Here is a 72,089-nt window from a genome sequence, read left to right as displayed (position 1 = left end):
ACTGCACAATCTGTGTGGTTAAATCGATCCTCGTATCTGTTTGATAATTAGTAATCGTTTGGATAGGAATTGTAATCAAGAAATCCTTTACGCTACCATTCTATGATATTCTACATTATGAATTCATGAGCGTGTGAATTAATCCCTTTTGATGACTCCAAAGAGATGCAGTACTACAGCCTGTGCTTCTGAGACGTAATTAAAAAATCTATCTATTTATTTAATTAAAGAAAATTATTCTTTGTTTAAATAACTGTAAATGTAAATGCAGATTCAAACATTGAAACTGCAACTTTTGATGAAATAATGAAATAAGTTCAGAGTTAAAGCCCAGCCTACACATTGACAAGCACTGACTTGTAGACATCCAGGATTAGTTAACAGTTGTGATTGCAGCTTTAAATTAGAAAGCGACTGGCAGTCTGCCAGTAGTCTGTGCACTGACAGGTTACTATAATGTGGTTAAGACGGGGGAAAAAAAATCTCAGACTTAAGTTTCATGAAGGACTATGAATGAAACAGAAACCTTTTCATGTAAGTGACATGTCGTCCCAGCTGAGTCTCAGAGGCGCAATTCTATGGTCAGAGGAACATGATGGACACTAACATGTAGATTCCCATGTCAGATTAAAACATATATATGCTCAAAGACCCACACCATTCCTATGGCTATGACTCCATTTCCTCAGCTGCAGCACTGAGTAGCACATGGACCAATCAACCTCAAAAGGGGGTACATTAAATTAAAATAGTAAAACACTGTGATCAAAGATGCAGGCAAGGAAATGGTCCAGTGGAAAATTGAGAACTTTCTTTTTAAATGGGTACAGGCTTTGTTTCACTCTGGGCTTTGTTTCACTCTTTAAAAGTCAGGAGAGGACATTAACAGACAACATTTGAGAGCATCGTCTGTTTCTCCTGCGCGTCCCCCTGCATGTCATCTCGGCATCCAGGCAATGCTGTAGCTCTGAGAAAAAAGACCCTTAAAAGAGTTAAAGAGGAGGCCATTAAAAAAATGCCCATTTTCCTGCTTGGACTTTGAGTACAATTCATTAATCAGGAGGGGATTAAGGAACAGGCCGCTAATGGTTTGGCAGGCTAAATCATTGTTGTGAAGGGGAAACCTAGCCCTGTTTTCAGCCCACACACATCTTAGACAATATCCTCCAGCCCATCCAGATAGCCTGACAGGGGCCAAGAGGGGTGTCACAGCATTAGGCAGACGAACAGATTTCTGGGGTAAATTATTACCAGAGGCTGTGCCAAGACACACAGTTAATCTAAACACAATTCATTCTCCCTTAAACAAATTGGGACCCAGTGAGCATTCACTGACTTTCCCACTGCTGAGATCATTGACAGAGCAATCAGTGGGAACACTGCTTAAGGACATGAGAGAGACTTCCGTCTCCTCCCTGTCAGTAATAAGTAGAGAGTGATGTCCTGTCTTAAATAGGATTTACTTAAATTGTGGATTACTGGATAGCTTTACTTGATCAAATAAATACAACAGACTTAATGGTAGAAGTGGGTAGAGAGGGTACAAAAAACACATTAAACCCACACCTAAAAAATAAACAGACGTCTGGTCCACGTGGCCAAGGTTCTGGTCCAAAGGAATGAAAGTGCTGCTAAATTCACAAATGATCCGCTACTTCAACAGCACTGAAGAATTCGCGTAGAATATTCCGGAATGAAAGTGAAAAAGTCAGGGAGCACGAAGTAAAAGCCAGCATACAAAAAAAACAACAAAAAAAACACCTACATAATATATGACTTGTTATTATGGTATAAAGCAGACCTCATTAACACTTAGACTGTTTAAGAATGAAAACCTGACAAGAAGGTACAATAAATGAATTAGCATACCAATTATTTTCTTTTCAACTGGAAATAAGAGTGTGCTTTTTGAAAGGGAAAAAGCACAGAATGCATCTCAGCGGCATAGCAGCTCATTCCTCCTATTTGCTTTCTTACGTAGAACAGAAACAGCCACAGCGAGACTTTTTTTAAAAAAAAAAATAAATAAATAAAATAAAAAAAATATTAGCTTATATTCCCCTCTCTTCAGATAATAATGAACCGCTGTGGACTTTTTTGTGATAGAAAAATCCAGAGCAAAAAACCTATTCATACCCACCCGCTCTTAGCATCAGTCCAGCGTGAGCCTTCTCACCGTGGTTACGGCTGTCCTCCATCCCTCTCCACCTCAGCTCCATCCTCTCACAGCTCTCCAGCATAATGGATCACATTAGGCACCTGCTAAATATAGCCACTCCGCCGCAACGCCTGCTCTCCTTTCTCTTTTCTTTTCTCCACCTTTTCTTATTTCTCGTTCTCCCTTGACTCCCTGGGGTACGGAGAGAGGAAGGGAGGAAGCTTGTCAGCCCATTTATCAGGGAGCAGACAGCATGCGGCAGATTATCTAGGCCGATCTAATCGGGCCCGAGGACCAGGGGCTAGGATGTGTACTAAAATTGCATCAGCGTTCTGTTTTTGGACTTGTTCTCTTTCTTAGGCTCTACTCGGGTTAAGCTTAAACTGGGCTCCTGAAAAACGCGTCATAGACCATAACTTTAAGAGCAAATTCACCTAAGCCTTGAGCAATGCCAGGAGATTTGCCTCCAGACTGTTCACTATGGGCTGTAGTGTGTGTGCTGAGACTGTGCAGTGAAGTGAAGAAAGGAGCAAAGCTTGATCACAGGGGAAATGACTTAGAGCTCACCTCTCTCACAGACGTTCTCATAAAACAGCCATAAAATGGTAAACATAAGTGGAGATATGACCCATATGAACATGAAACATTATATAAAATATGCACATTTTGTCTGTACTGAGCTAAGCGGTAGAAGTGTTGAAAAATCTTCCGCTTTCTTAAAAGTCTAATTTGGTGAAGGTATTAAGTATCTATCAGTTTCCTGGAAAAGGTATACGGTAGTCTAACCCATCGATCTTAAATGAGGAAATATGGCATCTCACACGCGGTGTCACCGGACATATGTGTGCATGCGTATTTTAGTGGTGGATTGTTTCTTTTGTTTAACTGCTTACTTTATTGTGATGAATCTGATTTGGTTTAGTTGAAGCGTAGCTGTGTCTAAGGTCATAACTTGTTACATACAGTTTGCAAAAAGGTAGATATGTAAAACTTGCTTCGCCCTCTGAAAGTCTCACAGATCTCTCTCTCTCTCTCTCTAAAATATGAGTTCTGAAAATCAGGAGTGGAAGATGCTAAGATGGTCTTTGTTTATACCACACTGTAGAACAAATGGATAGATGGATAGATAGATAGATAGATAGATAGATAGATAGATAGATAGATAGATCCACTAATTATTTGTCTAAACAAACAATTACAGCAAACTGACTAATTTGTGTTTTGTAATGAGATTCTTTCAGATCTACTCATCCACACATTATAATGACAATAATTTCCAAATTCCTATTTTTATCACAGATACATTCAGATTAATTAAAATGCTGAAAAATTTAAACGCTGTGGAAATGACTTTGTGAGTGGAAATTGAGCTCCCAGAACATCACTCTCCTGATTCCCTCATGCCCAAAGGGAGTTACATTAGTAGATTCACAAATACAGAGAAAAGAGAGACAGAGAAAGAGAGAGAGAAAGAGAGAGAGTGCAAAGAGAAAGAGAAAACTTCATTCTCCCTCACATTAAAAGTGACAGTGACCTTTTAAAGGGTGTGGAGTGAGAAAAGTGTCTGTGAGAGAACACTTCATGAAGGAGTGCAATTTCTATTACAGCAACAAGCTATTTATAAGAGTATCTTACAAGCAAAAATGAAACAAGTGGTTTGTTAGATTAGAGGTAGTCCTTGAGGTCAGTGCATAATTATAACTGTTAATCTGAAGGGGACAACAAGAGAGCTTCAAGAGTTATCATATTAAGAAGATTATATCATTTACTTAATTGCATAATTGTCTCATTACATCTCATAAAACTTTTCATGGAATCTGTATCAAATCATTTTCCTTTCCTTTACCAAACATTAAAATACAGCCTGCATAATTCAAGAGACTCACTTCAAAAAAAGAAAAAGAGCAAGAAACAGTGAGGGTTAGAGAGAGGGGGAGAGAGAGAGAGAGAGAGAGAGAGAGAGAGAAAGAAAGAAATTTGACATAGCAGCAACAGCAGTATAACAAATTAATGAAGAGCTTCCCTGGATCAGAGGAGCCAGCATACCCACAAAATACAAACAGACTGAAAGTTATATCTTAATAAGATGCTAAGGAAACGGATGATTGTCACAAGGCAACGCAACATTAAACAAGAAAGAACCGATGGATGCAGCAAATGTAAACACTTTCAGTTGTTTAGCTTGTGAATTTTAACTGAGGAAAAGACATGTGAAAATTAAAGAATTGAACCAAATGATATGTGATATTACTGTTAACCTATAATTTCAGATCGCCATGGTGACACAACATGGCAACGAATGTTTTACTGTTTCGTTAATTAATCGACAGCAAACTTGGTTCGGGGGGTGGGGGGGTTGGGGGGGGGGTGTCTGACTCACAGTCATCCTTACAATCCCTGTGATGTTTCAGAGAGATGAGGCTTTTCTCTTCTCTGCCTCCTGTTACCGTAAGACCGTCTGACAGATGCAGCCAGCAATGCAGCACACACCAGATACCTACTCTCTCAGCTGTGGATGAATTTGTCTCTTTGGGTGGGAGGAAAAAAAAAAAAGAAAAGAAAAGAAAAAGGTTGAACAGAGGGAGCTATTCTGAGGACAGCAGTCTCTGCAGAGGGAGAAACGAACATCAGGTGAAATGACATGTCATCATCGAAATGACACAAATGCTTAAAAAAATGTCACCGGGCCACCTGTCGTCCCCCAACGCCACCTTTACCTGGGCAGATGTCTCTGAGACAGGAAGTGAGAGGGGGAACCGGCGTTTCCTGTTTAAGCATGATGAGGTGGTAATGAACCCAGTCTGATATGAACCCTCTCTTGCACAGATCTCATTACAAGCCCTGTCAAATACTGTGAAAGGCTCCATTTTGTCAAGAGGGGAATTAACAGAAGGCCCAGCATGCGTCATATATCAGCACAATGAAAAATTCAGAAATATTCAGAATGTCTCACAGCCTAAACAGCACAGTCGAGAAACTGTAGAAAGAGGCTAAAACCCCCCCCCAAAAAAACCCTGCAGCGGTCATGAACAAAGATAGAGGTAGAATTCTGCAAAACTTTACCATGCTTTGTCTTCATCTACTTTTATTTAATTGATTGAATTCAAATGAATATTATAAGAGCATTGTGTGTTTTAAAGTAGAACACGTACAAACGGTTCAGGTTGATGGAATGAACAAGACCGTATGTAGATCATGGAGTTTTACGCTGATGTGTAGGCTCTTCATATATTCAGTCTTGATGGCTAGTAGAAACTACAGAGTGAAGATCTGAGAATCTCTTTAAAGTGTACGCTCCCAGGTGACCACAGACCGAGAGGAATGAAGGGCAGAACATGAATGTGTAAAAGACAGGATGTGGTTACTGTGGTGAAAAGCGTAAGTCCAGGTGAGCTTACACGGATCGATAAGACAAGATCACTCGCTTTCTCAAAAACTGTATATTTAAAAAAAAAAAAAAAACCCTCACATAGAGCGGTGATGGGTGAGCAGAACAGCCTGAAAGTTTGTGCCCCTAAATAGAGAGGTTAATTGAGATTCCCCGTGCAGTAAACTGTGAAAAACTCAGACTTGTCACTTTTGAGCAAAAACTCCTGGGTGAAACAGAGTGAGGCAAAGCAGGGTTATAAAGTGATGAGAGATGTCATTTCTGTACAAAATGGTATTTACCCTTTGTGACCACTTGTCTGTGAGGTTATAATGGTGCTGCTGGGGATATGGGGTTGGAGACTTGTCATTACTTTGTCCTCAACAGACCCACTCGCCTTTAATTACAGCTTCTAAAGGGTGGGTCTTAGCTTCGACTGTGGCTAACCCTCAATGACTATGTGGTGAATGTGTTTAGCTCTCTACACATGAAGGATGGGGCCTTTAGTGAATGTGTGTGTGTGTGTGTGTGTGTGTGTGTGTGTGTGTGTGTGTGTGTGTGTGTGTGTGTGAGTGCGAGTGTGTGTGTGAGAGAGTATGTGTGTGTGTGTGTGTGACTGTGTGAGAAAGAGAGAACCCGACAAACACACTACAGAGGAACATCGCAGGCCACAAACCTGAATTTGGAAATCAAAGAGGCTGATGGCTGTGGACTCCAGGGCTTCAAAGCTAGAGAATATCCCAAGCCTTTACCACTGTCATTGGATGAAAGGACCAACCAGCAGGCTCACAAGTACAAGGCCTTCTTTCCCATCACCGCCTTCCAATGACAGAGAACAAACTGATCAGCAATGAACTTGTTTCAGTATCACTGGAGCACACAGAATGCACATTTTCACACAGTCTTTCAGTTTGTGAAAGACATGCCAAGTATGGACATCTTTCGGTCATGAAGTAACCATCACAAACACACACACACACACACACACACACACACATACATAAGAACAAATAGGCTATTTCTCGGGTTGGCAACAAGCAGCCGAACTTAATTTTTGTTTGTCGGAAGCAGGAGGCAGGGTCGGCTGAGGATTTCTACGGGAAGCGACGGGGACCCCAGCTGCACTTACAGCCTTTGTTTAAATGAAGATAAGGAGAGTGATCAAGTGTGATGTCACAGTGCAGCGCTCCCCTGTCAGCTCTGCAGAGAGACAGAGCCAACGTGAGTAATGACAGCCATACCTGCTGAGCCACAGTGCTGAGCCACAAAGCCCACACCTGACAAACGATCCAAAGAAAACAGAGGCAAAGACAAACAGGAGGGACCACAAAGCAGTTTGTCTCCCCCTGATAAGAAATTTCCAGAAGCCTACCTCGTGTGCAGTACACGCTGTACTTTTTTTTTCTTTTTCTTTACCTATGCCACATCTGGGTAACACATTAGTCTTTGAACCTCGTGCACATGTGAGATTTCAATATTACAATGTGTGTTTAGACTATAGTTATTTTCTACCGCAAGTACTTTAAAGGCATACATCTATGGTGAAGGCTTCATTTGTAAAAGTAAAAGGAAAAAGTGAAGTTAGTATAAAATCTATGTCTGATAATTTGCACAGTGCTGATCTGTTTTTTTTTTTGTTTTTTTAAAGATGATGACACACAGAAAATCTTTGCATTTTAAATGCAGAACCTTGTGGAAAATCTGTTTATTCTTGAGTTTTCACATCATGAACACTTCTATAAATATCATAAATATTTTAAGACTAAAACCAAATTTTGCCCTGAATTATGTAAATAAAAGGCAAGAGCATATCGCTTGGCAGAATAAAGCAGATATCTGAGACAATTTGCAGCACAAAAAAAAAAAAAACGTTCGGAGGTGACAATGACCTCCGGTATCTGAGAGCCTCTCTTCAAACAGTTATCACCACAAAGAGCTCCAAGTCACACTCCACACAAAATCCAATGCCCGGCATCTTTTGTCACTTTATGCTTGCAGTGCCAAGCAAAATGCACTATCCTACTAGTATGACAAGGAAGACCTTAAAGTGTCAGAAAGTGCAGAAACACAAGCCATCAACGAAGCTTATTTTTAGCCGTTTCGGGTTGTGTTCTGAGCAATTTAGATGCAGGTGTCCTTTCTGCCCTGCACTGCAGTGGTTTCCATGAATGAATTTTATAGGATTGCTGGCTGAGAAGAGTCGATCAAGGTTTTTATCGCACTCCACCAGATGGCACATAAGTGACCTCCACAACGGGCTTAACGACTGGAAGCTTCTACGAAGGAGCGTGGTAACACCACTTGACAGGAAATTCCATGTCACGAGGGGCCAGAAATCTTCCCCATCTTAACTCACTCTGTCTCTTAAGAGACTGGTGGAGTGTTAATCCTTTTAGCTTCGAAAAGGGTCCGGAGGGAAAGAACACATAGGGACATAAAAATAGAAACAGCTGTATTCTTGGTGATGCGTGGCACTTTTCAAACTTATGGGTTTTCTTTTTTGTCTTTAGCATGACGTGTAAACCCCTGTGACCTTAAAGATGTGATATGGCTCTGATAAAGCTATGTCTAGTCATTTAAAAAACATGTTGTAGTTCTCATATAATGAGCTCTAGTGCATGGAACAGCAAAAAAAGGGAAAGAAACTCGTACTTATCCCCCTTCTTTGGATTTGGTCGTGGGAAAGAGATGTAACGTTTATTTTTCTCAGTCTATGATTTCTCAATGACTGGAATAAGGGAGGACATAAAACAGACCACATCTGACTGATTATATTATATGATTACATATACTTTATTATGCATTTTTTTTTAAATTTAAACATTATTATAGCACTCAAAAACAGGACCCTCTCTCCCATTAACTGTAGCACAACTGAATGCATTACAATAGACAAAGATATTGCCTACGGATACTATAAACCAGCGGTTCTCAACTCCAGTCTTGAGAGCCCCCTGTCCTGCATGTCTTTGTTTTAACTCTTTGTTGTCACAGTTAACTGAGCTAATCAAGGTCTTGCTGATTAATTGATCAGTGGAATCAGGTGTGTCAGTCCCTCTTAATGAAGAGTTAAAACAAAGACGTGCAGGACAAGGGGCCCTCAGGACTGGAGTTGAGAATCACTGCTATGAGCTATGTATATTTATTGATTTAGTTCGAAGAAATTTGGCACAGTTCCAACAAACTTTACAAAGGGCTCTCAGTATTCATTCATTTGCTATGATGTTTCACATCAATCCATTTTTCACATTGTCAAGTTTCCATGGTGTACATGTTAATCGGAATGAATATTCCCTCTTTCTGGTTACCGAAGCCTCTGGCTCGCTCTCTATCTGCCCTTTGTACTTCTGAATGATATCCCATGAACTATTGTGCGATACCTAAGCCTTTCATGTAGCATACTCATTATTGGTAAAAAGGATATCACAAACTCAAACAGAATGGTAGGCGAAAGAGTTGCAGTTTGGGCCTTTTACAGCTTATTAAAAGTTTCATCCTCCTCAACTTGGCTTAGCTGCATATACTTAAGGGAACCATTTTGAAGCCTTGATGTTCAGTTTTTCCACCCCACAAGTGATACAGTCCTGAGTATTAGCCTATTAGCACTCAATATAGCTCTAGGAGACTGCCTGTTTTGAGAAGTCAGGGGCTTGTTGATTCCATAGTTAAACCTATGTGTCTCATATGTTAAGTAATTGGACATAGCCTTCAAGAAATTTCTACAGTGTTTCTTTTATTAAGATTGACTGAGTATGCTTGCGGTTTTAGTGACAAAACTTGAGAAGTTCCCTATGCTGCCAGTGAGTCCTTGACAGAGGAGCTTAACCCTGTGTTACCCCAGGAGACTGCACCATGGCTGGCCTAGTTTGTGGATTTGTAACACTGGGGATTCTCTCTATAGACACAGTAGTGTAGACAGTAATGTGAGGCCTTCATCCAATAGTTTCAGTTTCTTGGGAAGATTTGGAAATGTGAATGGCATGCATGAATGTCCCAGAGACAAAATTCTGGGTATATATATCTGGGTTCTTGGTATATTTTGAGATTTGAAGCAACAGGTGAGTTTTCCCAAGTACACTTAGAGCATCTAAGCATACACTATACTTCTGCTATGGCTCTTGTCAGGTTTTAATATTAAAGATTTTGATTTTTCTGTTTCACCTTCCTTGGAATATCTTTCATCTGTATCTCTGCTATTCTACACAGGCACACACACACACACACACACACACACACAGAGAGAGAGAGAGAGAGAGAGAGAGAGAGAGAGCACTCAAGAATTAAGGTGACAGAGAAATCTCTGTAAGAATCTTCTGCTGTAGCTCTTGTCAGGTCAGATTTATGTGTTTACTCATTTCTGAGCTGAATAGCTGAATATAATCATCTATATGAGGAGGAACAGCCATCTCTGCCAAATACTTTCTCCTACATTCAACTGACATTAATATTTTCTGATGTTGGCAGAAAGTTTGTTGAGTAAGTTGAGTAAGTTGGATTCCAGTTTGAGTGAGGCCAGTGACTTAACTGTTCATCATAAAGAAATATAATGGAACGATGAATTCATTGTGCTAAAAATTGTGCCTGTCCTCAGGAAGGCCTATACAACAGTCACCCTTTACATCTTTTGAGGCACCTGTACACCTGTAGAATTTTCTAGAACATTCTGAATTCACCATGAAGATGGTTAATAAAGGCCCCTAAAAGTTATAAGGCTCAACATATACTATAATATTACATTACTGGTTTGGAGCTCAAGCCCAAAACATAATTATGACCAATGATGTAACAACATATTACATTATGAGCGGGTTATTGCCTTACTGGCCAGTTAATACATTAATGTCTTCATTATATTAGGTTGCACTAGATTATTAGGGGTTGTTACATTATTCGGTGATATCACATTCATTAAGCCCAAAATGTAATAACTGACTCATAGTGCAATAAGTGATTACATTTTGTGCCCTATTACATTTTGGGCCTTTGCATGGTTCATTCCCCGTACAGAGGCCTTGATGATGCACGGCTTGCGTTTCTCTGAGTTTCAGGGTCGTAATATTCTTGCCTGCACTCTCGTTTCGCTTATGCCTCCTCAACCTCTTGACTAATCAGGGCGTGGAATATTTACTGTCCAGCCATTTGTGTGTGTACCAGCCACAGAAAATTCACACAAAGAAAGTCTCTCATTACCCTTGGGCATCTTTTTCCCTCTACCTCATTTTCCATCATTTTTAACAAGGTCAAGTCCTTCCTCGCTCGCAAGCAAACATTTTACAAAGAAGCCAATGAGGGATGACGATGCAAAAGCGCACTGCATCAAATGTTTTACATCACTCAAACGCCTCCTCAACTCACAGGCAGGCATCAGCTAATTAAAAATACAAACTCAGCACGGTGGGTGTCCGTTAACGTGTTAGACGGCACTGATTAACTTTCAAACAACTAACAACTCATATCTACATGCAAAGCAAACAGTCTTCTCACCCTAAATGTCCTCTGAGTTCAGATGAGGTTTGCATAATGTTATTTTACATTTTTTAATGTTGGCCTTATACTTCCAGCCCTCTTTCCATTGGACAAATGATCACTTTGTGTTCTCACAGTGCAGTGTAGGCAGCTCTTAAATGTGAGCTTTAGGGAATGGCGTCTCTAAATGTTTGTCTTGATCATTTCATTTAAAAGTGGTTGTTTTGGTCAAACGCAACCTATTTACGACACAGAAGTGTACATCTCAGGATATAGAGTAGAGCAGTATTGTTGGCGAAATACAAATTATATGTTCAGCACTCAGTGACAAACTGCACTGTTTCAAAAACAAAATACACTTCACTTAAAAACGGTATCTTGAAAAACTGCTAGTTGGAAAGAAATATTTTCCAACGTACAAGACCAACCAACCAAAAAACAAAAAAGGCCTTTAAACCTTAAAATCGATTGTCACGCTATTGCTCTACACACCAGATGGGTCCACGGTGCGGCTAACCGGCCCTCCTGTAGTCTCTAAAAAGTTTTCTTACAGAACATGTTAACAGGGAGAAACCATTTCAGCTCATCAGTACAAACACAGTGTTGCATTCACAGCTGTACTGCTCAGGCTCTTTCAATCCCATTACATCCCTGTGTAACTGTTGGGGGTGGAGGGGCGAAGGAGGAGGCGTATTACTTACTGGATTCTGAACACCATTTATCCTCTCAAATGGTCCAAAGCAAAATTAAACAGAGCTGTTTATGTGGCAAAGGAAACGTTGTTTTTCTGTAAACACGGCAGGGTCCATTTGATACACGTGTAGAACTGAGAACTGCTGTGGTCAGACGGACACAATAGCAATGCTGTTACAATACGGAGATACTAATGGCGTAGGTCCACCAAAGATATGTTAAACGTACTCGGAAGACCAGTGTAAGCCTCAAGACAAGATATAGTTGATGGGTTATAGAACTGTTGGCAAGGGCCTCGTGAACCGGTACTTGTTTGTTTCTTGCTCTTCCAATTTGTCCTTTGCACAACAAATGGGATGGTTGGATGTTTATTCAGCTTAATAACCCAAATCAGTGCTCAAAATGATTGCAATCAAAATGTACTCTTAAGTGATTTCCTGAGAAATTCTTGGATTTTTTGTCTTCGTTAATTCTGTACTATTCTTTACCAATCCCCCAACATTTTTTTTTCTATCCCCGGTATATATTTTATTGTTAAATGTCCACTATACTGAATTCTTTGATTTAGAAGGTCACACACAAAAATGGGACACAGTGACAAAAGAAAGGAAGCAGGTAAGAAAACGTGCCCTAGTTAGTCATTAGAACTGTAAGTGTTGTTCAGAGTCATATTCTTCATTGGAGGCATCTGCTGAATAACCTCAGTGAGTCCAGACCCTCGTCTGGCGGTGACTTGAATGGCTCAGACACGTGACGGGCTTATCAAGCTATGCTTCAGTCCTCCTCTAATGAGACAAACGAAGATCAAAGATAATGGTTCACCCAAAACAAACAGCTGGCTCGGCATCGGCACAGCTCAGAATCAATTTCCACACATCCAGGCTCTGAAAATGAAAACACTCAGATAAGAGTTACGTGATAGAAAGGGTCATAATTAGAGAAGGAGGCTGTTGCAAATGCATTGTGAACGGACGCCAAATACGTGACCTTATGAAGACTGGCTGGAGTATGAATACCGCAACTGCATTAAATGAGCTGTTTTAAACGGAGAACTGCACTACACACTGTATATGTATAAATGTATACATACATACACACACACACACACACACACACACATATATATATATATATATATATATATATATATATATGTGTGTGTGTGTGTGTGTGTGTGTGTGTGTGTGTGTGTGTGTGTGTGTATATATTTGGTACCATAAACCAAAAAAAGTTCTTTGTTCTTTGGAACCCAACTCCTGGGAACCAACACATTGGTTTATCTAACCCAAATGTAAACACATGTTTCAAATTATTAAGGGTTTGATGATTAGTTTACAAGTGGAATCAGATGTGGTGGTGTTGGGTTTGAAAAATTCAGTAAATTATCATGTCATTCAGTATGTTATCAAGATTTAGGAGAGTCCAAGTTGTCATGTAGGCCCCCAGTATTTTCATCCCAGTCCAGCACCTCTGATTCAGTTCATCAGCCGATCATTAAGCCTTTGAGTTGTTCACTTCTTAGTTGTATCAGGTATGCCATGCCAGACTAAACTTCTGATTCTGTGGTCAAGAAATCTTTTAAGAATGTAATGTGAATGTTGTAAAGTAAATCACTCCTAGCACTCAAAGTCTAAGTGTGGCATTGGTTAGTGCTGCCAGCTGCCTTTCTTTGTAAGGGTGCCAACATGAGATGCTCTGTTGAAAAGATCTGAAATGGCATTAGACAGGCAGTGAAAGTCTCAAATCTGCAGCTTGATGACAAGTAGGTCACTATGACAACTGTTTGACGGGGTTGCCTCTTAAACAGAAGGGTGCCTTTTAAAATCAGATTTTATCATTCATTTATGAAACTTAAAACTATCTCACGGCAGTGGAATCTGTGTCAGGCTGAATTTCGGAAACTACCCAACCAATGAAAAAAAAAAAAAAAAGACTTCAAAGCAAAAAACTTGAACATCCTTTGGAACAATCACACTGTTTTTGCCTATTTTTTGGGAATACTGAAGGAATAGATCACAGCTCTAGTTTGTAAAGTGCAATAAGCAAAATGAGTTCCATTCATTTGACAGAGAATTAACTGGCAAATGGGACTAAGGAGTATGCATTCTGTGTTTACCGAAGTCTGTTATTGAATTAAAAAAAACAAAAAACAAAAAACAGTGTCCACTAAACAAAGTTTACGTGTGACCGTAGCACAGCACACACCTTGACTAATCTGTAGGAGTGTCGGTATAAACTGATAGGGGAAATGAAAAATTAGCCGGAAGGGCTGACTGTAGCAGAACTTTTTCTTTTTTGGATATTATTTTTAGTTACTTTAAGTTTTTCTTGGCTGGTTTCTTTGGGACTTGCTAAGTTCCTCTGAGTGTAACAGAAGGTCATGTTGGGTGAGGATGCAGGCAAATACCATTTCCTTATCTGCCCCGTAACTTCAAACTCTCAAGTATCCTTGGATGAAAACTCGAGACCTGTGGGAGTTCCGGAGGCTTCTACGCTCTGTTTGTGGCACTGAAGGCAAGCTGTATTATTGAAAAGCCTATGGTGTATTTTTCTCCCCAGTTTTTCTCTCAGGATGGTTCTACAGTGGCCTGTTTCAGTGTGACTAGGTCATGAAATATGAATCTTTTTCCTCAGAGAGAGAGAGAGAGGGGGAAAACTGCAGAGACATTGCGAAAGAGTGAGAGATAGCGAGAGCTGAGAACCAAGGCTAAACTGTCGCCTTCCCTGATGATCTTTGTGTGCTCATTCTGGGCTAGTCCCAACCCTGCAGTATCCCACACTAAGTCTTTCTAGCTGGGTAGGCTTGAGCAGGATCATCTAATACTTTACCACCTTTTCATCATGATATAGTGGCAGAATAATTACCCTGTGCAAGCTGGCTACTGCTTCTCTGAAATGCACGCACAGGCTTTTGCACAGTGCAAAGACACACACACACACACACACACACACACACACACATATGGTCCAATGTGACACAGCAGCAAACCACTTAACCTAAAAGTGAGTTAACACCTGGATCCTCTCCATCAAACAGTAGGCTAACAGACAAAGAAACAGAGGGAGATAGGGAGAGAGAGATAGAGAGAGAGAGGGAGCGAGAGAGAGAGTTCAAAACACACATGTTCCCACAAGCTTTCACCTTGAAACAATAACATTTAACCAGCCCATATCATCTAACTGCACTCTGTCTGTCAAGCTGAGGTGGACACCTTATATCAACATCGGCCTCAATAATGAACGAAGGGCTTAAATAAGTACAACACTCACTGGTGAAGAGAAGGTTTACTCTCTCTCTTTCTGCTGAGTCATAGATTTGTCAGCATCAGTGGCGCCAGATTTAACGAGTCTCAGGGTAAATGGGCCGGGGCCGTTCGCAGCTGTCTCCTTTGGGCACAGCTGGGCACGGGGGGCAGAGGTCACATGCCATCTCTCTGTCAAGGTGGACGACAAGGCAGATGCCTTCAGGTGCGGCAAGCATTGTTGGAGATCTATAGACTATTCCATTTTACTATGCGATAAAGCATACGCTGTGGTTTACTCCTCTTTATTGCAAGCGCGACGCTTCAGCAAGCACTGACAGCATCATTTGTCTTTTGCCATGCCGTGGCAGTGGTCGTTTACGACGAGACTAAATTTCTTTTGAACTAATTTCTGAAACTGCTTATCAGACGCTTTTGACATTGCTGTCAAGTTCACACCTGTTATCTAAAAAAGGAAACATCTATGAGCCTCATGGAGGACAGTTCAAAATATTCCCCCCACTCACACAGTAATGATAGACTGGTTCAGATAGGCACGCGTCAACACTGATTTCTGTTATGTGGAGAAATGGCAGAGGATAAAAGCATAAAACGTGCTCTCAAACTACCGTGTAGCGCGCTAAGGAAACAAAGGAAAAATTCACAATGGATGCAATTAAAGAAGAACAGGTTGCTGATCCATTCCCATTGTACAAACAACTGTCTCAAAGTATGCTACATGTCAGCTTGTTAAAAGTGAATGCCCAGACTGGTAATAAGGCTGCAGGGAAAATCTGGAGCTTTTGAAACTTGTACAAAACATGTTCATTAGTAAGGCATAACTTCAGACATTGGGTGTTAAAAAGTACAATATTGGGCTTCGAAAATACAAACACCAAACTCAAGCAATTGCCTCAAAACTTTAATGATCTGCTTCGCCTCATTAATATTCATGGGTCACAAAAAAGCTTTTCATTTTAGGAACAGAGTGACATGTTTTTTTTTTCTCTCCTATGTTGACAGGAAATGCATGTGGAAGAGCAGTAATTAAAGGACATTTAATTTGGCCCTTATTTGAACACTAGTGTTTATATTACATAACTGCAGCTGAAGGCTATCATTCAGAATATATATATATATATATATATATATATATATATATATATATATATATATATATATATATATATATATATAATTGGAATGTTGGTGTGCTGAGTATTTATTTATTTTTGTTATGTGCAGTTTAGCATGTTTAAGCCCCAAACAAAAGACATTAAACACAGCATATTAAGAGCTTATGTTCTATATTTGTTTTCACAGCAATAGGTGTTTTCACAGTTCAAATGTACTATCACTTTTATGATTTTTATGATTTTTTATTTTAACAGTGTTCAGGAAACAGTTTGTTTTATTTTTGTTTGTTTGTTTGCTTTGTTACATTTGTGCCCCTTTGTTGAGTGCCAGTGCCTGACAATAGTAACTTAACCTAAATATTATTGACCATGCAACCATAGACAAGTGTTCAAAATGTTCTGTGTTCAAAACTCCCCATCAAACTAATTGATCTTCTTAGGAACTCAACATGTTCTCTGTACACATGTAACTGGGGCAAAATGGTAGATTTTGTAGCATATGTAACACATTTTCTAGCAGGGAATCATTACAACTAATCTTCAGTTATTGGTCAGAAATGTATAAACACATTCCCTCAACAAGTTCTTGTCCCAACACATTTTCCACACATTTATACAATGTGTGTGGTCTTTTGTTTCTGGTGAATCCTTGGAGCCTCAATTATAAATATCGCAGTGATTATTGATCAACAGTATATCTTTGATTTTCTTTCACAGCCATTAGACTAGTATCAGATTCTGTAAAACATCCAAGACACTACCCATAAATAATCTAAATATCCAAGGAAGACACAAGCCCACCAGATACAAGTATAATAAGCTTTTACGGCAATCTTTTAGCTGTCTTTCATCATACCCTGTATTCCCCGGGGCACTGGCAAACATCTCAGGCACCGCTGGGTAGAAATCATTCAGGCGGTTAGGAATTACACACATTTGGTAAATATAGATTAACCCATTCTGGTATTTAGAAATGATTCGGTTTCAGGTATATCAGAGTACATCTTTTCTTGACAAAAACAACTTGAGTTTGTTATGATGGGATTTGGTTTTCAAATAAAAACGATTAACACACCCACACAAACTACATCTTAGATGTGTTTGCCAAGTGTTAGATTCTGAACCAGTCAAAAATAGCGATTATGAAACATCTTGCCTGGATCCTAAAACTAATAATATATAATCTACAAACATATTCAGAAAAAAAAAATTGTGTTAGTAGATCTTTCCTCAAGGCTGTAACTGTCATTTGTGTGTCTGTATGCCAGAAGCACTTAAACGTCGACATGAAGCAATGCTCTCAGTTCTCTCAGCAATACTCCTTCCATAGGACAGAAATACTGCACATTATGCAAAGTGCAATACGCAGCATGGCAAACCTTTGCATGCACCCAACCTTTGTATGCATGCACCCAACTGTTTCTCTTTTCCACTGTTATCAATACAGAATGAATGACCGCAGTTAAAAGCTCATACCATGAGCCTTGTATTCAAAAGACAAGGCCTTTCTACATTGTAAAAACACAGTTATCCTCTTTGTTGTAAATTCATTGTTTGGATAAGAGTAAGGCCAAGCTCTGGGCCAAATATCTGGATTGAGTTTAATCAAAAAAGCTGTGTAGCTTTATCATTTTAAGTTCACGTCATATTTGACTTTTTAGGTGTACAAATTCTTTAGCAAACAATAAATGTTATTTCATCTTTCCTACTAGATGTACTGTTACGCAAACGCAGGGTCAGTAACTGTTCACCCCCGAAGAACCTCTTTCACACATTTTTAGCAAAAGTCTGCAACTCCCGCAAACCACTGCCACCTGGATTCTACGCCTACTAATCTCTCTTGGCTTCAGTAGTGAGGAGGCTATTATGTTTTAAATGTCACTGGTCATCAAAAGGCGTGTAATTTCCCATAATGGTACATGTCATATTTCTACTTTAAATGCAGCAGTGATCATTTCAGCGTATACCATAGCTGTGCACCTCACTTAATTATGCTATTTTTATGGCATGGAGATGAAGGCTAATTGATGCTGGATTACTAAAAATCTCTAATGGTCCTTTTTAATAGAGTACACTCTGAACCTGAGGAACCTAAAGAGCAGCATATACTGTGCAGTGATGTTTGAATTGTCATAGTAAAAATTCATTTCTCTTAATTCAGCCATAGTCTGCTGTGGTGATTTGAATGTTGATCTAGTGGGAAGCTACGAGCATCAAAAAACAAGATCTTCCATTACAGAAGACGAAACCAAGACAACATCAGAATCAGGTGTATTGTTTTAAAGTACTGAGAAACAGCTCAGATGAGAAAGAACTATATAAATAAAAAGTTGGAAAGATATTCCAGCATGTATCCTGAGCTGCACTTTAACTATTGCTTTTTTTCCCCAGCATCCATTGACATGAATCACTGAAAAAAATGGGACATTTTCAGTGGGTATCATTTTGACCCATGAAAAGAGAAGGCGATAAGAATCAGAACAACCTGAAGACGTGATCAAAGCAATTTAGGCTATATCAATTCACACCACAGCCTTTTCCATCCACACAAAAAGAGCTCCATGTTAAGTGGCATCATTTAGTTGCTCGATAAAGGGATCGTGATTGCGCCAGAGGTGCACTTATCTCTGCGGGACAGTCGTCAGTTTCAAAATGTTCTGACAAACCCACTCAAGAGAATGATTTAGCAGAAATGGCTTGTTAGCAAAAACTTTTTATAGACTCTGTCTGCATGGGACATTCACATCTGCGGGATGCATTGCTAAATTTCTGCATTTGATAACAAATAAAAAGTTATGTAAAAGCTTATCACTGCTACTACACAGCCACTATTTACCATGTTATTTTAATACGCAACTAGTATTATCCATAATTTTATGCAAAAATTTTCTTATTTTTGGTTATTTTGCAGTAACATAATAATATACAGATAGATAGATAGATAGATAGTAATTATTCCTATTCAACTGCCCCATCAAAATGACTCTCCACTCATTCTATGTTTAAGGACCCTTTGGCTACATGATGACTAAGCCTGTTGGGTAAGGGAGATGGGTTGTGTAGATGTGGAGGCTCAGGGAGCAGTGTAGGATGAAGCATGTGGGTTGGTGCCTTGTCGCACTGGCTGTTCAGGATCCAGGGCTCTGCCGACTGCTTGATGAATTATACAGGAATATAAGTGGGAAGAGGTAACAGGATGTGCTGCCTGAAAATAAACACTGTCCCCGTTGAACCTCACAATCTCCACTGATAGCAAGATACCTGATCCCACGCCTGTATGAACACTGACATCAACTACGAAAAGGCAATGCTATAGTATACAATACTTTATTTTTAAACCCCAATCTTTCAAAATGTTATTTTGCAACTGACTTGCCTTGTTGTGAAGGTATGGGTTGCAAACATCTCATTTTAGATTGGTTCTGCTGTTTATTCACCATGTTAATCCTGGGGACAAAAGGGTTTGGTGATTAGTTGGATTTAGTTATTTATTTATTGCTTTTAATTTTTTTCACGGAGTACTGTCAGCCTCCGTTCTTCTTCAGACTGGGTACTCTATCCACCTGCTACTGGAACATACAGCCATGGGTCATGGTGATGAAGACAGAAAAGAGCACAGGTCTCTTATAGTCCGATACCTTTTCCACTTTCTAGATCCTAAGCTGTCCTGGGGAGAGAGGAGGAATATACACCAAACCTGCTTTGCCCCTGCTACGTTCTCATAAGCGACAGAACTAATTTATGTTCCGAGAAAGAATCAGCAGAGAGCGCTCCGGCATGCTACTCTAATGAATGGCTTAGATTTCTGAGGAGGTGCACCGTGTACCTGTACCAATAGATTACGGTTTTAAAAAATCGTTTCTCTGGACTGGCTTTCAGTCATTATAAACTTTTGATTGGACTTGATTCGCGAGAGTGGCTATTAAACCGGTCGTAAGGTGAGCTATTATGGAACATGGATCCACGTGTAATAATCTATTTCGAAGGCAAGCTACATAAAACGGACTCATTAGGCGACGCTCAAAGGGTCTCATCAAGCAATACTTCGCGATAGTTTCATTCCAATTTTGGCACATGATCATTACGTGGAAACTGGGAGGTAGGCTTATGATAGGACCATTCGAAAGCGGAGTAAAAGAGTGCTCAAAATGCATTAACCCTGCGCTCTTTCAAAGACCCAAATATACCAAGGAAACAAGGACATATGCAAAACGCATTTAAGAAATACGCGTATCGAACATGAACTAATCACTTATACCTCAATTCCTTTACAACAGTTAGTCAGTTGAAGTGTCTTGTAATCCACAGGAATCGGAATACTGTCGGAAGGTAATGGAGTGCCTTTTACTGATCTGCCAATTCTGTTCAAAAGATTTGGGGGTACACTCCGCGCTCCCGCGGAACGGAACACTGCAGATAACTTTTGGACTATGGATTCAAGGAAAGCATTAGCTTGTAATAGAGGTCGATCATCTGCTGGAACTTGATTTTGTTTCATTTTTAATTTGCGACGCTTTTTAAATTTTGTTTCTAATCATATTCCTTCTCCCAAGCCAACTCAGTATACTTTTACAGAGGCTTATTTCATTCATCCAAAGTCGCCCGTCGTTTGCCCCTTTCTCGAGCTGAGCAAATCCCGTTGGCTCTTATGGGAATGAAACACTCCTCCCGCTGTTTGCTCCTACGGAGAAAAATGGCGGAGACCGAGAGCACCGAGGTAAGTCAGGCTAAAGATGCGGCCGATTATCGTGAACACTAAGCGTTATTACTCGCAGATTGCCAATCAGTTCTTTACAAACAAAAATAGTTTAGCGTTGTTTTTATAATCGCGGAGTTTTCCTTACACTCTTGTTTAGTCTTTGGTTACCACTCGTTATGTTGTATGCTATAAGACTACCAACACTCTCTTAAATTCGATGGAATTTCCTGCAGGCAGACTTCGAGCTAAACGTGTGGGTTCTGTCTGACAATCCAGTACAAGTTTTCGTCCTGTTGAAGTTGTCTGAAGTTATACGTTAGATATCTGCGTTTGGATCCGCGATAATCCGTCGTTCTAAACCGATTTGTATGCCATGCGCAAACGTATTTAGACTTTCGCATGCCGAGTGGTGAGATTTAAGAGTGATTGTTGAAAAAAGGTGGTTTCGCAGTGCGCTGTCCTTGGTGCTGGACTCTCCTTGTCCCCGTGTTCGCCGTGAGAAGACTGTTGGAGAATGTAGCGGGATTACCAGCCTATTTATAAGATAAATGTGTATTATAAAGCTGATATCGTCCTTGACTGTCATTTAATACTTCGCCTGTTTTATTTTTATGCTCAGTTAAGCTAAAATTAAAGCCTTGAGTTCAAAGCTTTACGTTGTGCCAAATCAGTTCCAAGTTATTGGAAACGTTGCTTTGTGAAATGGACCTTTAGTACGACTGTCTTTATTTCTGCTGATCCCGGCTGCTTTTGAGGCGTCGTGCTTGGAGCAATTCCAGGTTTATACAATAGGCAAAGAAAATGTAAAATCTAGAGTCAAATGTGAAGTCAAATGTGAGATATGTGCACATAATAAATTATAGTAATTGTCATATCAATGCATTCTGTCAAAAATAGATGTTGTAGAGTTGATATAAGGCTGCAGAGATAGTTCAAGACACCAGGGCTACATTCTGTCCAGTGGCTCAGTACCTGAATAGGTTTACTGGTGTTGGTGCTTTGAAAACCATCATGTTTAGAGAATTTTTAGAGCATAGCTTTAATGCGCCATCTTGTTGTTATATGTTATACAGGGATTTGTGTGATCGAATTTGATGTATCCAAGTGATCTTTTTTCTTTTCTGAGGAACATGTTTAAAGAAACTGACCCTGCTATGATCAGAATCTTGAGGTAAAGCTTCAATAAAGAAGCATAGATTATAGAAGCAGAGTAAAGTAATTGTAAAAATAATGAAGCAAGCATTTTGAATGTTTAACACTATACGTTTTCTGTTTTCTGTTCTTCATTAAATTTCTAGATTTAAGCTTTATGTTCTTGCCAACAACAACAGGTATTTTTCCAGAGTGTAGCTGGTACCATTTTTAGAGTTTCTACTTTTAGTGTGTCACTAACTTCAATTTCCATATCTTACACATGACCTCTGCTGTAGTTAAGAGTCATCTCCGTGGACTTCCGACCTAGTAAAGCACAAGAGTAAAACAAAATCAAGTGATGGAAAACTAACTGACCCCTTAAAATTCTTCCTAAAATAAATGGAGAGAGATTGTGTTGATTGCTCTACTGCAGCACATTCCTTCCCAAAAGATAAAGACAAAAAAAAAAAACCCTCCTTGAAAATTCATCAGGAAGGTAGTGGTGTCGACGGGGGTGCTAGGAGCACACTTCCTTGTTCTGTGATGCACTCCCGCACTCATGTGCAAATCAAGAGTCTCAACATTAAAAACAGAAGCAAGCGTTTTTAGACTTGAATTTCTTGAGAAAACTTTGGAAAAGGTGAATAACTGAAGTGTCATGGAGTTAGATGTAAGGTAGATCCCTGCCAGTTAACGGGGACGTTCTGGGACGTTCTGCCGCCAAAGGAAAGTGTTATGGCGACACTATTTTTGTAACGTTCCTGGCGCGCACGGACTCTTCGGATTGCTGGATGAAACGTTTGAATGTTGCTGAAATGTGTTTCAGAGTATTTGGAGTAAAAATAGAATCTCAAATAAGATTTGTCAGTGAACTGGAGCGGGAGGAAGGACACGCACTCTCCCTCCCACCACTCATAGATGGCATCTTGACACCTTGATGTTTCTTGATACAGCTGGTGTTCCCTGCTGCAGACACTCATTATCTTAAATCCCCTAACTGCTGCACAACACTGAACACACATACACACACACACACACACACACACCCTTCTCCACGCACACACATAGAGAGAGAGAGAGAGAGGGAGAAGGACATATGTGCATGTATGTATGTATGCACATAATACACCCAGACATGCACACACTTGCATGTACATATTCAGGCACAGATATGTAGTTAGTCTTTCTGCAACAGCATTTCTCAGTACTGAAAATCTGTATTTGTTTTTTATGTGCTGGATTAGAGCTGTACACAGAAATAGTCCCTTTTAATACCATTGATCTGTAGGAAAACAGTGAATGAATTGAGTCTTTGATCTAAGAGGCTCAGGTTTCTATTGAATCATCTCTCTATGTTGTCTCTCCACCATGATGATCCTAACGATATGTCATTATAGCAGTAATGTGCACAGTTTATGCCTATTACACTATTATACAAACAGATGATTGTGAGCGTTTCCCATACTGACAGTACTACATCTGTGTATGCAACTCGACTGTGGAAAAGTACTGTTTTTACAATTTTAAAACATCCCTCGTAATGTAATTGAATATCTACAATAGTGTATGTAAGTACCCAATGAATTCAAGGATAGATTTACATTTACATGGATTGTTACTATTATGAGTCCACTAACTGTATGAATATGCCTGCAGCTTCCCAAGCGTAAGGATGAGATTATATAAATGTATGTGATAACGTAGCCCATGAAGCTAAGACACCTTGAGAAAGAGAGAAACAGAGCTATTTTAAATGCGCTACTTATCACCTTGCTGCGTTTTTTTTTTTTTTTTTTTTCTGGGACGTGCATTGAGTCTTCATTGCCTAGCTGTCCACTCTAATCTCATTGGACCACGGATCACCTGCATGATCTGAACCCTGAGAGAAGGTAATGTTCTGTGCCCCGAAGAACGATCAGGCCCCGCAGAGTCATCTCGCTGCGGGGAGCGCGCGTAAGAACCAGAGCGAGAGAAAGACAGCAGCTGCTCTCAAGATTGTCACACCGCTCCGTCCGTTTTCTCTCTGTTCCTTGAGAGTGTGCGTGGCATCGTTTCGTGTGTCGTAGGAAAGGCACAGACAGCGCCTGAGATGTTAGTCGGTCTGTAACCTGCCTCAGAGAGGACACCGTGTTGTTCTTGGGAGGAAAAAAAAAAAAGTAATGATGGGCGCTTTTGTTCTCCTTTAAAGTTGTTGGTGGGTGACCTTTTAGAGATTGTGGATTATTTGTTGTCTTCAAAAAAAAAATGAAATTGTGAGTATGCAGACGGAGAGACAGAGCTACTGTAATCTCCCTAGAGCTGCATCTTATGGTTCTGTCTGTTTCTCTCTTTCTCTCTCTCTCTCTTGCTTTCTCTGTCTCTTTCTCATTCTCTGTAATAATAGCAACAGCCCCTGAGTGCGACCACATCTCAATCCGTGCAACCATCCCCTCTCCCCAAGCCTGTGACGTCCGTGAACCATGCCCCACGAACCACCCACACACCACACTCAGCTGCCATGCCCAGCTGCCCTGGCAGAGGCAAGATGGCCAAATTCCTCAACCCAGAGGAGATGACATCAAGAGACTACTACTTTGACTCCTATGCTCACTTTGGCATACATGAGGTAGGATATGGTGGCTGAATAATTAACGCATCCCTTTTTTTACTCTAAAGGATCCAATTCAGAATGATGAGGAGAGAAAAAAATTAAAATTAAAGCAAATCAGTATGTGTCAATATGAAATGTGAATTTTTCTCCTCATAGTTAGAGAGAGAGAGAGAGAGAGTCATAGAAGTACTGTACATGTTTGCACTCGAGCAAAATAAAATGTTTGATCTATGCATCTTCTTAAAAACCTTCAGATTTTGAGGGAGTGTAAATAATCAGAGCGATAGAGAAAGAGAGGGAGAGAGAGAGAGAGAGAGAGAGAGAGAGAGAGTGAGTGTGTGAGAGAGAGAGGGAGAGGGAGAGAGAGTCAGGCGAGACCTGTGAGATTTTGTTTCATTTTTAGTATGTAGGTCACATGAGTTTTTTTCCCCTCTCATCTCCTCAATGTGAATGTATCTTACTCAGAGAAAAAAAAGCTACTGAAAGGCCTTCAGCAGAACAGCTGCAGTTTGTCCCCATTCACACCTGGGCCACACTGACTAATTTCATTTACACGGGTGCAAATGGCGCGGCAAGTGGTTGGCTCATCATAAATACTTTGGCCATTCGCTCACAGTGCTGCTGGTCCTGCAGAAGATAAGCATAAAGAGATAAATAAGGGGCACAGAGAGCTGATAAAATATGTGCCTATGCAGTAATCAAGCAGTAATCAAGCATACATGCCAGCAGTAATCCATCATCAAAATGAATATACTGTACTGCGTTGTGGGATATTGATTCATCGTGTGATTCATTTTGCAATTTACAGAAGTGTGTAGAATGAACTCTTATGCTGTCAAACTGAAGGTTCAGGATCAAGATAAAGTGCGTGACTTTTCATTAAAATATATCTGGGCTCTACACAGGAGATGCTGAAAGATGAAGTAAGGACCCTAACCTATAGAAACTCCATGTACCACAACAAACACGTCTTCAAGGACAAGATCGTCCTTGACGTGGGGAGCGGCACTGGCATCCTCTCTATGTTTGCTGCCAAAGCAGGAGCCAAGCACGTGTACGGGGTAAGAGCCCAGCTCAGCGCTCACTGGTTAGGCTGAGTGGTGTCCGCAGGATCCCGCGGTCCATGCAGAGTGACGTTCCACTCCAAAAATAGCCCAGATCTTTCTCACTGTTTTCTTGGCTGCAATTTGAGTGATTTTGCACGTTAAAAAAAAAGAGAGAGAGAGAGTAGAGAAAAAAGAGTAGAGTTTATGCAGTATTCTGTGTGAACTGCAGAGAATCAATTTTAATGGACGTCTGTGTTTGACTTGGCCTTTTTAGCCCCGGAATCTCTCTCTCTCTCTGTCTCTCTCTCTCTCTCTCTCTCTCTCTCTCTCTCTCTCTGTCTCTCTCTCTCTCTCTCTCTCTCTCTCTCTCCCCCTCTCCCTCTTGTTTTTTCTCCCTCTCCATTCTCTCTCTCCATGCCCATATCTGTGATTCTGTCTTCATTCATCCCATTTCTCTAGCCCCCCAGGTGAAGTACGTCTGCCTCTGACTTCACTGATTTGAGGAGTCAGAAAGCCTGATCTTGATTGGCTCATCTGCTCCTAAGGATAAGACAGATGGAACTGATTGGCTTAGTTCTGACGTGCTGCGTTGTGAGGCAGCAGTAATTAGGTCTTTGGGCAAATCCATGAAATGTGCTGTAGACAAGGTTATAAAGGTGATGTTAACCAGGTGCTGCTCATTAGGTGCTAGCTTTGAATTTTAAACACAGTAACTGTTAAAGCACAATTTACCGCGTGTATGTGTTGAGGTCGCTGCTGGAAAACGTGCCCCAGTTTATGCACTTGTGTGTCCTAACAGGAATGTAAAGTTAATTGGCCAACAGGGATTTCTCTGTAACCTGAGTAACCTAGATCTTCCCAATCTAATACATAGGATCATATGAAGCTGATACGTCCACTAATTTGATCAACACAATTAAAATCCCCCTCTGTAATTGATTAGATTTGCTCCTTGCTGGACTCAGTCAGTTATATTGTGTTAATGGGCATCTCCCCGAATGTGCTATAATTTGAATACCAAACAGCTCAACGGGAGGGAGTCTCGCCCAGTCGAGCTCTTTCTCTCTCCCTCTCTCTCTCTCTCTCTCTCTCTCCCTCTCTCTCTCTCTCTCTCTCTCCCTCCTCCTTCTCACACTCTCTCTCTCTCTCCCTCTCTTTCTCTCTCTCCCTCCTTCTCACTCTCATATGCTATCACTGTGATCTTTGTTGAAAATTAAACCTCTGATGCTCTGCCCTGGGCTCATGTCCAGTTCTCCGATGCACCAAACCGCAGTCTCCAAAAAGGACTGTAATCCTACACGCAGCGAGACTGGAAATTCCAATATCATCACATTTGTGTTGTCTTTTGCCTTTTGTCAATATTCTTTTCAATGCCATTATACAGAATGTGTGTCTGACGGTCATACAAAGCATCCCTGTAATAACTTATGAATCAGTATCATGCTTATGGTCATTTCTGTCTTTTTTTGGTTTATTAGATTGCTGAAGGTTATTATGACATTGTGTATATGTTTCTCACCTCTTTCATAATCTTACACTCTTTCTAGCATATTGATAGCATTCTTGTGTGTGCGTGTGTGTGTGTGTGTGTGTGTGTGTGTATCTGTGTCTGTGTGTCTGTGTGTGTGTGTCCGTGTGTCTATGTATGTGCGAGCTGTGTTTGTGAGGATCTATAGATTAGAGAGTGTCACTCAAAGGTCCAGGCGTAGCAGGAGCTGCCTGTGATCATGTGTTTCAAAACAGCCCATCTCTCTCTGGAGTCTGAAAATATGCTGACAGAGATAGCAACAGTTCTTTAACTCCTATCCACTTATTACATTCAAGGTTTGCTTGACTGCTGACTGCTCACAGTTTGTGCTCTTTTGTAGTGAAACCGGCAGAAAAGGGAGAGTCAGTGTCCTTATCATTTCACACAGAGGGGGAGTTGGGTGACAGAGTGACAGCGTTTGAAACTGAAACTGACGATAATGGGCTTGGACACTAATGAAGGCAGTGAAAGACAGTAGTGGATAGTAAAAGGAAAACCATTCTCTCTCTTTGTCTCTCTCCCTGTCTGTCTCTCTGTCTTTATTTCGCGTGCTCTCTCTCTCTCTCTCTCTCTCTCTCCTCTTGCTCGAGATGGCTGAGTGCTAATAAGTGCCCTGAAACTCTAGCACTTTCTATGTCTTCGGCATTCTGAGACATTGTGACTGTTCTGCTCCGTCCCTGCCTGAGTCACATGCTATTATACACTGCTGGAGGTCCAGATGTAGAAATAGCAGTGTAAGGCAGGCACAGGCAGGTGGCTGAAATCTGACCAGTGGTGGTTTTCTTTGGCGTGCTGGGCAGAGACAGCTTAGAGTCAGTTGAGTTCAGCAGAGTGCTGAGTTTGAGTGAGCGATCTCAAGACTTCAAAATAGTAAGAAAGAGAACTTTAAAGATGAATTCGGTCTCAGGATATTAAAAACAAGCAATAGATCTGATAAATCCGATTTGATTTGTCCAGTTTAGGCAATGTACTGCAGTATGGAGTATGGAGTTATTTGCACTTAATGACATCACTGAGAGAGAGAGAGAGAGAGAGGGAGAGAGGGAGGGACAGAGGGAGGGAGAGAGGGAGGGAGAGAGAGAGAGAGTGAGAAAGAGAGAGAGAGGGAGAGATTTCCTTTTTGTCGGTGTGTGTATGTCTCAGACATTAGAAACGCAGTGTCAGCAAATGTCAATAACGTTTTAGCATCATGCATTTAAAATATAACCTCAGATACCTCAGGCTAGGATTAAATGTTGTTTTGGTCTTTTTCAGATTGAATGTTCCAGTATATCTGAATACTCAGAGAAGATCATCAAGGCAAATCACCTAGACAGTGGTAAGGGCTCTGTTCCTCACCCTTCCTCCTAATCTCCCTCGGATCAGCAATCACATAGCAACATTGGATACAACTGTGTGTTGTTCTCAGGATTGATTCTGCTATTCCATAAAAGAGTGAAACTTTGGAAAAAAGCTTGGAAAATTTTTGAAAAGTTATTTTAGCTATAGCTCCCATCTCTCAGACAGACACACACCTGCACACGTGCACACACACGCACACATAGAAAGGAAGAGAGAGAGAGAGAGAACTCACAATATTGATGAGTCATCACAACCAAAATGTAATATCACCCCAAAGGAACACATCCATATTCTGAACTTATGAATGAATTGAAATTCAAATTTGGCCGAGTAAACAGTAAATGAATAGCTGTTTCATTTGAAGACTGGCATTGTGTGAGTCAAGGCCAGGATGCACTCAGTTACGGTGGATACAGCAGGACGTTTACAGTTTTTGCTTACAAAGCATTCAGGCAAACTGAATTCAATAAATCCCCCGTGGCAGAAAAAGAACAAAAAGCTGTTGTTCCAAGCTCATTTGTGCCAGAGCAAACTCTACCCTCGTCCTCACACACTCACTCCCACAGTAGGGATTAGTATAAACACCCCATGAACTCTGTCCTATTAGAATTCCATTCTCTGAAATAGCACATACTTTATCTGGCTTCAGGGCTCTGATTGGGTTTAAGCCATACTGAAACCATTCAGAGACTTACGACTCAATCTCTGTAAGCGACATACTATATGACAAAGGGCAAACGAGATATTGCCATCAAAATGCAAAGCTAAAACAGTTATAGCTGTCTTCAAGGTGAAAGAGAAGGGAGAGAGTTAGAATGCAGGGCTGTTTTTATTGTTGTTGTTGTTGTTGTTTTTGTTTTTGCCAATATGTTGATATGTGTGGTACAATCATCAACTGATTAATGGGGAAGGTGGCGGACTGCGATTTTTTGATGTGATAGAGTTCTGAGAAGATTTAAGGGAAAGATGAAAAAGACTAGCTTAAGGGAAAGGTAAAAGGAGGTAGTGTTTTAGTGTGGTACATTCTTAAGGGAAAGGTAAGAGGAGGTAGTGTTTTTTTGTGTGGTACATTCTTAAGGGAAAGGTAAGAGGAGGTAGTGTTTTAGTGTGGTACAGTCTTAAGGGAGAGGTAAGAGGAGGTAGTGTTTTTTTGTGTGGTACAGTCTTAAGGGAGAGGTAAGAGGAGGTAGTGTTTTTTTGTGTGGTACAGTCTTAAGGGAGAGGTAAGAGAGGGTAGTGTTTTTTTGTGTGGTACAGTCTTAAGGGAGAGGTAAGAGGAGGTAGTGTTTTTTGTGTGGTACAGTCTTAAGGGAGAGGTAAGAGAGGGTAGTGTTTTTTGTGTGGTGCAGTCTTAAGGGAGAGGTAAGAGAGGGTAGTGTTTTTTGTGTGGTACAGTCTTAAGGGAGAGGTAAGAGAGGGTAGTGTTTTTTGTGTGGTGCAGTCTTAAGGGAGAGGTAAGAGAGGGTAGTGTTTTTTGTGTGGTACAGTCTTAAGGGAGAGGTAAGAGAGGGTAGTGTTTTTTGTGTGGTACAGTCTTAAGGGAGAGGTAGGAGAGGGTAGTGTTTTTTTGCGTGATACAGTCTTAAGGGAAAGGTAAGAGGAGGTAGTGTTTTTTTGTGTGGTGCAGTCTTAAGGGAAATGTAAGAGAGGGTAGTGTTTTTTGTGTGGTGCAGTCTTAAGGGAGAGGTAAGAGAGGGTAGTGTTTTTTGTGTGGTACAGTCTTAAGGGAGAGGTAAGAGAGGGTAGTGTTTTTTTGTGTGGTGCAGTCTTAAGGGAGAGGTAAGAGAGGGTAGTGTTTTTTGTGTGGTACAGTCTTAAGGGAGAGGTAAAAGATGGTAGTGTTTTTTTGTGTGGTGCAGTCTTAAGGGAAAGGTAAGAGAGGGTAGTGTTTTTTGTGTGGTACAGTCTTAAGGGAGAGGTAAGAGAGGGTAGTGTTTTTTGTGTGGTACAGTCTTAAGGGAGAGGTAAGAGAGGGTAGTGTTTTTTGTGTGGTACAGTCTTAAGGGAGAGGTAGGAGAGGGTAGTGTTTTTTTGCGTGATACAGTCTTAAGGGAGAGGTAAGAGAGGGTAGTATTTTTTTGTGTGGTGCAGTCTTAAGGGAGAGGTAAGAGAGGGTAGTGTTTTTTGTGTGGTACAGTCTTAAGGGAAATGTAAAAGAGGGTAGTGTTTTTTGTGTGGTACAGTCTTAAGGGAGAGGTAAGAGAGGGTAGTGTTTTTTGTGTGGTGCAGTCTTAAGGGAAAGGTAAGAGAGGGTAGTGTTTTTTGTGTGGTACAGTCTTAAGGGAGAGGTAAGAGAGGGTAGTGTTTTTTGTGTGGTACAGTCTTAAGGGAAAGGTGAGAGAGGGTAGTGTTTTTTGTGTGGTACAGTCTTAAGGGAAATGTAAAAGAGGGTAGTGTTTTTTGTGTGTGGTACAGTCTTAAGGGAAATGTAAAAGAGGGTAGTGTTTTTTGTGTGTGGTACATTCTTAAGAGAAAGGTAAGAGAGGGTAGTGTTTTTTGTGTGGTACATTCTTAAGGGAAATGTAAGAGAGGGTAGTGTTTTTTTTGTGTGGTGCAGTCTTAAGGGAAAGGTAAGAGGAGGTAGTGTTTTTTTGTGTGGTGCAGTCTTAAGGGAAATGTAAGAGAGGGTAGTGTTTTTTTTGTGTGGTGCAGTCTTAAGGGAAATGTGAAGGAGAGTAACGTTTTTGCGTGGCACGGTCATGAGCAGTTTCCGGGGGAAAGGTAAAGGAGAGTTGTGTTTTTTGATGTAACGTGTTGTGCGTTCTGTCGCCCAGTCATCACTATCTTCAAGGGGAAGGTGGAGGAGACGGAGCTGCCGGTGGAGCAGGTGGATATTATTATCTCGGAGTGGATGGGATACTGCCTGTTCTACGAGTCCATGCTCAACACCGTCATCTACGCCAGGGACAAATGGCTGGTCAGTATGATTGACTCTTACAGGCAAAGAGGGAAGGGGTGGAAGAAGAAGAGAAGGGAAGAGACAAGAGAGAGAGAGAGGGGGGGGGGGCGGAGGGAGAAGCTTGTTTCATTTCATTATTTTATCTTTTAGGCTGGAGGAATAAATGGAAAAAAGAAAGTGACCAGGTGTTGTATTTTTTCCTAAGGCTGAAGAATGGACTGCCAGTTATCAGCACTAATGTGTGTCCTTCGCTCTCTCTCTCTCTCTCTCTCTCTCTCTCTTTCTCTCTCTTGCTCCCTCTGTTCTCTGTCTTTCTCTCTTCATCAATAGAAACCTGGCGGCTTAATGTTTCCTGACCGTGCTGCCCTCTATGTGGTTGCCATTGAGGACAGACAGTACAAGGACTTCAAGATTCACTGTGAGTGTGTATATGCACTACACACACACACACACACACACACACACACCCACACACACACACACACACACACACACACACTCCAGTTCCATCCTCCTGTATCCCTGTGAGAGAACTTACCTAGCTAAAGTTTAAAGTACGCTAATGAACCGTGAATGTGAAACAACCACAGTGCCCCCATTACAAATAGCATATCCTCACACGGCCACACATAGCCACACACACACACAAACACACACACGCACACACACACACACACACAAAGCCCATGAACACACACTAGAATATCCCAGTATATGTGTAGGCACAAATCTGTGTTTGCTGTGCATTCTGCTGTTGAATTCTATTTGGTGGACATATAGCCACTGGCAGCATGACGGTCTATATTAAAATAAAGAGGATCTCTGTGCAAGTGAGTCTGTTTTACATCCTATCCTGCAGCACTCGAGGAAACTTCTCATTCCTCAGTTTTAAAATGCAGACAGAACTGAATTGTTAACAGTTTGCATCAGATATAGTCCAGCAGAGCTGAAAAGATTCAGTGACCGCTGTCAGGGCATAGCCAATGGGGAGACAGGGGCTGAGAGTGCGCTGAGACTGGCTGCAGAGACTTTTAACAGCGACCTCAGAGCTAAGGACTGGACTCAGGCCAGAGCAGCAGTGCGCCCTGAGAGAGAGGAAGGATGATGAGAGAGAGGTAGAAAAGGGAGAGAATGTCTTTTACACGTAAACATTTATTCCTTACACTTAAAACAACAAAGCAGAGATTTTCTTGTAATCTCAGTTTCAATCAGAGAATGAAGGCAAAGGTTTAATTGCTCAGAGATAGATAGGTAGGTAGGTATATACATCAACTGATGATAGATAGATAGATAGATAGATAGATAGATAGATAGATACATACATACATACATACATACATACATACATACATACATACATACATGCACACATGCACACATGCATATGTGCATTCATACACACACACATGCACACATACATACATGCATACATACACACATACATACATATACATACATAGCCACACACACACACACACACACACACACACACACACACACACACAGCCTGATAGATTTCCAGTAAATGTCCACCGTTCACCTTGAATCGGTTCCATTTTAGCCACTGTGGCTATTCTGAGACGTACTTGTCTCTCATTATAAAGAGATTCCATCATGGATCACTGCCAGTTTAAGAATCACTTCTTATAACCTTTGGCAAGGCCACCTCAGAATCTGATCAATACTGCTCAGGAGAACAAGGCCTATACATATCAAGCCCCTGGCTTCACCTTCCCTCTGTCCATAAAGTGTGATTAGGATCATGGAAGGCAAAAAAATGGATCATGAATCAGCACACTCACCCTAGAAATCTTGGTAAATATGACCCCCCCAAACCTCCCCCTTCCATTACTTTATCTCCCTGTCCAACCGGAGGTACTGATGGTTAATGGGAGGATATAGCAGAGTTTCTTACATTAGAGTTATTTGAGGTAGATATGAATTATGTATGCAGAGCTGATGAGCCTGACTAGAGAGGAACGATGTTCTCACAGCATCTGGGCCGATTTAGTCTGCGTGCCAAGCAGCTCCTTGATTTACCCGTGTGGAAAGTTATTGCAGATAATATGTGTAGGAATCAAATTTATGTTCATTCGTACAAAAACAGACATAAATCATAATGTGATTATGCACCCTTCCGTTTATATAAAAATAAATGCATATGTTAACCAACAGTACCACTATATGAAGCAGATATACACGTGCACCAAACGTACGATTGTATGTACTCTCACAAATTAACATGCAGTGTAATTATATTTACCACATAGTGCAGCAGAATATTTTAAGAGTAATATCTTTAGAATACACACCAGTATGCGTTATAAGTTATGTGTATATCTTCCTAAATATATTTACAGAATTTTAGGGATGAAGTGTTGCACCAGCTGAGCAGATGTAGCGAGTTTATGCTGCATTTCATTAGCACAGAACCATTCTCCTCAATATGCATCGTTATGTATCATTGTAAAACACTCTGTAACTTTAAATAACTTGTGACTTGTATCCTCAGAGACTTTTATCTGACTTAACTAACTTTGTGTCACCGTTCAGACCTTTCCTCAGACTTTGAACAGCTTTTTTTCCACACATAGGCTTTAGCTTCATGGCTAAACATTGCTGAGCCGGCGTCTGTATAAGCACCAGAGTGTTGTCTAGAAGCTTCTCTCTTTAGGCTCAGTGGCCTTCCCTCTCACTTGCAGGGTGGGAGAATGTCTATGGCTTTGACATGACCTGCATCAGGAATGTGGCCATGAAAGAACCCTTGGTGGATATAGTGGACCCCAAACAAGTGGTGACCAACTCCTGTCTCATCAAGGCCAGCTATCTATTTCAACTTCTCTCTGCATACAAGTATATGTGTATATTTGTGTCTGTATGTGAGTATTTTGTGTGTGTGTGTGTGTGTGTGTGTGAGAGAGAGAGAGAGAGAGATAGAGAGAGAGAGAGGGTAAAAGTCTTGAGTGGAAATCGAATATGCATTTCTTATGGGTAAATCACAAAACGAAGTGACTGATTCAGCTTGGCTCTCTCTCTAGCTGTCTCCAGAACATATGCTTGTTTTAGAATGTGAAACAAACTGAGGTTCTGAGAGAATTAATAAACAGATAATAAACTTGAGTTTAAGGGTACCGAAAGTGCACTTGAATGGATAAATATAAGCTGGAAAGTGCTTTGAAGCCAGGAGGTCTTAATTAGTATGGATTCGTCCATTTAAAATAGTCTTTCTCCTTGACCGGGGATATATTTTTGGAATGACAGGCTTTCAAATTCCTTCTTTTCATTATTAATGCCGTACCATACTCGTATGCTAGCCTAGGATATAAGTAAATTTATGCCAAACCATATTTGGTGGACATTTTTTTTTCCTCAGGAGTTAGAAACATGACAGTGGAAATAAGTGGTTTGATTTTGAACAACTTGGTTGTATTTCTTTGTCCTTGTCCTTTAGTGCCGGTATAGCAGCGGTGTGCATGCCAATTCCCACGTCTAGACTACTGATTGCACCATGTCCTCCGTTGACCTTGCATAGCAGGAGATCAGATTGTATTGTTTTAGAATTTGTCCGCTCCCTCCGCAAATAACAATTTTCCTGTCTGCACGTCAAAAGGCCAAGCATTCCAAGTGAGACCAAACAGCGGGGAAAGAAAGAGCGAAAATCTGTGATGTTTCTGTTTCATATTTTGTCGACAAGGTTGAATTGATTGCAAAATCAATTATAAGTATTCATTGATCTGCTGGCTTTTTTTTTTTTTTTTTACCTCTTTGGAACCGATTAAATATAAGTCGTAACAAAGCGACGCGTACAGATTCAGCCTTGAAATGTTTTGCTGGTGGGCTGAATGTGATTTTGTGGTTTTTCTGCGGTGCGTGACGGACAAAAGAAAAACAAAGTGCAAGTAGTAAACTCTTCCATCTCAGAGTTGAGTTGTGTCATGGGAGAGACATTGAAGGCCTGAAGCAGAGCGTGCGTTTTAAGGAGCTCATCGCAAGAGTTTATGTAGCGTTGTAAAACATCTGTGTGCCTTAGCAGAGGTGCTTGGAGGCTCTAGGTACCTGATAATGAGAGACTAATGTGATCGTGCAGATGCTGTCATCATAGCGTTGAAAAAGAGTGTGAAACTTTATCATGCTTCACTTGCATTTCGTGCACTCTTAGAACATCTGTTCAGACTTTTTTTTTCTACTATAGACAACAACTCTGGTGCAGAAAAATGTTTGGATGAGCACGAGATGAAGGAGATGCCTCCGTACTTCAGCTTTCAGCGTCTGGTACGCTTCTCTGTTCTGAGAGAGCAGTTTTGTTTGTCTGAAACAGACGTTTTATTTGATTTTTTTTTTTTATACAGTTTCATTTGCGTTCGGTGACTATTATCCTGGTCTGTCAATACTGTGACATGCAGACAGTCCCTCCCCAGTAGGCTTCTCTGCCCCTTATAGCACTGCATTGTCTGCAGGCAGCTGAGAATTCAGGGTCTGGCTACAGATGCTGTCTGGCTGGCCTACATCAGCTCAGGCTTGAGGATTGAGGCATGGGCTCCATTATAGAGGGATTTTTTGGATATGACAAAGATGGAGGAGCAGCCTGGGGCCATTACGGCTCCTTCAGTGAGTGAGTGTGGGAGAGCTGTTCTGGCTCCACTGCCAATCATTTACACTCTATTTCCTCACTGTTTTTATCAGGGTTCCACTCACTTTCCGTAGGGGTGTGTGTGTGTCTGTGTTTGTGTGTGTGCGTGTGTATGTCTGTGTGTGTGTGTGTCTGGGCCCGTGCATGTGTTTGTGTGGGCACGTATGCGCATGTCTGTCTGTGTCCGTATGTGTGTTGTGTCTATGCGCAGTTTTGTTTGTGCGCCTCTGCGTGTGTGTGTGTGTGTGTGTGTATGTGTGTGTGTGTGCGCTTGGTTGTGTATGCCTGTCTTCGTCTCTGTTTGTGTGTTTGACATAGTTGCCTCATGCCTGTTGTGGATTGAGTGGTGATTGAATGTTGCCAGCAGGAGGTGGACATCTACACGGTAAAACCAGAGGACCTGTCCTTCACCTCAGCCTTCTGCCTGCAGATCCAGAGGAATGACTATATCCATGCACTTGTCACTTATTTCAACATTGAGTTTACCAAATGTCACAAGAAGACTGGCTTCTCTACAGGTATCAGTCAAACTCTCAGGCAGCTCACCCTCTCTCCCTCTCTCTCTCTCTCTCGCTTTTTATGTCACTCTCTCCTGCTCTCTCTTGCTTTCCCTCTCTCTCTCTCTCTCTCTCTCTCTCCCTCTCTCTCGTTCTCTGAGACACCAAACTGGTCCAAGATTTAAGTGTTCAGAGGAGGAACATTCAAGCAATACGTCATCATATTTTCTTGTACATAATGTAACAGATAAATACTGTTGTACATAAAGTAATTTAGTTCATTTGACCCGATTTATAGAGCTACATATGAAGGTCAGCTATAAATGACATCCGTTCAGGCTGTGGAGCAGTACTCCTTACTGTAGTCAGAAATCACTCTAACTGGCTGGGGAGCTGTGCACTATGTTTTGATGTATACTGACAGGCCTGTGAGTTTTCACTTAATGCCTCTCCCTATACATACACACTCACACACACACACACACACACACACACACACACATACACACCTGCACACACACACACACACACACACACACACACGCGCGCACGCACACACACACAAACACAGACACACACACACAGGCACACAGACTTTTGTAACAAGTGCTTGGAAAGGCACAAAATGGCTGGTGTGCATTAGCAGATACTGCTATCACTGCATATTAAGCGTTTCATGCCCATACACTCGGGAGAGACCGGTCAGAATGAACAGGGACTGTGTGGTTGGCTTTGGCCTGTATGCTATTACTGCACCCTAGTGATGAGTTTGTGTTATGCAACCCTGTGTGGGACCGTGATAATGTGAGAGATCATAATATCTATGTTGTGTGCAACCCCCAAAATCGTAGAGATCAAAAACATTAAGACGTATAAACTTAAAAAGCAAACGTCCAAGCTGTTAGGAGTTCTGAAAATCATCAGAACAATGTTTGTCCGTGTTTCTAAGATGGTTCACGATAAACCTGATGCACTGGTTCCTCTCCCAAATGCAATGTCAGAGTTATCACAGGGGACCTACTATGTTTTATGTTAATATTAGATTTTAAGTTCATTCCAGTATGGCTCACATTTACCACAATCCTGGTCTGATTTGTACTGGTTTAGACTCTTGCCATGTTCCCACGTACCTGCTGTTACCACAGAAGTCATTCAGTTCATAGAGCTTCTGAGGTAGTGTGTTTTTAACTTTAACCACCCGGGGCGTTTCCTCAGGATAGCAATCAAGGATTCGACAGAAAGGGTGACCTTCAGAGTTTCATTTAGTTCACGACGGGTGGTATATTTAGCTACAGACGGACTATAGCTGTCTTAGAAATTGCACACATACACGCAGATGATGACTTAGTAATGAAGATGGACAAAGGTGAGACTGCTCGGGGTCTACATCCGCCCACTGATAGATTGCTCACGTATGATTTTTACTGTACTGTTCCTTCCAAGCACCGGATGCTCCGTACACTCACTGGAAACAGACTGTTTTCTACCTGGAGGACTACCTGACAGTGAAAAGAGGAGAGGAGATTGTAGGCACTGTCGCCATGAAGCCCAACGAAAAGAATGTGGTAAGGGAGCAAGTCATTCGTGACACGTAGGAAAATGTAGGAAAACAGAGGGCAGTTAAATCCTCCAAAGCACTGGATAATCTCTAGTAACACTTCACTTTGACAGTCTTAACAGAAATTCTTTGACGCTGTGGCGTACTTTGACGGCTGTGAGAGAAATGTGAAGAGACGTAGTTGGTATTAAGTTTGCACACTTGATGTATACGATAGACCTCTCTCTCACTCTCTGTCTCTGTCCCTCCAGCGAGATCTGGACTTTACCTTCGAGTTGGATTTTAAAGGCCAGCTGTGTGAGGCTGCCATCTCTCACGACTATAAAATGCGCTAAGAGGCCAGCGAGGGGTGACCAAGCGCTAGCGCTGAAAAACCGGCCGCAGCGCTGAGAGAAGCAGACACGGAGGCCAACAGGCACTTCTGAGGGAGAGAGAGAGGGAGCAAGCCCGTCCCAGAGTCCAAGGAGGGACACTACCAAGAGACGTCAGTTGACGAGCCGTGTGGCACTCCGAGCAATAGCAGCTTTGTAGCCACCGTTAGCCTGCACTACAATACCATTCTGATGACTGTTTCCACAGAGAGACTGAACGCAACTCTGACTGAATGTAATCTGCTTGTGAATTCAAGATTGTTGCTGTCCTTATGAATGTTTAGTATTAAAATTATTTTGTCTTTGGTGATAAAGGAGGAGAGTCGAAGAATAATATTTTTGGTTCTGATTAAAGTTTATGTGCTTCCAGTTTCCAGAGAGAAGATATTTTTAATCTATTGAATGTAGTTTGGAATGTGTTAAGAAAAAGACTTTTGAATTATTTTTTGACAGGAGGCGATAGTAGATCACAGACAGAATCACACCCCCCCCCCCCCCACCCCCCCCAAAAAATCGACAGAATTTCACTTTTCATAAATTATAGTACTGTAGAAAGTTTTTACCAAAATAAGTATATACGTATTTAAGTATCTTTATTTGTTTAATGTTCCTCAATATAAGGCATAATGTGCAGTTGAGCACAGTTAGTTTTATGAATCAAGTAAGATGCTGTAGGTTTTTGAGAATGTGCAGTATGTGGACTATGTGCATATTGGATTGAGTGGCTCATGCAGTGTAGTGTTGTGTATTTTATTGTGTTTATGAACATCACTGATAGCCATGGTCATTGAGCAAAGAGAAAGACATCCTTATCGTATCTTGAGTACATGAACCCACTCACTAGCATTATTTATGATCCCTGATATTTTTAATTATTAATGAGATTCTATTGACAAACTTTCGACTAGGAATAGAAAATGAAGGAGGCGATGGAGGTGTCGTAGAGGAACCTATAGAATCCACAGTTCCTCTACTCCCAAATGTCAGCTTTCACTGAAAATGGACTGATGCTTTTGCTTTAAATAAAATAGTTATTTCTTTGAAAAAACTAAAAAAACTGAAATGTTCTTTTTGTAATCCTACGTTTTCTTTGCTCAGTGCTTTTGGCTCTTGGTAATGCTGGGTTTATTGCTGGGAAAGTTAAAGAAGATGAGTTCTTTATTTATTCAAGTTGGTTGATTTTTAGTTTTTATTAGATAAAGCTGACTTTAGCTTGATCTATAGAGGTACAGTGTGTGTGTATATATATATATATATATATATATATATATATATATATATATATATATATATAATTTTAGCTTTTTATTTTTTACAAACAAAAAAGTGTGTGTAAATGGGAAATAGTTTTCTCTGTGGTCAGAGTACTGTTTTTAGGCACAAGGCTTCACAAGTCACATGAAATGTTGGGAACATCCAGCTCTCTTTCTCTGCTTCTATAGTTAAGGTTTTAATGACCTGAACTCTTACAAGGCAGCTCTTGGCCCTCACCAGTGCTCTTACTGAAGTCATTGCCAAGGCAACGGCCGGGGTTCCCCAGCCTGTCTGTGACCTTCTGTCACCGTCCATAGGTACTGTACTTACAGAAATCTTAACCAAAGACATTCTGTTAACCAGCAAGGCACAGCCCTAATGCCTGATCTCCTGTGTTTTCTGTGAACAATGTAAGCAGTGTAATCCATTCATAGTAAAGCGTTGTCTTACACTAGGATTCCTGTCTAACTCAGATTTTATACGAGTGGTGTTATTTGTTAAGATTTACAGAAACTTTAGAAAGATTTTATTTAGTTGTAAATGTTTACTTGTCAAGTCTGATCAGCATGTTATGTGTTGTATGTGGAAATTCACAGTTTGTTCAGTGTCAAATAGGTTATTTATATTTATTTTCAGCAAAGGGGAATATAGGAGATCAGGTTTCATCTCAGTAACTCAAGGCTGCTTCTTGTTTGGACACAGAATGTCTCCCTAACCAAATTTTGTGTTAGTAGAAACTTGAGTGTGTTTGTGCATAATATATTTCAACTCTGTGTGATACACTGAAAAATACATGAATAAAAACAAAGCAATATATTTTCACTTCATGAAATATATGAAAAGTCAAAATGATTTAGATCAGTATTTGAAAAAGGTTTATGCCCATGTAATAGCATGCTTAGGAGCAGAACCGTTGATTTTACTTGAAATCTGATCGCCTACATCTCGCTGTAATCCATTCAAAACAAAACGAGCAAAATAATAATAATAATAAAAGAAGTGCAAACCTACAACTGAGTTCGAGTTTGTCCATTAATTGAATGGTAATGCCCTGATTACAGTTCAGCGACAAACGGTTCAACGATTCTTTTCAACATATCGAAGTGAAATTATTCTGGACTACTGCTGGAAGTACGCGTTACTGTGTAGCGCGTTACTGTAATTCCCCTACTTCTGGCGGTAACGAATAATGTAACTAATTACCATTTCAGATTAAATAACGCAATTACAATTACTGAAATTTAAATGGGCTCATTACTCGTTACTTTTGTCTTGCGTGAAAACATCGTTGGACAACTGCAGACTACAGCAGACAAATGCAGCCATTTCCACCCCCAAATTCCTGTTTATGAGCTAATGTCACCCGACTTTACGGTGGCGCAATGAATAAGCGAATCAACCAATCAATCGGCATTAGTCCACGCAACGGCCAACGATTAGGGCAATGTGAGCTTGCTGTCCTGGAAATTTAGACATTATCTCTCCCTCCTCAAGATCAAGGACAGAAACATACTGGTGAGTTGTAGTCTGTGTACAGGTGTGAGAACTTTATCCACATCAAAGAACAGTAATTTTAATCTTCTGAAGCACCTGCATAGCAACACGCTTCTACATAGTTTAACGCCGCTGACCAAGGACTCACTCAATCCAACCTGCCAAGGTTTGATTTTGTAACCAATAATTCGTTTGCATAGTCTGTAAACCAGGCAGAACTAAACAGACTGAATGCCAGGTATGTTGTCGAAGACATGTAACCTGTCAACAGATACATCAGTTGCCTTCAAAGAACCAATTAGCAAAATCCCAGTGACAAATAGAGACGGTGGGCCACACTCTGTCACAGTAGCACTAAAATAATACAGCTATGTACGCACTAAGAGAAATAAGAGAATAAGAGAACTGAAGCAAGCATTTAGAGGTAACGCAGAAGTTAATTTCCCTTGTAACTAATTACTTTTATATGCAGTAATTGGTAAAGTAATTCAGTTACTTTTGAAAGAGGTAACTGTAACTAATCACCAATTTAACGTAACAGTGATAAGAGTTGCTCAACATTTGTTCCGGACATGTTGTAATACTCAGTAGACTCCACTACGTCACAGGGCCTTCGATAGCTCAGTTGGTAGAGCGGAGGACTGTAGGCTTACGGTTAGACATCCTTAGGTCGCTGGTTCGAATCCGGCTCGAAGGACAAATGTTTTTATAAAATTCTCAAACCTTTTTTGAATTTCTCAAATTTAAATGACAAACAGTAGCAGCACCTCAGTTAATGAAAAGTAAGCTGGTGGACTGACTCAACACTTCGGTAATACTTTTTCTGAGCATTATTTTAAGTACACCTAGTAGGCCAGCAGTGTAGGCTAGAGTTTAGAGTTTACAATTTACAATTTACAATTTAGTTATTTGGCAGACGCTTTTTACCAAAGCGACTTACAATTGGTGCATCAGTCGGATTTCTAATACCTTCAACAGAGATCATAATAAGACTGAGCGTCAAATTGCCCTTTCGCATTGCGCCCCTGGAATACATTTTACAAACAGAAATACAAGACAAAGGTTTTTTTTTTTTTTCTAGGGAAGGGAGGTTAGGCATTGGGGGACAGGTGTGTTCTAAAGAGGTGGGTTTTCTGACGTTAATATCCGTATCTTGACACTCGGCGAGATAACAAAACCGCCAGCGAATTTTCGAACGAGCCTGCCATCCTACATTTCGAAAATTTGCAAATCGGTCGCCCATCCTGAAAGTAGGATCATAAAATCAAAACGATTCCTTCCCTGACCGGGAATCGAACCCGGGCCGCGGCGGTGAGAGCGCCGAATCCTAACCACTAGACCACCAGGGAGTGCTAGTGAATGATCGCATATCACTTAAAATAGACTCTTATCCACACGTAATACATAACTTTGCATTGTGTGTCGACTGTCCATTTCTTTCGTTCGTTAATTTTCTGAAAAGAGTCGTCAGCCATTCCTCAACGACTCTTACTACCCAACACGCTTTTGCTATGCGACGTTGGGGTTGTGGTATAGTGATAGCGCATAATTCATAGCCTCTTCAAAAGTAAAGTAAAGACATTAACTGTCCACTAGATGGCACGAGAGATTCGATTTCGCGCAGAAACTGTTTTTTTCCTAAGCCAATTGGCAGTGTCAACGCTCAAGGCACAACATGTCGTTCGTGTCGTTGGAGAACATTGCGTGTCTATTGCGTTCCCAAACATGCTTTCAAAGTCAATGAGTTCAGCAGTGCAACCAAAAGATATTAATGCTGATTTCTCGAAGTGGAAAGAATATAAGCCTCAACAGACGCTCATCAGTCAATGGGCTACGAGCCCAAGAACAGAGCATAGACAGACAATAGCAGCAGAATAAGACAGAACAAAACAAAAACAAACAAACAAAAGAAATCAGTGCAACACTGCAACAAGGGGTGGGCTGGAGTGGGGGTTGAGAAAGAGAGAGCAAGGGCAGTCAACACTGCAAAATAGCAGAAAGGCATTCTCCCTGGTTGGTAGTTATTTTTACAAGTATCTGAATTGTCTAGTATTGAGGACTTAAAACATTCAACTTCCTTGAATCTCAAGTAACTACAACAAGCAACTGCTAGCCACCCCTCTTAAACAGAGATCAACATCAGAACAACTTCTAAATGTCTACTCAAAAAAGTTTAAATAAAATAAACAACAAACAGATCATGTTTCTGTAAATGCAGAACATATATTTAATTGACATTTATTCCAAAGGCACAATACCATACTTTCCATATATACAGTTTTCACATGTACATTATTGTGCGAGACCACAGGGGCAATATCAGAGAACTTACTAAACTTGTATATTTATCATTTTTACTTGTCCCTAGTGCAAGATGTACAGTGTTAAACATACACAGAATCATTAAGTTGTAATGGTCACATGATCGACATACCATCAACACAAGTGTAAAACAGTGAGCTAACAGGACTGCTTAATACAAATTATTAAATTAATGTTGGCAGTCACAAGATTCTCTATTTGACCTGGAATACTGCCCTTTGTTATATTCAGAGAGGAAAGTGAGAAACATAAAATATTCAAATTTCTCCTGTTGCTCAGATTCCAAATGTCACGGACTACATCTAACTGAACAGTTTCTGTTTAAATAACACAAGAAAATAGAAACAGAACAATGTAACAAATCTAGCAGAAGCCAAACAGGTGCCTAATTTGGAGTGTGAACAAAAAAAAATATTCAATAGTCTAACACTGAATTCATTAAATTACCATCACAAATAACGTGCAGTGAAGCTGTGCATGTCAAACCAATGTCACCATCCACACAATACAACGAATGATGAACACAAAGGCGTGTTGTAAAATATCCAGTCATCCAGTAGGAACAGCCTGTTCTTAATCAGTTGTCCCTTCAATATAAATAGTCCACAACAACCTCAACGACCACCTCACGGAATTAAAATTCACATTTTGCAGACTGTATCATTGGCATGGTGTTTATGTAATAAAGAATAATTATACTCAGGGAGATAATTGGTACCTTTCCCGTGAAATTTAGGTTTTTATTTCAACATGAGTAACTGTTGAATTATTCAATTATTACCATTAAAGCTTTTATTTTAACATGTAGGGACTAGTTGTGCATAATTGTTACGGTAGTAAACAACATTTGCTGTTTTGAGAGCCTGTACTTCACTTGATATATAAACGGTTGTGTACAAAACTAGGTTTATGTTTCAACTTCTCATAAAAATAATCCTATTTCTGACAATAAGAAAATACTTTTTTTTAGCAAATAAAAGAATGAAACATTTTATTATTTGAATTTGTTCAGCACTGAATTTTTATATAGTCTAACTTATCCATCTAAACCTTTGAGACAGCTTTCCCTATCTGGAACCTGGCCACTAAGGTGGAGCATATGCTACATGTAACAGTGTTCTAACCTGGTGTGTCACCAACAGGAGCAGAAACCACAGGTGCTAAAAAGTGACACAGGGAAGGAGTGAGAAAGAAAGAGAGAGAGAGAAAGAGAACATACAGTGAACAAAACACAGCTCATGATCAGTACCAGACTGTGTGGAATAAAATGACCATCTTCACTCCAAAAATATTATTCTCCTTGTGTGGGTGGGGCCTCCAACTACTTTTGCTAGCAGCAGGATTTTTTCTTTGTGGAGTTGTCCACCAATGATATGGTCTTCTCTTTCTCTCTGTCCTCTTGTTCTTTCAGAATCCTTACAGAGAAACGAATAATCTTATTAAAAGACAATTTTACATAGCAAACCGTGTAACTGCATTTGACTTTACCCCTAAAAGTAGAATATAAGCAACAAGTCATTTCAAAGAAGAATCACATTATACAATATTCATATTGTATTATTTGGTGAAATTTGAAAAGCATCATCATTAATTTGATCCAGTTTAATATTCACAAACCTTGCCAAATGCACCATTGATTCAGTTACATTGTGGCCCGAAAAAGCGCTGCACTCATAGAAAATTAATTGTGAATCCTAAAGGAGAGGAAAGAAAAACAGTATGTGAGAACAAAGTGAATCATAAATGTTGTCTCCCTCTCTCTCTCTCTCTCTCTCTCTCTCTCTCTCTCTCTGTCTGTCTGCTGGACTAATGTGAATAAAAGCTCATGAAGTCGAAGTACTTTAAAGTCATCATCAAATAGGGCTTTCAGTCACCATAGAAACTAGAGAGTAAAAAAGGAGAAAAGAGAAAGAAAACACACTCTTGGGTAACTGCTCAGAGAAGAACCGGCACACGTTGCTCTCTAAAACATCTGATTCACGTGTCTTGCTTATTCATTTGGAGAACAGCTTGGCTCTCTGACAGCCAGGGACGGGAACTTGGTTAATAAAGAGACTTGGGGGTCTTTGACTCACCAACCTTGGCTAATTTCTCGCCCATGCTCATCTGGATCTCTCGCTGGCCCTCTAGGTCTGTCTTATTCCCCAAGAGCATGATGGGAATGTCCTCGCCAGCCCCCTCCTACTCGTGTGTGTTTGAGAGAGAGAGCGAGAGAGAGATAAAAAGAGACAGAGAGAGAGAGAGAGAGAGTGAGTGACAGAGAGACAGAGTGAGACAGAAGGTATATGTATTAAAAGGACCTATGGCACAGCCACCGCTGTCTCTCCAGTCACCTCTCACAATGACCACTCTGCATATGTGGTAGTAACATAACACGATTCAAAAAACATAACACGATTCAAAAAAAAAGTACTATGTAATAATCTCTTCCGATAGTCACAGACTCTCTGAAAATTTCATGCTCTCTCTGAACTATACATCAACACAGTAGAACAGCTTCCACCCTTGTTCTTAAAAAAGAAAAACAGAGTTTCTGAACTACATAAACTGATCATGGCAGAGTAGAAGACCTTCTCTTGTTTTTAAGTACTAGAGGTAATTAGTTTAACATGCTTTGTTTTTTTTACAGGAGACAGTAGTGACTCACCTGTACGCTGGCCAGCCACTGTCGCACCGCTGTAAACGACTGCTCAGCGGTGATGTCATACATGACCACAACACCATCCGCCTTACGGAAAAACTGCTTGGTTATGCTGCGGTACCTAACGGGCCAGAGAGAAAGCACATAATGCTTCAGGACCCAGAAATAAGCCACTCACCTGACATACAAACAATACTCTAATGTTTAAGTCTTATTGCCACTGCTAACATATGCTATGTGCAATACTCCGTTTATGTAGCTGGAAAACATATTCAGACGCAGAATATTCTGGAGTCTGAGGAAATGTGAATTCCGAGGGTTCACGCCACTGTTCAGCGCAGCCCCATTGTCTTTTTCAGGATTTCTGTATTAAAAACGTTATGTAATCGAGGGACAAACACTATGAGAACTGTCCACTCACCTCTCCTGACCTGCTGTGTCCCACATCTGTAACGCTACCTTACTGTTGTCCACTGTGAGTGTCTTCACACTGTAGTCAACACCTGTGCAGGTAGACAACAACAATATACAAAATTATATGGTATCCAGATGGTGGATGGTTGTAATGTTATGAGTGAACGATATTTTTCGTAATATGGACATTTCCTACACATTCAAACTCCTGAGCTGTGAGTTTTATTTTCTTTATTTATTTACTTTTGTGGTGGTGGTTATGTCATCGGGCTCAAAAAGACAACACAGTCTTTGGTAAGCTTTTCTTTTATCACAGAGACTTTCCTTTGAAGCCCCCCCCCCCCCCCCCCCCACCCCAGGAGCGGCTTCAAAACAAATCTATTTAGAGTACACATAGCTTCACACCAAGAGGGTCAACTGAGATGAAAGGGCAGGTACGATTGATTTGTGGTTTTTACTGTGACAGAAACACTGAGGTGGTTACAAACTATACATCCTGAATCCAAACCGACAGGACATTCAAAGGCTTCACAGATGCCTTTCTGTCAATACTGCAAGATGTTTTTATTTTGATGTCATAAATTGCAAAATTGTAAAATTCTTGAATTTAGACAAAACTGTCTAATGAAAATTCAGCAAGACATGGATGATCCACAGAAAATTCAACAGCTACCTTTTATTATTTCAAAACACAAGTTAAATCCTGAAACGGTCACAAAACTCTCATTAAGAGATGTTGACGATTTGCATGTGAAAAATGATAATCTGCATCTGAATAAAAATTGAACCCGTAGCTGATCCAGTTTAATCAGGCGTACAGTCTGTGGCAGGTTGAAACATAACAGAGCCCAGGCATGATTTTACACACCCACTCTTATTTTGATTCTGTTCTTCAGCATGCTACTGTTCTCTTTCATGGCTCAAATACTGGTCACATTTCCAGGCCACTGTCCAAGCCAGCATTATGTTAGATAAAACCAGTCACCACTTGTCAACAGCTCAGCCTGAATGGAAACTTTAACAATGGACAATACGTTTGTCAAAGGTTTCTGACTGATAATTTTAAGTCAGTGAATGCAATATCAAAGGCTTCTTGCCTGACACAAATTAACAGTACACCATATTTACTATGCTGTTATACAGTAGACCGGAAACTATCAAGGGTTATAAGTTTACAATAATAAAATATTCCATAACAACTTTATATCAGAAAAGACACCAGCAGCCTACAAGAGAGCTTAAATGCATTATTCAGAGGCATGGGGTTCTAATATAGCCTGTTATTGGCAAAGCAACATTAATATTATAAACTATGCTGGCTCTCAGTTAAGCCATGCATTGGAGATCCAGTCATGAACTGTGAGGAAAGACAGTTTCACAGAAGCAACCACAGTGGCATCTCAGCACAGCAAACATGTGAGATCACAGTCCTTATTCAGCTTTTCACAGTGTAAAAGTAACCAGCACGTAACAAACTGAAGTGAACAAACAAACACGCTTTCTTACGCAGTGGGTGTGAAGAGTTTAAGTAAAGCTTTTATAGAGCTTAAGGACCCTGTAAGACACACACACACAGAGAGAGATAGAGAGAGATACGCATATGCCTTCTATGATACAACCTAGAAAACCCTGCATGCTTTAAGCTTTCATGAAACACAGCATCAACACCTGGGTTTAGAATCCAAAAAGGCAGACAGACAGAAAGACAGACATTAAGATGAAGGGACTCATCTTAAAGAGGAGCGAGGGGAGAATCAGAGAGATTACACACCCACAGTAGCAGAGGTGCCTGGGTAAAAGCAGTTGTCACAGAAACGCCGCAGCAAAGAGGTTTTCCCCACACTAGAGTTTCCTATCAGGACAATCTTGAAAAGACGCTCTGGTCCTGAACTTGCTCCTTCCTCCTAAAGTAGGAAAAAAGTGATTACCATAATAAAGAAAGGAATCGTCCTGAGTTATCTTTACTCCTACCTATCTGTCAGACATATCACCCACCCTTAAAGTGACTCCACATATTAATGGCACTAATTAATCTGCTCAGAAAAAGGGTGACAAACTCATTTGATCTACCTCCACCTTATATCCAGAATATATATATACATATATATATATCACACACACACACACACACACAGACATACATACATACACACACACATATATATATACATACATATACATATACATACATATATACATATATATATATATATATATATATATATATATATATATATATATATATATATATATATTTATACATACACTTACACACACACAAAAAACAATAATCTTCTGTGCAAGAAAAGGTTTGTGTATAATTATTTCAGTTAGAGCACATATCCAGCTTTGGTTTTAGATGCTAAAAGCTGTCTTTAACTGAGGCCTACTTTTAGGTGAAAGGGCCTAGGGGAAATAAATAATAAAATGACATCATTGTCCTGTGAGATGAGGCTGTACGTCTTGTGCTCTAAAAATTGGACACAGAATGAAAATCATGAAAAAAAAAGTGTGACACGGCGTTCAGTCAGTGTTTCGGCAAAGCCTTCGAGCGGGCATTGTTGATAAGGCCCCTCTTCCACTTGAGAAACTCAGCAGCTGCTCATCCACAGGAACAGGACCACCTGTACCACTTCTAAACGCATTTTTTTTTGTCATTTCCAGGGCAGCACCAGAATAGGATACGTGCTGTTAGTGATAGGTGTAAAACGATTTTGACTGACTTGATTTTGGCTTTAAACAGAGAATCAAGATTTGTTTCCTTGAAATAATACTTAATTACCTAAATTAATCTGTTTTAACTGTAAGCCAATTTGTGAACTGTTTGTGAACTTGCAGTGTCCTATTGTTAATGTTGACTTGTTGCTCATTTGTCTCCTCCTAAAATCATTCCAAACTGAAGGAGATCGATTCCCAGAACCAACATCCATGGCTGTGTGCCCCTTGAGCAAGGCACTTAAACCTAATGCTCCCCAGGCGCAAGGAATGCTGCCCACTGCTCCTGCGTCTGGTGTGTGGGTTCACTACTGGTGTGTTGCATGGGTGAAATGCAGGGGACAAATTCACTGATCACTGTTCACAGTGTGTGTGTGTGTGTGATCACAGAGATTTACATTTACATCTATCAGATATCTTTGTAGCAATAGTAATAAACAAAGGCGAAGGGCAAATATGTCCAAAATGACCACTCACGGCCTGAATGGTCTCCTTGCCAACAGGTTGTCCTCTGGGAGACTGGGGTGTGTGTGTACCCCTGTCCTCTGCTGGTGGAGGGGTCTTTGGACTGGGAGTGCTGGTGTTGTTGGGGTAGATGCTGCTCATTTGGAGGTCTATGCCCTCCTCATCCTCCTCCTCACTCCATTCTGACAGCTGGGCCCGGTACTGCTCCTGTAGGAGGTGAGGCAGGGGGTCCTCCTCGATGGAGATGATCCTCTGGAGCTGACGCCTGGCAGGGAGCCGCCCGTCAGGCTGCTCCTCCTGCTCGCTGTGTCCATTCATCCCCATCATACTCTTCCTCTTCGAGTGAGGCAGCACATCCTCCTCATCGTCACTGAAGATCAGAGTGTAGACAAAGACAATGGGCTTTAATGGTCTTTAACAGAACTGACAGGTTTCTGGAACACATTGTAAGCCAGATACTGGCAGACCTTTGATGTTTTTTTTTTTTGTTTGTTTGTTTGTTAATATATTTTCTCATTCCATGGATTGCAGTTAGTCTTACAGTGTTTTTTATTAACTCTTTTAATGTGAACATATACTCTCCCAATTAATTTAAGGTCTATTGCTTTGGCTGGTGTCACAAAGGAATTTCACCCTCACATTGCTGAGTGACTACAACATTCATTTTTAGTGTATTAGGCTAGTAAGTGTAGATTTTTATTTCATTTTTATTTATGTTTGGAGGAAGAAGGAGTTTTACCTTTTAAAAGATTGTTTTCTCTCGTTGTAATTCATACTTATTGATCCAGACCTCTGTATCCATGCGGATTTTTCGACAGAATTCTTTGGTTTCTCCAGAGAAAAAGAAAAATCAACTCTGTGGCCTTCAACAAAGTTTCATTTTCACAACAAGAAACTCATAAAAACACTTATGAATTTGAATTTAAATGCACTTACTTGGTGGGAAATATCTCGTTCGTCCCGTAAATGTTTGTTCATTTCCCTTGAGGAGACAATTTTAAAATCAGAGAGTTTAAGGACGGTTCTGTACGCTTATGTATGTTGTTAGTTACAGTTATGCAGGGAGTCACCTCCTACCTGAGCAAGTCCAGCTGCTTCAGCAAACTTGCTCTCTCTCTTTGCAGTCCCTCTGTGACTCGGTACATCTCCCTTAAGAAAAACAAACATTTTAAAAACCCTCCATAACCACCTTTGGTTCACCAAGACAAATAATCTTATAATTGGATTAATCATTTTTCAAAATGAGTACTTATTACAAAATCTTCAATAACTATTGAGGTAAAATAATTGTTCTTTTTTGCACCTGATTAAAAATGAGAACCTAGCTAAGGGCTTTACATTATTTATTCTATATGAGTGTTTCAAAATTCATGGGTACTGCACTTTAAGTACCATTTCTCCATGCCTGAGTAATGTGGTATGTGTTTTATGTGAGTGTTGTTTCATATACGATCCAATCTCACATCTCTCTCTCCTCATGCAGACGGGAGGACTGCTCCTGCAGGAGGCTTAATTGTTCCTGGGCCAGGGCCAGCTCCTGGGATGTGTGCTCCAGCTCTTGCATCAGCTCCTCATTAGTCTGTCTCAGCTTCACGTTCTCCACCTTGGTCTCGTGCTGTTCGCTATGCAGCTCATGACACTGTCGCTCCAGCTGAGACACAGAGGAACAAATAACTTCAGTAACTCAACCCATGAAAAACTTCTCTACGTCCTCCATTACAGTAAACTGAATTATAGCGTTGTATAGATAAGTGTATTCTGCTGAACTCAACTGGATTTAAACTCAACCGATATTAATCTCTCAGAACAAGTTTAACCACCACCTTGGACACACAGAGCCATGTGTATCTACTTAAGGTGTCAGTACTGTAGGAAGTCATGGGTGGCAGGCTAAAGGCCTTAGAAAGTAAGAACAGTGCTAAACTGGCTAAGAGTTAAATGAGTGAAAAGCAAATGCAAGAACCGCTTTACTAGATGCTACATGGTATGGTACAGAAAAGATGTTCAGTTCAAACATCAAAAACCTGCATTTTAAAGATCTGAGCAAACAATATCTGTTTCCTGAGGGGAACGGCTGCAAACAGTGCAGAGGTGGCCTTGCACGAACAGTAAGTCAAAGGAAGGTGGTGAAGCCAACAGATAAGATATTGGTAGGTGTTACATCAGACCCCCATAAGGCCTCGCTTCTAAATATACACTCCGAAAAAAAAATGTGCAAACATTCACGAAACTTACCAGACACCAGCAACGGCAGTGTTAGTTTATCATCACTTTAATAAGCTTGGTCTGACACCCACTTTGGATGCCTTTGGAACGGACTCCATGTCGACAAGCAAAGCACTTGTTAACAGGCTAGTTTATCAGAAGCATCAAGAATCGGTTTACGGGGTGAAGTAAGGACAGAGTGCATTCCTGCTATTCAAGTCTATGTTGGCACTGAGATTAAGCGGAGTTCCATTCTCCAACAGAGAAGAATACTCATTTAGCCTGGCACCATTCACGTCATAGCACAGTAAGCTTCCAATGATTTCATATGGGATGGGCTGACTTAAGGCTTAAAATATTTAATCAGATCAGCTGCTTGATTATGACCTAGTGACTGCTTTCATAAAACAGTCTTACAAGAATAAATATCTATCCTGGAGAGGAAAATGACTCATACCATCACATCTTTTTTTTGAGATGTCTCTGCCATAGAAGCAAATCCTGACTCCCCTATATCGATCCATACTGTCCTACACTCAAAAGTGGTAAAGCAAAAATGTACTTTCAGATTGATATATTCGTTTATTTACTCATTCTACACACAAAACATACAGTTTGCCGTACATGATATTGTCAGAAATCCACTTTCAGATCACTTTATCACTCACTCTTCTCTGTTTCTGGAAGAGCTGCTCAAGTTCCCTCTCTTTGTTGGAGAGCTGTTGTTCCAGATCCTGACTGCGGGACATAAACCGTTCCGAATCCTGTCGGGCAGCACAGTATAGCCAACACATCTCTATCATCTGATCTCAGTTCAGTCTCATCATCCAAGCTACATTGACATTTACACGATTTCATCAAAAAAGTGAGTGTGAAAAATTCCATTTAAATACAGTTAACAACCTCTAATTTCTTACAGCACTTCAGATGGTATCAGAAACGGTTTTACGGTTCTATCACCTCACATAACACATGAAAATTACTCTCACACTACAACCCGCCTTACCTGTAAAAGGATCCTGTTCTTTTCATTTGTGATTTGTTGTTCCATTTCTTCATACAGACGCTGGATTTCAGCATCATGGGTAGCTGCTTTCCTGTGAAGACATTAGAACAACAAAATCATACATATCGCTGATCTCCACAAAAATGAAGAGACAAAAACAGTCAAGTTGGAGAGGCTTGAATTATGGTGGTTTTCACCGTGGATCTGATCTGGATTTGGGTTTTTAGACCATTCATAGAAAACCTGCTGATGTAATTAATTGTTCTCAGTTGTTGTTTCACTCAAATCATCTACGTATTCATATTGAGGATCCACAGTGGTGCATATGTTTTACTGGAATAAATAACTGAAGGTGTGAATTACTTCTAAACAATTGATACAATCATGCATTTTGCTTTACAATCACGTCATTCTACAAACCTCAAAAACAGAACCTACTCAATCACTACAAAAACAATAGTATTCATTCAAAGAATCTTTCCTATCCACACACTGAGGTCACTGAAAAAAAAAGCAAAAAACAAACTTGAACCGTAGACCTACGTGAATGAAGGCTTATGTAACACAAAAACTGCTCTAGAAAGCTATTCTGAATTGTAATGGAGATCAGGTCAGTTCATCAAAAGAATATCCACGAATCAATTCGGTGGAAGACAACAATGTGAACATTTCTTTTGTAATGAGAATTGCCTGCTGCAAACAGCAGGTCAAATTGACATAAAAAATAAGACTACATTTTCAGAGATACATCAGACTTGTATGCTTCAATTCAGAATCAGATTGTCCCTTCAAACAAGATGGTAATGACATAGAAACTCAATTCAATGAAGAGAGCAATTCTCTAACATCAAAGCATGTGTCCTGACATAGCCTAACCAAATTAAAACTCAGAGCGACCTTTTTCCTCCTATATCCTATAACTAAATATTAGGGATGTGCAGAGAGCCCAGTATTTGTAATTATATCTGCATTTGTTGAGGCAGGAAAATTATTTGTATTTTTATTGTATTCAAATAAAAGTGGAAACAGGCATAACAATCCTGTCTTTGCTTTCATTACACTTCTAATTTTAGGATATTAAAGTGTTAATATAAGTGTTCTTCAATAAACTATTATAATAACTATGAGCACATAAATGCAGTATTGGTTTATGGTTTTCATAAACCCAGCGATAAACATGTCTAACCATAAACATCACTGAAAAGAAAATCATTTTAGAACCAACATTCAGTTCCTAATCCACACTCAAACCAATAAACTAAACTCTAAAGGAATAAATTCCTGTGTGAACGTTGTGAACCTCACCACCACCCACTCTTACTGGAGGACGCTGAACACGCAGAATTTAAACAAACAAACAAATTATTAGGCCTACAAATAAGAACCGTTCTTTCTGAAGTACTGTCCTGAACTACACTGCCAGAGCTAAAGTGGGATAATCTACTCCTTCCGGTCAAACAAACTCCACTCCACAGACTGCAGGTGCTACGATGGAGTATTACGGCCACGTTGAGGGAAAAAAAATCTGAGATTTTGAGAATAATGTCGTAACATTATGAGAATAACGTCATAATTTTAGGCTACATGTCGTTTTAGGGCAGATATATCAGAAAAACAACCTGCCACCTACAAAATGAAGAACATGGAGCATCTTATGAAGTTATACTTGAGTATAGGTTTCACAAATAACAAAATATTTAATCTTTTGGCACATCAGCACCACATTATCATAAGTTTCAGGACTTCGAAAAGATTGTGCAAGAGACTGTGTCTATTCCAAAGAAAGACCCACACGAACTTGGAGGAAATTGTCTCTTTTGTGGAGGAGGAAATAGCTGGTGGTGAAAATTGTTTTTTTTTCCCTCAAACTTTTATGATTTTATTCTTGTAATATTATGATTTTTTTCCCATAAACTTATGACTTTATTCTCGCAATATTACGACTTTTTCTTGAAATATTATGACTTTATTCTCATCAAATTACTGACTTTATTCTTGTAATATTACGACTTTATTCTGGCAGTATTACAACCTTATTCTGGGAATCTCAGAATTTCTGTGGCCCTATTACTCCGACATACAGGTCCAGCAGGACAGAAAAAGACAAGTAACGTTATAATAAAGTACCTCAGCAAACCAATTAAGGTTTAAAAAAAAGAAAATAAAAAAAAAAATATATATAGGGGCTTAGCAATGTACTACGTTTTGCCTATATTTTAATCCAGCTACACTGCTCCATTTTCAGTCTGTGCTCTCGCTCCCCTCCGCTCTCCTATTGTCTTCTCCTGTCACGTCAGCACAAGCAGGAGGAGCACAAATAGCCACCACGCTCACAGTTATGAGGAACACCAGCTATCTGACATGTTTTTTTTTTTCCTTCCCAAAAACAAATGATTTTTAAAATATTTGTACGAAATAAATTTTATGTGCTTTGCCGAATACCATATTCACTCATTTGAATTTCAGTCCACAAAGGCACAATAATCTGAACGTAAAACTTCACAAATTATGACACTGGTGAACAGGACAGGAACCACCTGAAGGATATAACAGGACAGGACAAGGCAGGATAGGGCTCTGTTAATGCCTAAAACTAAAATTGGCACAGACTGAGTGAGAGATGAAGTCAAATAAGACTCAGAACATTTATGTAATGCTTTATTTAAGTAAACATACTGTAGCCCATTACTAGGTCATACTACTAGGTCAGGATGTTGAGACTGAAGGGCCACCTGTAGAGTCAAACTGACACAATTTCACATAGGGGAAAAACACACACACACACACACACATATATGTCATCCCCTACCTAATCAATCATCATACTCGCTCCCTGACTGAATCCACAGAGAATATTAGACATTTACACACAGACTGGTATGCGTGCAGGAGCTTTGCAAACAGTTAGGGCCACTTGCCGCTAACGCTTAGGCAGGCATTTGCATTTCTGCCTCTTTCCCAAGTCTCATTAGAGACATTATCAGGAGAGTGTGTCTCTGAATTACTCTAAGTAAAGCAGTGTGTGATAAAACATTACTTTGAGTACAACTGCTGATGAGTTGTACACACAGTCATCAAAGACAAATGCATGCCGGCAATTAGAGAGACCAAAATAACGCTCTTTTCATTAGGAGTTAAAAACAAGTATACACCAGTGCAAAGGCAACTGTAAAAAGAGAGTGGGACCACTTACATATATCCAATTACTGAAACGTATTATAAAGAGTTTAACACACGTTTCTAAAGGGCGCTTTTCTAGAGGGTATAAAAGCAACGCTCTGCATGGTGAAACCTTTGAGACCTTGACATAAAAAGAGCCAGTGCTCATAAAGACCGTGATATCTTCAGAGCTAGCAAACGCAACCCGTATTGTGCGTCTGTGACGCCCACAGGGTAAATATTTAACACTCCAGCCGGGGAGGAGAAAAAGGTTTCAGAGCACAGAACTGAAAAGCGAGTTCCTCAACCTCAGGTGAAACCTTTATTTGGGTCAAAGGAAGTGTAATCACACGATGACATAAGCTTACATATGTAGTAATTCACTGATGCTATTTTTCAAGCTGTAACAATCTGGATGAGGAGAAAACAATAACGCACCATGCGACTGAGTTTAGACAGTATGCCGGTTGTGCTCATTCTAGATATATCTCTTATTCTCTGGAAAGATGAACTAGGTCGACTCAAAAAAAAAAAAAGACATCTGTATCATAGTTAGTGTATTGGGAGAATGGAGCAGATAGAGAATGACAAAGGTGCAGTCCCAACACTTACCTTTTCAGTGCATTCTCCATCTCTACTTTCTCCTGATTGGCTTCCTTGATCTGGAACGTGACCCGGGCCAGGAACTCCTCAAAGTTAGACAGTAGGTGAGGCTCATCCCGACGCAGCTGGGCCCAAAGACTGCGCACCTCTCCTGGACTAAGACGACAGAAGAGACCTTTAGACTCAGAGAAAGCTGAATGTGACTTGAACTTCCACAATGTGCTCTCACACAGGGATGTGTCCCTGGCAGGACAAAAACAGTAATGTGATCTCATACGGAATCTCAACTGACCAAATTGCGAGTGACCAAAGTATACTCCTCAAATTGCAGTCTTTTTAAGAACCGACTTTCTAGAGACGGCTAGATGAAAGTAGGCATTAAATGAATTTCCACACAGACCACACAATTATGAGGCGCATCCTACATCTGTCACTCATATCTGTAGCGGGCAGATCAGTGCAGGGGTTGATGATAGATGTTGGTCATCGCATGTCAGACATTTATGCAAATATGCACTAGCAAGCAGTAGTTACGTCACGAGCAGCGTTCTCCAAGTATATCACAAAGTGCAGCACGCAGTGTGAAAAAAATTGCATTGTTTGGCTTTAACCTCAAAAGTTCAGACAAAAAGGAGGATTCAAAGAATACATGACAGACTGTAACAAAATGGGCAACAGTCAGACAAAAAAAAAAAAAGTAGTACAAAAATGTGAAACTTGTTAAAAGTAAGAGAGAGAGACGACTACTAATGCATACGACCATATAATCCAAATTGTCAGATGCCCTTTCCACAGAACCAGTCAGGCCAACTAAAGTTTATGGTCAGTCAATAGGATGTACTTATCAATCTGACGTTTTCCACTATAACTGTTTACTTTTATTGAATGACAACAGTTTGCTAAAGGTGGAGTCAGTCATGCATGTATGACTGCTCTCTCTGCGGTCATTCATGACATCTGTTCCAAAGGAATGAACAGCATAATCATGCTTTTACTTCATCTGATATTGCCCACTGGGACAGTGTTGTTTGTTATAATGGTTGATTGGAGTTTGGGCAAGTTTGGGTTACCTCAAGAGCTGTTCCTCTGCCTTTTACTTTTTTTTGGGGGGGTGGGGGGTGGGGGGGTAAACAGAGTGACATTTGTTTCAAATCAATAATCTTTTCAGGATTTCAATTCAAAATGCCATATTGAAGAAGACTACAACAGTCTTCAGTGACTATACTGCTGATGTGTATTGACAAAGAAATTTCTTTCTTCAGAAAAATGCAGATCTACGTGATCGATATCGATTAAACAATTAATATTTCTCAGGTATTAAGACGATTAAAAATGGCCATTCATAGTTAAACCAGACAAACTACGGTTCCGTTGAAGAGTCATAAGACTTCCAGAGAAAGGACCGATTTCAAATTGATTTCAATCATTTATGGACGTATGTACTCAAAAGCACCATGAACACCCTGACAGATGAATACGGTTTAATGCCACGACAAGGTACCTGAATCTGCATTTAAATCTCCATGTGTGAATCTTCACTTGGTCTTTTGCTTCACGTGGTGATCTTACATATCATCACAGATATAGCCTTTGCCTCTTAGAACATGAGCTTGGTTGTTGTTTGGCACAATTTGGTGAGAAAAGTGGGAACATTGTAATTGAGGGGCTCCCAAATGTTACACCCAGTAAAGGAAGAGTCTTGTAGGGTAGAGCTGTTTCTTATAACCAGGATTTAGGGTCAAACCCCACCTGGACTTCATTTGCCAACTGTTGTTCAGAAGAACACAAGCAGCCGTGTTCAGCAGGTATGTTGACCAGGGTTAATCTCCAAGTTGTCTAGGTGTTTTTTTTTTTTTCTTCAGGTGCCTATATGCACAAAGAATTTATGGATTGTGCTCTTCACCATGCATGTGATACCACTTGACTTTGCTACACCAGAGTGGAAACTGGAAAACATTTGCCGCCTGACTGGACTCGTTTGAAGATGTCAGGCCGGAGGTGACTGGTGCTTTGACGTCGGGTTTAAAAAAAAGGGACAGAAATTTCAGATTATATACTCATACTAAAACATAGATAGTCAGAGTGCTTTCTCACCACCTTTCAATGAGTGATAAACTTTGCCATTTTAGAGGGTGGAAAACAAAAGGCAGGTTTTACTGGGGCCATCAAAAACATGACAACAACTTTGCCTTCTCTCATTTTTTTTTTTTTTTTTAATTTCTGTCCTTTAAAAGCCTCGTTGTGACAGACTTCTGTACACATACATACATGCAGAGCCTACGCCTCACAAACATAGCCTTCGAAGAGAGACGATTCAGAGTGTGACTGTTTGAAACTGCAAGCACAGCTGAATGGGGAGGACGTGTTCTGTAAAGAGTAACCAGTGTAGTCTTATGTGTGTGTTGTTCGACTCACTCTTCAAAGACATTGTTGGCACCCAAATTCTCCATGAGCATGCAGAAGTGCCTCTCCTCATCATCCTCTTCTACTGCCAGTCTCTCCTCCCACTGGCTCTGGTACAGTACATCACAGGACGTTTGTGTAGAAACAGCAAGTTCAACTGTCTGTGAACCCCCTACGGACACCTCTGAGCCAAACATGAACTCACCTGGAAAGCCATCATTCACAGCACCTTTTTGTTAGCACTCTGCTATGAGGAAGTAAGGAGTAAAACAAAGTAAGATAAGCATATGGTAGACAAGGAAGTGTGTGTGTTTTACGTAAAAGGGTTTAACCTGTCATTCAAATGACAGTACTAAAACTGACAAGAATTTGACGAGTACATTTTGTAAAAGCAAGCTCTGGAAAAAGTCATGTCAGTTATGTGGGTGAACTGGGGTTTGTATTCTAGTTGTCATAGGATTTAAATTAAAAAAAAAAAAGTTCTGTGAAAAATAAAGGGTAATTGAAAATGAAGGTGGTGGGGGGGGGGGGGGGGGGGGGGGAACCCACTGAATCCAGAGGAAAACTCTTCGAAGGTGAGGTAACCATTTCCATCAGCATCTAGCGTGTCAAAGACATTCTCCAGCTCCTCTGCACTCAGAGGCAGCTCCCCATGTAGCCTCTACAACACAAAATACAGACGCTACTGTCACACTCATAAAGACAATATTGTTCTGTAGCAAACTCAGCTCATCATTTACAAGCTGATACGCAGGCACAAAAAAAAACATTACTGTTATGTACTCAAATGTCTTCAAAATGTCATCCAATGTACACAGTGAGATGTTACAATGTACATCAGAGCTATTTTTATAACATAATATCACATTAATTGGTTTTAGTATTTTAATAAAAGGGTATAATTACCTCTATAGATACTGAAAATGCAATATTAAATACAGTTTCATATATAATCACTTTACATTTTCAGTTGCAACATATCATAAAAGGATATAAGTGAACTTAGTAAATAAGTAAATAACTGAACTATTAAACAGACTTTGCTATCGTATTTAACATTTCTGAGGGATAAAAGGTATTCCTTCATCTTTTCGCAGAATGTCACCTACGATCCCACAGAGGTTTAGTTACAGGATTCAGCCCAGTAAATACACACTTAACATTACAATGGTTCTAAGAACAATACGCCACACCTTGCGTGAGGATTAAACAAATGTTTACAAAGAACTGCACCTGGATCAACCAACTCATAAAAAGTCACAACCCATATTCATACACAGTTCTCAACTGTGTATTTAACCCATGTAAATACATAGTCCTTTTTCATCCTGTTACCCTTATTGACTCTGTACTTACATAACATGTCACACATCTCCGATCTTTAGCTTATTTCTCCTGTACCTTTCTGTCACTTTTCCTACTTTTGTTTTTTGAGTGTGTGTGTGTGTGTGTGTGTGTTTGTGATGTCTCCTTACTCACTACAGGACAATATCCATTACAATCTTATGACAACACCAACCAGAACAGGATTTTTTAGTCTTGGATTTTATCAAGGTTTCCTTTTATCTCTGCCAAAGGGACTTTTTACTTGTTAAATGTCACTTTGCGCTTGCTTACTCTCAGGTCTAGTATCCTGTAAAGCTGTTCTGTTACAATATATACCATAAAAGATGCAATACAAATAAAACTGAATAGAACTAAACTACATTTTGAGAGGTCTAGACAGTCCTCTGTGTCAGCAGGTTACTCTGGTAGTGCGATAGTAAAATTCTTTCTCACTTTTAGGTCAGGGTGTGAAAACACTACAGAGACCACAAAAAAAAAAAAAAAGCTGAGACAAATGTCTGTCCCACCCAAAACCACTGGGGATAAGACACTTTTCACTTATTATTTAATTTATTATTTTACTTTATCGTTTATATAAAGTTTTTTCGTTGCTGGCTAAAATGTGCAAGAACGCAATCAGATAAATAGTTATTGCACTGCAAATTTTACAACATAATTAGTGTGCTTACTGGAGGCATCTCAGAGTAGCTTCCAAAGGATAGTAAGAATTCATTGAAATGAAGCATCCATGCACGCGTGCACACACACACACACACACACACACACACACACACGCAGGTACTCATAAAAAAATGATTTGAGTTCATTTCCTAGAAGAAAACAATGCACAATTTCGATGTATATTTGGCTCCCAAACACACGTACATACTTTCATTCACAAATATAATTGGCTTCAGGCAAAATAATTGCATTCAAGGAAAAAGAAACGTGAGGGAGACGGGGCTTTCTGCTCCATCTAAAACTGACTGAGATCATTATCTATATTACTTGAATAAAGATGTGGAGGACAGAGTGGTTATCAATGCATTTCCATAAACACTGGATCAAAGGTGCAATGCTTTTGAAAGAACCTCTTCAGAGCGTAGGCCTACAAGTGTTGCCATCATAGTTCTGGCTACAACAGATGGAAATCTGAGAGGCGACTGAATCTGCACAATAATGGAGTTGAAGAAGCGGCTTCACAAAGCCTGTTCCTCTGCCCTCTACTCATGCCGAACCTCTCTCTCCCCATCTCCCCGGCTACTTTATATTACCATTACATGCCTGCTATGCAAACACTGTAATGTGCACAATATCACCATACAATGTCACATAAGAAAAGGCCTTTTTCTCCCACACTCAGTGTTGCATATAATGGGTATGCTCTACTCGTAGCTACATGTTGGACTTGTCTTTTGGGCTGTGCATTTTGGAGGGAGCAAACTGATTAGGGTCGATTTCAAAACGTGCCATCAATGGCCACATGTGCACCCTGCAAATGCAAACAAGAATTAAGGAACCCTTTGAGGCTTTTTCCGTCCCGTGCCAGCACCCTTACCTGCATGTCGCGCCGCGTGATGAAGCCCTTATCTTCGATGTCACAGATCTGGAAGAACTCCTGAGTCTTCTCCAGCAAAGCACCGCAGTCATTTCCAGCCCAGCCCGGAGCCTGGTCAGGCTTCCCCTGGTTGTCCTCCCCTCTTGATCGAGCTGCCTGGGCTACTCTAGAGCCACAGGTGCTGGTGAAAGCTGCCATGGCGTCTATACCAGTGCCTGTGTGTATGGGGTGTTCGTGTGTGTGTGTGTGTGTGTACACGCTGTCTCCGCTCTCTTACTTGTCCTTCGTCATATGGGTCAGCTCTAGATGGGAGAGAGCAGAGGATGAGCGCTCAGGCTTTGAGTTACAACACATCAGAGCCTCTTGGCTATGTCGCTGCCTATCATCTCTTAGCAACCACCTCTTTAATTAGTCAATGAAGCTACAGAGATGGGTAAAAAGACAGAGAGAAAGAGAGAGAGAGAGAGAGAGAGAGAGAGAGAGAGAGAGAGAAAGAGAAAGAGAGAGAGAGAGAGAAGCTCAAGTGAATACCCTGTTCTGAGGCCATAGATGACAAGGCATATGCAAAAATCTGTATGCCTGACAGAATTAAATGAGAAGTCCAGCGCTTAAAATTAGATGAGATCCAGATAATGGGATGATGCAGACTGCAGTCATCATGGAGACCGAAATGTAATATTGGGCTTGACTTTTTTGAAAGGGGCAAATTTTGAAAAGAGCCAGAGCAAAGAGGAGAACTCCTGTCGTCTGTTCTGGTTAAGGTAATATAGGAGTACAGTTGCCTCGAAACCTAACTGCCATGACTTGCCACACTGATGGCTGATGGTGTCAAAATGTATAGGGAAACAGTTGAGAAGTCTGTTTATTCACAACTCTGAGCCCAGAAATAGACAACAGAGATGGCGACTTATTTTAATGGGCTTATTTTAACAGGCTTCTTATTTTTCAGCCTTGCTAATGTCTTAAGAGCTCTTAGAAAAAGATTATAGATTGTGATGGCTATGCAGATAACACACTATAAACGAACTGAAGCAAAATAATTGCACAGACACTAATTAATCTGTCTCCATAGCATTAATCATTTCACTTCTCTCTCATTCAATCTCTTCCATGTTTTTTTTTTTCTGTCTAGTACTTGAGACCAATTACAAGAATGCTCTATAAATAAATGTTACTCTTATGCAACAAAACCATTGGGCCTTTCTAAACCGTCAAATGAAGAAGAGAGCCATGGTGCTGGAAGACAAAAACGTGTCCTGGTTGCTTTTTAAAGCCAAAAACATTTTTCATGTTGTAAGCACACAGAGTTGGGCTGATAAGGCTAATGTGAGGTGACAACCATACCAAAGTTAAGAGAATGGTTGTGTCTGTTTGAGGTGACAGGCCTACAAAATATTGACTTGAAAAGCCACAAGTTGGCTGAAAAAGGCTCCTGAGTGCAGTGGCTTGGAAGACTGCTTCCACTGCATAGAGTCCTCTCTGTTTCTGCCACACGCTCGCTGTGTAATCCAACAGTCAGTCCACAAGGATACAGCTATTCAGACATGCACAGATTAATGGACTTGTACCCTTGACTGAATATGGGCTCAGAGTAAAGTTCTTCTTTCTTTCTTTCTTTTTTTTTAAAATTAGGTTTGATCTCAGGTCACTTGATATGGAGCTCCAGCATTCCTTTCAGTGTGGCTTTGGAGGTTCAAGTCTAATCAGTCCAAACTTTAGAGTGCAAGGAAAGAGTATTTTTAACTTATTGCTATTATGATTTTTTTTTTTAAACAAGTACAAGTGTTTTAAGGAGGATTTCACAAGCCAGCAAAATGCTTAGGTCAGACTCATGTACCTCACCATCTGCTCTGGGTGAGAGCTCGGCTGTTTTGCATGTTGCCTTTATCTACTAGTTCAGTATTCAGCACAGTGTGATGCCCTTGTAGGTAAGTGTAAGTCACATGTTCGGTCATGTACGTCGTCTCTGAGGTGCCAATCTGAGAAAACCCCCTGTCATACATACAATATCCTCAACAGAAGGTTTTGCAAAATAATTCAATATTATATACAATTGCTAGGAGTTATCTCCGTCACCACATGTTATTTTGTAAACTCGTCTCTTGAAGGCACCATTGTTTAGATAGGCTAATGATTTCATTAGGGCAAAGCTACTATCCGTTTTTGACAACGCCTAGGGTTCCCAAAGCCCTGCTAAAGCTTTCATGAGCATTTTGTTTAAGTCAGCATCTATGACAGCTTCATCCTGCATCATCCTACACTACACCAACAGGCAGCCACCGGTCAGTCCGACTGAAGGTATTACGCCACTGGCTGGTTCGGTTAAACCACATTCCATTAGGAAGCTTTCTAACACACAAATGATCATGGGTTAAGAGAAAGTGTGTTCGTATGATACAGAGCCAGATGACTGAATGCAACTACTGACTATTCTAAAATGCCACTACTGACTCTTCAGATACTTAAAATAAGCGGGTATGAGGAGCCTGAGTACACTCGCCGAACTTTCTCAAGAAATGAACAATTGCCTAAAATGAGCTCTCTAGAAGTACACGCTGGTTGGATCATGCCAACTCAGATGTGCTACATGAAAGTTAATAACTAACCTTGAATGAATTTGGGCAACTGTCCAATCCATTTCTCTAACACACTGACTGAGAGCATAGTTTAAATTAGCACATCGAAATGTGTTTACTTAAGTTAAAGGTAAGAGTGTCTAAACTTCCTGCTCTGCGCGACAGCCAGATTTCCTCAACTTACACGATATCTTATTATTTAACGTATCACAAACAATCCGGAGCATAAATGATGAACCTGAAATAATTACCTTAATGTTCAGTCCAGACGCTTAATTTCCAGGTTTGTCTGTGCAGCGAGTGACATTTCCAAGCAGCCATACACGTTTCTTCACCCAGTGAGTAGAATTAAATTACTGCAATGTTAGTTCATGTGTCAAAAACAGTACAGGTCGGCGTTACGATTAGATGTATTAGTTTCGTTTCAAGATATACGTTCTCTATGTTTGCATTATTTATCTTATCTATACGTTTTCCCTAAACGTTTTCAACTACTCAGTTCGACTTCTGCTCAGTAACATAACTTTGTGGGAGGGACTCGAATGCGATAAATGTGTGTGCGCTGTGCATCGCGCGTTGCTATAACAACCCATGCACGCGGAAGTTCCAAAATATTCACCTTCCTTCGTGCTACGTCACTGTATCGGCATTACTTTTCGGGGAACGTCCTCTGCTTAGGAGAAAACGAAGCGTCCGGGGATCTTTTGCGTCAAACCTAATTGTGATCCTAAGCATTGTCTCTTAGATTGCCGATTTATCTAGAAAGTCCCCAAAGAGCCAGTTTTCTTAGTTTTGGACGACAAAAGAGCGTCGAGGGTTTGAAGGACCTGAGATGAAAACCAGATGGGAGGGTGCATGAACACTCAAGATAAGATATATATAAGATATAGACTGTTCCGCAGTCAGGGCACGCATGGGATTATGTTATTTATTAATTCGGGTGCTGTCGTTCAGAATATATGCTGCAAATCGTCAGTAATAGAGTCTGATGTGCATCTGCTGCTGTAGCTACTCTTAATGTTTTAATGAACAAACATCGGAAAACAGTTTACTGAATGAAACACTGACATCATCATCAACAAAAACAACAGAACAGTAGGGAGTCGCTCTTTTCATATTGTAATTTTTCTTCAAATTAGCCAATGATCTCTCGTTCTCGCTCCATTTCTCGTTTCATTCAGTTCAGTTCACTCGCAATATGGACAATCGGCTCTGTGGCCTGATTAATTAACACAAAACTCCGAGCCTTTTGAAATGCTAATGTGCTATTTCCAACTTGTTCACGCTTATTGTATACAAACCTATGCGGCGGGGGTTTTCCGAACAGTTCATGAATATTTGTTTGCTTTCACCTGATTTAAAATAGGGGCTCTTATGCAGAAGTATAAAGGAATATGACGTAAAGTTGTACAACTCCATTGATAACTAATAGTGTGGATAATGTATATTTAAATCAAGTTTCTGTATTTGCGTAGATGTAGTGCTCTTGCTTGGCGGAGTGACAACATGAGCAGTATATCAGTTTTATTTTTGGAGGCAGAGTTCGTTCGGGTTAGGATACATCATGTTAGCATACATAAAGGAAGATCCTGGAGTTGTCGGTTTTAATCTTTTTTTTTTTTTTTTTTTTAGCGTAAATCGACCTCCTTCACTCTCCTGATGATTTCTAATACTGAACGGTTTTGACTGTACATTACGCATCAGCTATGTTATTGGGTTCGTAAGATTTGCCTTCATTGACTGAGCAGACGCAAAAAAGACACTGCCCCACATCACTTACCTGCACTGTCAAAGATCTTTCAAACATTTGATGTTGGAATGTGTTAGTGAATGGGAATTCAATCTGTAGTGTCCAGGTTTTTGATGAGATGAAGGTGGCAACCCTAGTTCCACCACACATCCCTGTTATTATTTTAAGACTTTCATATACATCATAAGCATGTATCATGACACATAAATATCAGCGAATGCCAATAACTGCTCAAATTAAATAAGTAAGTTTGGTCAACAGTGAAAAATATACAAGGCAACCAACTGCATTCAGGAAAACAATTGTAACACATGTTACGGCCCGGCTGGTGAGACCGTGACATAAAAAGGGAGGCTGACACAAATTTAGATTTTAAATGAAATAAAAGAGTTTATTAAATGGTTTCAGTGTTGACAGTATAAGAGGAAATGGCAGGACAAGACAAAATGGTGGAGTGTGTGTAAAGATGCATGCATGTGTGAACAAAAAAATGACAGAGCCAGGGAGGAAGGCATGGGTAGCTACCTATATACTGGGCACATCTAGGCAGGTGTGACCAGTTAACTAATATTTCCTCTCTGCTGCCTTCACAGCCTCTGCACTGCTACTGCAGGACCAGTAGAGGGTGCAGGGGGTCATAACACCTCCCTCCCTAAAAAGGCTCCTTCATGGAGACTGAAAACAAAATAAAAAGACCTCCTGCGACCACCCCAGTCATACCCTGCGTCCTTCTGGTCCTCTGCATCCTTGCTTCTGATGATGAGGGAATACACACACTGAAATTACAACACCGTTTGAAATTAGGAGCACAATCTAAATAATCACCCTCTGAATGCCCAGCTCTGTGAGCATCTCGAAGCCCAAGGAAGGGACTTGGACCATGTCATTTCCACTGCCTGAGACAGGAATGCCCCACCTCTCAAGTACAGTGATAATGAAGAGAAATTATGACAGCCACAAGCCTGGTCATTGCTCTGCCAGCCTTGTCATTGCTTTGGTTTAGTGTGTGTATTGGAAATTTTAGTAATAAGTGCTTGTATGATATTTTTACAACTTCCCCATTTTTTCCCCACACTTATCCTTTCCTTAACAAACAGAAATAAGTTGAAAATAAATAGGAAATAACAAGAGACAGATCTGTTGACTGAGGACATATTTAACGTATTTTTGGACTGTATATTGGGGGGACAGACTGATATTTTCTCAGTACTGGGGGTCATGACCTACCCGAAGAATGTGTGATTATGCCCATGTGCCTTCCGGTATACATACTCACACACACACACACACACATATATATATACTCAACCACACACATACATACATGCTAAGCAAACATGTATGTGCAAGTAAAGTATATATGTATGTGCCAGTGAAGAATTCAATTTTGGCCCAAACAGCTTCTCATATGTATGTGCGAGTGAAGTATTCAATTTTGGCCCAAACAGCTTCTCATACAAGTGAAGTATTCAATTTTGGCTTAAATGGCTTCTCATATATTAAAGCCAAGATACTGTGAAAGTGTGCCACCATGCGATTGTATGACTTAAGTGCAGTTCCAAAAGTGTACTTTTTTTTTTTTTTAAATTTTTTCTTTCTGGTTGACATTGTTTGCAAGCTCCTCAACAATGTTCTCTATGTTACGTTTATCAAAGTGTTATTGTCTTAAACAGAGTGCGAATTGTACAATGACAATGGGGGCGGGGGGGGGGGGTCAACTTTTTCTCCAGGGCTATATACCATTGGACAAATAAACGTTTCGACCCCCCCTTGAACCGTTGTATTTACCTCTTTTGCAGGGGTCCAAGTCTCAGTTATGGGGGTCAGACATCCCCAATTCCCCTCGTAATGTGAACCCTGGTCCTAAACAGATTTTAAGATGTCGCTGTGATGTCATTTGACAGCAGACTCCACCTGTGTGAAAAATGTGTTTTATGTCCTTTGCAGAGGTTTGCCAGGTATAAAAATATTTTCAGTTACTGCTTTTTCCCCTATCTTTCAGGATTAGTGGCCTCAACATTTTGACCGTTGTTACACTGATTACACTGTTAAGTAATTTTGTGAGGTGACATCTAGTTGGCTCTGCTGGTTTTTGGATAATTCATATTACTATGAAAGACAGTTATCTGGAACTGGGTGTAACTCAATTCCCTTGAATAACACAATAAAATATGAAAACATGATGTAGCACAGAGAGGTGCAATAAAATACTTATCCAGAAAATCTGGTAAAAAGAGGAATAAGACAAAATGCATAAGGGTTTTTAGTTTAAGGGTTCTCGTACCAAGCACAAAGATATCATTTCCTGATGTTTCAAATAATTTTGCAATAACTTTACAACATTCAAACAATTAAAAGAGTCATCCAGGCAGTGATAACTTTAAATCCCGACAAGGTATGGAGAGAGTTTTCATCATTTTCAGGAAAACACCCATGGAGCCCACCAGAGGAAGAGCTTGATCTAGAAACTTGCAGAAGTCTGGCAAAAAAAAAAAAGAAAGAAAGAAAGAAAAGAAAAAACACTGAAAAGGGGCATCTGGGAATTCTCTGTAGCGATAAAAGGAAAAAGCAGACAGAATAGGAGAGGGACAGGGCAGCCACAGCTGAACTACAGAATTATAACAGAGCTGACTGACTGAGATCACACTTGGAGCAAAACCATTGCATGGCTCACCTTTCTTATGTCTAGGATGGGAGGTGAAAAAAGGGGGTCTGTTATGGCTTCTTCTGAAATGTGCAGACAGTCCAGGAAAAGGTCTACGGAGAGTATGCACTCTGATTGATTACCTTTAAGAATAGTGTTGAATTATTAAAAAAAAAAAAAAAAACTAACTAATGTTTGGCCAAATCCATATCACGTTTCAGAAATCAGTAAGGACAAATCAGTGTCCGAATAAACTGAAAGCAGCCTTCAAGACATTCACTTTCGCAGACTTAATTTGTGGTGTTGAACCTCATTGTTATAGAGAACCAGTGTGTGCTTAAACAGGGCAAGCTCAGTTTGATAGGTTGTTATGTTTATGCCAATCAGCTTTCAAATTTAGCACCAATCTGACAGCAATTAGTCAGTGTACGCCTTAAGACTCTGAGCCAATAGACTAACTCACAATCTGCTCTTTCCCAAGCTTTTGTTGGAAGGCCTCTTGACATGACGTATTTTTCCTTAGTGCACTGATTGAGATTTTTAGTTTACAGAGTGTTTTACTATTTGTATATCTGATCCTTTCAGGTTGTGAATTAATTACTCCTTGATATTAAAATTAGGACTTAATTGATTGACTGACTGATTGTCGGTCTGACTGAGCTGATTGATAGATTGATTAAGTGTGGGTCTGATTGATTGTTAAGACCAAGTGCAAGGCCACACTAGGGATGCATCAACAAAAAAGTCCCTCCAGATGGTGGTGTTTAGTCACGAAAGAGTAGCAAGTTTTCTGACTATCCTTTTATAAACACTGTCCATGCTTTATTGGTATCTTTCGAAATTGAGTCTAGTCATAGACAGTTCGATTTACAATTATAATGTGTGTCCTGGACTCCACTAACTGTTTATTTTTTCTTATTTTATACATATATTATACCTGCATGTATGTTTGCCTATGCACTATTGAACATTAAAACATTTGCTTTGATGAAAGAACTTTATACGAATTTGACTGATTAGTCCTTATCTTGTGGGATGTAGTCGGCAGACCTGCGGTGATTTGGCTCCAGGAGTGCTGCACTGCATGAGGTCAAACAGGAACAGGAGCTATGGGCGTCCTGCTGCGCAGGGTGCCGCCATCACCTCTTATCTCAGAAGCTCTGATTGTGCGAGACAAGGTAATTACACGCTCCATTTTCAGCCTGGGCTCCCATACGACAAAGAGGGAGCGGGTTGCCAGATCCTCCTATGATAAAGAAACTAAGATACCACCACTAGCTGTCATAGAGCCAGAAACCCAGCCTGGATTCAATTGAGATTAGCATGGTCTTATTATTGTTAATTAATTAGCTTGTGCATGTGAGTCACACTGATTGAAATGCACTGTTTTAGCTCAGTCTTACATGAAAGAATTAGTGATTTCTCGTGCCCCTTTGCAATGGGAAAAGAACCATTACACATGATTGCATGTAAGCACCACTCCTTGTCGGCCTCTCCCATGAGAACATGTGGTTTCCATTGGACTTTTAGCTCCACTGAAAGCAACCCCAACAGCTTCGAGGCCACTAATCATTTCCAATGTTTCACAAGCCTCCACAAAACATGAGCTAAGCTTAGGAATGGCAGTGATTTTTTTTTTAAGGTAAAGATCAATTACATTTTGGAGCAGGATTTAGATTCAGCATGAGACAGATGACTGAAAACAAATACAGTTACAGGTGTGAATTTTTCCATCTCCATTGTGAACATCTGGTGATTTGAAGATGCAATAATGTAGCACTGGAACTGCAGAGAGGAGTCTTTTTTTTTCATTTAATTATTGAAAGCTCAGTTTCAGACACCTGTCCGAGTGGTTTAAACTCCCTTAATTTTCTAGTCCAAACCATAACCTGAGCAGTAAAAACATTATCTTTTTTTTTAATATATTTCGCTCAGTCTTTCACAGGTCACTTTTAAGCAAACCACAGGAGTTCTGCACACCAAGGTGGAAAAAAGACCAAGTACTTTAGCCTGCGCTACTTCAAGACTAATGTTGCATGTAAAAATGAATCACAGGTGTTTTTTCAATCATGTGGTGGCTCTTTTATAAGATAAATATTTTAAAGCCTTTGTTAAATCGAACAAAGTCAAGTTTATGTTTTTTGGCTCTAAACAAAGCACAAACCACTGGTAAAATCCCCTTTCTCCGACTCTGGCAGTACTGAAGTACTGACATACAAAATTTCCTCTTTTTCCCTTTCTTTCTCTCTCTCTCTCTCTCTCTCTCTCTCTCTCTCTCTCTCTCACGCACACACACACACACACAGACATACATACGTACAGTGACAACTCCACAGGCTTCCCTGTACATTCCACAAGGATCAACTCAGCACCAACACTAGACCGCAAATGTTTAAAGGTGAAACTTTTTAAAAAGCTGCTGGAAATTCACACAAACCACTTGGTCTTTTGTTTTTGCCATTAGCGTAGCATTTTCCCAATTATGAATGTGCACATTACTACCAGCCACTAAAGCAAACACTGACATGCAAGCCTTAACAACGCCAACATTTTTTTCCGTTCAGACCCTGACTACAAAGAATAACCACAGCGAGAAAATGAGGCAGTACTTAACCAAAAATTAAAAATCAGCATGATCTGAGGAAGGTATGATATTCTGGGCAGCAAGAAAGCTTGAGTAATATTTTAACATGTTGTGTATTTAAGGTTGGAGTAAATTCAATGAAAATAGTGCAATTTGTTGTGGTATTCCACTATCCAGTCCTGTGCTAGATAAATGCACCAAGGACACACACTAGCTTCATACACATAACTCAATGTCAAAGTTATGACGTTATATTTTTCCCACACAATTACAATTATAATTTCACGTTGGCAGACATTCATATTGTCTTTGATGCAAAGGCTTGGAATGGAGGTATTTTACAACTCAGCGAACAAGTAGAGACAGGATTATGGAGACAGACAGCAAGACAGCTGTCATGATATAAGTACTGCTCTAATGATAAGATGATCCCCTGTTGCCTTGAGGCACCAAAATATTCCATAATTTTCCCCGTTGACCAGTTTGGCTGCGGATTTTTATTGACATGTCCCAACATTGCTTCCTTAACACCTTGGGACAAATTAGTGCCACTCCTCCATATTTTTTCAAGTTGCAGGTAATTTAAAGACGCGGTCCTTACCACATCATGTTCTT

The 72,089-nt window shown here is 40.3% G+C and overlaps 2 protein-coding genes and 2 non-coding genes across 6 annotated transcripts; 2 read left to right on the top strand and 2 right to left on the bottom strand.

Annotated features, from left to right (window-relative positions):
- The first annotated feature begins 20,710 nt into the window (after positions 1–20,710).
- Positions 20,711–38,319, top strand: LOC115826761 (protein arginine N-methyltransferase 8-B). 3 transcript variants are annotated; one of them, XM_030790653.1, is made up of 10 exons: positions 20,711–20,779; positions 24,279–24,500; positions 25,391–25,546; positions 28,314–28,377; positions 31,175–31,317; positions 31,630–31,717; positions 34,002–34,117; positions 36,297–36,447; positions 37,870–37,991; positions 38,236–38,319. In XM_030790653.1, exons 1-10 carry the CDS (start codon positions 20,711–20,713, stop codon positions 38,317–38,319), a joined length of 1,215 nt encoding a protein of 404 aa, XP_030646513.1. The 3 variants fall into 3 exon arrangements, with proteins under 3 accessions (XP_030646513.1, XP_030646512.1, XP_030646511.1); XM_030790652.1 differs by having other exon boundaries at positions 20,711–20,788; XM_030790651.1 differs by having other exon boundaries at positions 20,711–20,800; positions 24,285–24,500.
- A 3,394-nt stretch (positions 38,320–41,713) lies between these two features.
- On the top strand, positions 41,714–41,800 carry trnay-gua (transfer RNA tyrosine (anticodon GUA)). Its single transcript is given in 2 exon segments — positions 41,714–41,750; positions 41,765–41,800. It is a non-coding gene; the product is annotated as a tRNA-Tyr (tRNA).
- A 580-nt stretch (positions 41,801–42,380) lies between these two features.
- Positions 42,381–42,452, bottom strand: trnae-cuc (transfer RNA glutamic acid (anticodon CUC)). Its single transcript has one exon. It is a non-coding gene; the product is annotated as a tRNA-Glu (tRNA).
- A 2,303-nt stretch (positions 42,453–44,755) lies between these two features.
- Positions 44,756–62,118, bottom strand: cracr2aa (calcium release activated channel regulator 2Aa). The gene is made up of 17 exons (XM_030790561.1): positions 61,921–62,118; positions 59,586–59,697; positions 59,049–59,241; positions 56,643–56,789; positions 52,872–52,962; positions 52,534–52,629; positions 51,124–51,311; positions 50,738–50,809; positions 50,597–50,642; positions 50,400–50,491; positions 49,673–50,030; positions 48,252–48,384; positions 46,488–46,569; positions 46,073–46,187; positions 45,505–45,606; positions 45,043–45,119; positions 44,756–44,840 (listed from the first exon to the last, which is right to left on the bottom strand). The coding sequence occupies exons 1-17, from the start codon at positions 62,116–62,118 to the stop codon at positions 44,756–44,758; spliced, it is 2,187 nt and encodes a 728-aa protein (XP_030646421.1).
- Positions 62,119–72,089: the final 9,971 nt, after the last annotated feature.

This window comes from Chanos chanos, chromosome 13 (assembly GCF_902362185.1).
Source record: "Chanos chanos chromosome 13, fChaCha1.1, whole genome shotgun sequence".
Taxonomy (NCBI): domain Eukaryota; kingdom Metazoa; phylum Chordata; class Actinopteri; order Gonorynchiformes; family Chanidae; genus Chanos; species Chanos chanos.
The sequence above is the reverse complement of the archived record's forward strand: the minus strand, read 5'-3'. Positions and strand labels throughout refer to the sequence as shown.

Bases quoted from the DNA above. Each gene is read 5' to 3' on its own strand.
- cracr2aa (XM_030790561.1), bottom strand. From the start codon at position 62,118: ATGGCAGCTTTCACCAGCACCTGTGGCTCTAGAGTAGCCCAGGCAGCT. The intron at 59,698-61,920 runs GTAAGGGTGCTG...TTTGTGTTGTAG, and splicing joins TCACGCGGCGCGACATGCAG to AGGCTACATGGGGAGCTGCC. The intron at 50,643-50,737 runs GTAGGAGGTGAC...TGTCTCCTCAAG, and splicing joins AAGCAGCTGGACTTGCTCAG to GGAAATGAACAAACATTTAC.
- LOC115826761 (XM_030790651.1), top strand. From the start codon at position 20,711: ATGGGAATGAAACACTCCTCCCGCTGTTTGCTCCTACGGAGAAAAATG. The intron at 20,801-24,284 runs GCCGATTATCGT...TAATAGCAACAG, and splicing joins TAAGTCAGGCTAAAGATGCG to CCCCTGAGTGCGACCACATC. The intron at 28,378-31,174 runs GTAAGGGCTCTG...TCTGTCGCCCAG, and splicing joins GGCAAATCACCTAGACAGTG to TCATCACTATCTTCAAGGGG.